General features: G+C 45.4%; 1 pseudogene; it reads right to left on the reverse strand.

Moving 5' to 3' along the window:
• Positions 1-25,432: 25,432 nt before the first annotated feature.
• On the reverse strand, positions 25,433-27,143 carry LOC147975744 (uncharacterized; annotated as a pseudogene).
• Between the last annotated feature and the right edge of the window lie 44,946 nt (positions 27,144-72,089).

The following is a 72,089-nucleotide window of genomic DNA, read 5'->3' on the forward strand; positions in this document are numbered from 1 at the left end:
GAATTAATGCTCTCTGAGTTTGTCGAGTACCAATCTCAAATGCTTGGCATGATCCTCCTTATTCTTGGAAAAGACCAAAATATCATCGAGATACACCAAGACAAAATCATTTGTGTAAGGGTTGAAGATTAAGTTCATCATGCGAGAGAACGTTGGAGGAGCATTGACAAGGCCGAAAGACATGACAGTATATTCATAAGAACAATAGCTTATTCTGAATGTTGTCTTGGGGATATCTTGTTCACGAATGCAAATCTGATGATAGCCCATACGGAGGTCAAGCTTGGAGAAAACTTGGGCGCCTTTAAGTTGCTCGAAAAGCTCATTGATGTTGGGAAGTGGATACTTATTCTTTATTGTCTTCTTGTTCAATGGATGGTAGTCGACGCAGAGTCGTTCTGTTCCATCCTTCTTCTTGAGAAAAAGAACACCACAACCCCATGGAGAAGAACTCAGTCTGATCAGACCCATACGCTCTTGTTCATCGAGTTGTTTCTTCAACTCCTTCAACTCTTCTAGTCCAAGCTTGTAAGGACGTTTGCAAACAGGTTCCGTGACAGGCTCAAGATCGATAACGAATTCAACTGGCCGGTGAGGAGGCATTCCTGGAAGCTCTTCTGGAAAGACGTCTTGATATTCACAAACGACTGGAATCTGACAGATGGCATTCAACTCGCCCTTCTCATTGAGAAAAAACAGTCGAATGGTATCATCACAAGCGGCATAGATGATCACATCCTCGGAAGAGTGTGTCAATTTAATCTGCCTCGCAGCACAATCAAGCTGAGCCTTGTGCTTATGAAGCCAGTCCATGCCGAGAATTAGATCAATATCCGAGTCACCAAGAACCATTGGAGAAGACAGAAATCTATAGTCTCCCATTTTGATGGAAACATCTGGGATCATCGTGGTAGCCCTCATAGACTTGCCCAGAGAAACCACTTCCGTGGGTTTACCCAACATTTCCGAAACGAAGTCATGGTTTGAAACAAATGATCTTGACATGAAACAATGTGACGCACCAGTGTTAAAAAGAACTTTTGCAGGAATATATTTAACTGGAAAGTTACCCATGATCACTTCTGAAGAATCCTCTGCCTGAGCTGCGTTCATCATGTTGACCTTAGCATGCTTGGGATTATGCTTGACCACTGCATTGCTGGCAGATCTCATAGGAGGAGGCGGAAGGCACCTTTGGTTGAAGCACTTGTTTGCATAGTGTCCTTTCTGCTGACACTTGTTGCAAGTAACCTCTGAGAGCGGACGGTGATAAGGAGCACTTGACCTTGGAGTATGAGACTGAGCTTTGTTCTGATAGCCTGGGTTGGGTGGGTGGGAATATCCAATGCCACCTTTGCTCTTCTACTGGTAGGGCTGACGGAACAGAGGAGGAGGAGGCAACCAGAACTTCTATTGCTTAGTTGCCACTTGAGTTGAAGAAGAAGATTGAGTTGCATCCCTAACTCTCTTCTTAGAAGCATCACACTTGAGCTGAGAAGCTTCTTGCTTTAGTGCCATGTTGTAGAATTCATCATACTTAGTCGGCTCAAAAAGCACGAGAGCTAATTGCAGATCTTCTCTGAGGCCACCTCTAAATTGATAGATCATTCTCTTTTCATCAGGGACGTCTTGTTTAGCAAAGCGAGCGAGCCTCTGAAACAGGATATTGTATTGATACACGGACATGCTGCCTTGCTTGAGATTGCGGAACTCCTCACGCTTACTCTCAGCAACACTTTGTGGAATGTGATGAGCTTTGAAGTCTCGGCGAAAATCATCCCAGGTAATCACAGGACCTCCTCTGGAATCTTTGTATTGTTGATACCACTCAGCAGCTTGATCCTTGAGTTGAAAAGAAGCAAACTTGACAAAGTCCTCAGGACTGACATTTCTACACTCAAAATATTTGCAGATATCCACGAGCCAATCGTTGGCGTCTGTGGCCTCAACACAGTTGCTGAAGGACTTCGGCTGGTTTGCGAGGAACTGATTGAGGGTAGCAAACTGAGGCTGATTGTTGCCTTGGCCTTGATTTCCTTGGTTGCCTTGCCCTTGGTTGCGCTCTCGCAAGAGTTGCAAAAGCATCTGAGTGTTGGAGTTGGTGGCTGTCATATGACAGCTTGCCATGCCTCCGGAGGTGGAGGTGGTGGCGGAGGGTTCGGATTCTGACACGTTGGAGGAGCCATCCTATAGAGGTTGACATCCGTTAGCATCTTGAAAGACATATATTCAAGCTGAATCAATGGATTGAAATTTCAACATATAGCCTTAACATTCAAACAAGAATGAATGAATGAATTCCAAAGTAAATCATCACACGTCCATAAAGTTGAGAAGCCACTTAGATAAAGGTAGATGAATAAATCAACAAGGTGCAGATATGAACAAATATTTGGTAAGGATTACCCAATCACAAACCAAATATCTGCGGGGAGAAATACTAGAGCTACTTGAATTCCCACCTATAAAACTCCCGAAACTTTCTGGTTATGCAATCAGGTGTTGGGGATATTGGGGAAGCATAATATCTGACCCAAAACTAGCAAATCCTACATCCAGTTGTATCCATCCTTCAACACATAACCAAGAAACCTTCGGAAATCATTTACCTCAACCTTCGAAAAGCATCCGTTATACGAGTTATGGCAATACTCCCGAACTCCAGCCCCAGTACTGGGTGGCATCGAGGTTATCTCACCAACAACTGCATAAAAGAGATTTTTGATGTCGGCGAACTCAGATATTCCAGAATTGCAACGATAAAATTGTGATGACAATACCTCGGAGCTCAACTCCCTGGGACACTGCCACAACCCCTAAACGTCAGGAGGAACCAAGAACAATGTTCTCGTCACAAAACCATCGGAACGATTCCAAGATACCCGCGTGATCCTAAAAAAATCGTGAAATTTGAGGAGAGAAGAGTCAAAACTCTACGTCAGGAGGCCTCACCAGAGCGACGAAGGGAGTGAGGAGTAAAAAGAATCCTACTCTCCGATATATATAATCCCATAAGACTCAAAATATTTTCTTCTAGACTCAACAACGTCAGCGATTCAATCAAGCAGGGGGCTCCTAAGTCGGGGAAGGCTCTAATAACCAACTTGTAACACGCACAATGCGGCTATATCTCCCACGTGTCGGGGCACGACTTAGAGGCATAGCCGCATGGTAGGCATGTCGCAAGAGGGGTAATCTTTACACAACCCATGTACTGAATAAGAAAGGGATAAATAGTCGCTTACAATCGCCACTTCACACAATACATAAATAGTCATACATCATCCAGAATACAATCAAGGTCCGACTACGGAACCAAAATAAAGAAATACAACCCCAAATGCTAGATCCCCGATCTCCCCAACTGGGCTCCACTACTGATCATCCGGAAAAGAAACATAGTAACGGCCCGAATCCTTGTCGAACTCCCACTTGAGTTCGGTAGCGTCCCCTGCACTGGCATCATCGGCACCTGCATCTGTTTGGAAGTATCTGTGAGTCACGGGGACTCAGCAATCTCACACCCGCGAGATCAATACTATTTAAGTTTAAGGGTAGGAAAGGGGTAGTGAGGTAGAGCTGCACCAAGCACTAGCATATATGGTGCCTAACTTACGCAAAAGAGAGCGAGAAGAGAAGCAAAGCATGGGCGAGAAGCTATAAATGATCAAGAAGTGATCCTGAAACTACTTACGCTCAAGCATAACACGAAACTGTGTTCTCTTCCCGGACTCCGCCGAAAAGAGACCATCACGGCTACACATGTGATTGGTTCATTTTAATTAAGTTAAGTGTCAGGTTCTCTACAACCGGATATTAACAAATTCCAATCTGCCCATAACCTCGGGCACAGCTTTCGAAAGTTCAAACCCTGCAGGTGTGTCCCAACTTAGCCCATCACAAGCTCTCACGGTCAACGAAGGATATTCCTTCTCCCAGGAAGACCCGATCAGTCTCGGAATCTCGGTTACAAGACATTTCGACAATGGTAAAACAAGACCAGCAAGACCACCCGACTGTGCCGACAAATCCCGATAGGAGCTGCACATATCTCGTTCTTAGGGCACACCGGATAAGCTAAGCGTACAGGTACCAACATAACCCAAGTTGCCAAGGGACGGTCCCGCATGGTGCTCTAGTTTGGACTAACACTCAAAGGAGCACCGGCCCGGGGGTTTAAAATAAAGATGACCCGTGAGTCCGTGAAACCCAAGGGAAAAGGATTAGGTGGCCATGCTGGAGGAGTTTTATTCAAGGCGAACTGTCAAGGGGTTCCCATTATCACCCAACCACGTAAGGAACGCAAAATCAAGGAACATAACACCGGTATGACGAAAACTAGGGCGGCAAGAGTGGAACAAAACACCAGGCATAAGGCTGAGCCTTCCAACCTTTACCAAGTATATAGATGCATTAAAGTAAACAAGATATAATAATGATATCCCAACAATATTGATGTTCCAACATGGAACAAACTTCACCTTCACCTGCAACTATCAACGCTATAAGAGGGGTTGAGCAAAGCGGTGGGTTAGAGGCTTGTCATGGCAATATGGGAGGCATGATATAGCAAGTGGTAGGTATCATGGCATAGCAATAGAGCGAACAACTAGCAAGCAAAGATAGAAGTGATTTCGAGGGTATGGTCATCTTGCTTGCAAAGTTCTCAGATATGACGAAAGCTTGATCCTCGTTAGCGTACTCAACAGGTTCCTCGATCACGTACTCGTCTCCCGGCTCTACCCAAAGCAAGAACACAATCAAAGGAACAACAATCAATCACAGTGCATTGCACAAGCAACATGATGCAAAACATGGCATGACATGCGGGATGTGATATGCAATGCATATGCGTGCTCCGGAAGGAAAAGATTGATCAAGGCATCAACATGGCAAAACAAGTGTGCCGCTAGAAAGATGAGATGATTTCGGTCGAAATCGATATAAAGATCACCGGAATCGGATGCACGGTTTGCAAATGGCAAGCAAAACTACAATGGCACAATTTTGCGATTAAAAGCATGATGCCATCTAGAATGCAACAAGAAACTAAGCTACTGGACTCCAACATAATAACAAATCTTATGGCAGTGATGTACTCAAGATGCTTGACAAAACATGAACACTGAGTTACGGCTAAATCATCGAAGAGAAGGTTCAAGCAAGCATGGCAAAAGTCCAAAAGATATCAGCTTCACAGACTTAGTGAAAATACTAACATGCCAGAAATAACATCAGGAAGCCATGTTTAGAGCAAGCAAACAACATGCTACAGGAACATATCATAGCAAACAAAGGCATGGCATGAATATACTAAATGAATAGATCAAAAGTCCCTTACTAATCATGAGCCAAAAAGGCACAGAAGATATGATGGCACCCATGTAGACAAAGCAAGTTTTATTAAGAGTTTCAGACTTTGCAGAAAACAGAGCATGGCATAAACAGAATTATGGAGGCACCTTTGCGAGCTCAATTCACTCATCACAAGGCATTGCATGACAATATAAGCATAGCATTAGCAATAATACATGTTCATGAAGCTAACCAAGGCAATAACAAGTTCATAGCATGCATGGATCACTAACAACAACCATGGTAAAATTGATTAACATGTAAACAATCTGCCAGGAACATTTTATAGCAACAGTAGAGCAAGCTTAAGACATGCTACATCACTCCATAATTGTAAACAGGGGCATGTATGGATAGAGCACAACCATATGTCCAAATCATCCTTACTGGAGCAACTCAAAACAAGCATGGATCTCACGGTAGCATCATGTTTACATGGCATAAAAATAACAGCAGAACAAGGACTTAGCAAAATACTAAGTCCCTGAAATCAGCAATATCATGAAGGCTACTTTGCATGCTTGTGCTAGTCACCACATTGATCACAAAAATACATGGCAAGCACCCTTGTAAATATGGCATGGCATAGACCAAAACACATGTAGAGCTCATGCCCATATGATGCACACAACAAATGTGACAAAAATGACAAATCCTCATACTCTGATAAGTAACAGCACCTAACAATTTATAGTATTCTTGCATCAATGATTTGGGCATCAATGTGGACTCAAACAAGCATGTCACAATGGAATAAAATGAAGAGCATCTCACAATGAACATTTTGATATATCATGCGCATGAAACGGAGCTACGGTCACGGAGTTATGATGCAAAGAGCAGAGGATGAAAATATGAGCAGGGAAAAAGACTTAGGGAAAAATCATGTTCGTCGGATCTTTGCCGGGGAACTTGCCAGAGTGGAGGGAGATGGCCGGAGTGGAGGGTCCGGCCGGATCCGGGCGCAGGGTGGCCGATCGGCGGTGGGCGGAGAGGCTCGGGTGAGGGGCAGTGGCCGGCGTGGCAAAGGGCGGCGGCGGCCGGCGCGGCGAAGGGCGACGCGCGCGAGCGTGCGCGGGAGGAGACGGCGGCGGTGGCGCACGGGCCGGGTGGGCCGGGCGCGGGCCTGGCTGGCCAGCGGCGCAGGGAAGCCTGCAGGACATGTGGCACCCTCTGATTGGTGTGGGCGCGACGGCGGACGCGTCCGGTCCGATCCGGACGTGTTCGGCGGCGGAGAGGAGCGGGGCTAGGGTTTCACCTGCGCAAGGATTTCGGGGAGGGTAGATATTTATAGCTAGGAGGAGGTAGGAGTGTCCAAATGAGGTGTAGTTTTCGCCCACGCGATTGTGATCCGACGGCGGAGGACATGGGAGTGGTTTGGATGGGTTTTTGGGCCGTTTTGGAGGGGTGTTGGGCTGCAACACACGAGAGGCCTTTGCGGTTCCCCGGTTAACCGTTGGAGTATCAAACGGACTCCAAATGGCACGAAATTTGACAGGCGGTGTGCCGGTGGTGTACCAAGGCCACTTGGCAAATCTTGGTCCATTCCGAGAACATTTAACACTCACTCACGAAAGGAGACAAAAAGGGGGACACCGGAGGACGTAGGAGTGTCGTATTACAAAATGGACAACGGGGAAAATGCTCGGATGCATGAGACAAACACATATGCAAATGAGATGCACATGATGACATGATATGAAGTGCATGACATGAACAAAAAGTAAAACGAAGACAAAACCCAACCACGAAGGGAATCTCATAACTTAAACCGAAAATGGCAGAGTCAGAGTTACAATTATGGTAAGTTACATCCGGGGTGTTACAGCGTCTCGACGCAAAGTACCAACTCCCTGATAAACTTACCCCTACTGAGCGCAAAAAACTTGTCCCTACAATCAGAAAAGTTCAAGCCTTGCTAGGGAATGGTTTAACTAGAGTCGATCTAATCCGCTGCTGGGTCGCATGGCGGATCATACCTTTAAGCTGCCAACCCGGCTTGATGTGCACATATACCGGAGGAACAGATGATCCCTTACGTCATAGCTCTCTGCGCCTGACTGAAGAGGGCATCATTGTGATGGCCACCACACTTGTAAACAGCAAATATGAAGACTGCAGCCAAGTGGGTTTGAACCCTTTCTGCAAGCTTAATCTGGCGCCAGAGGTAAATCTTTTGACTTCTTTTTCCTTTAGCAGTTTAAACATTGCATGAACTTCAACATGTTATCCTTCTACAGGCTAAATCTGACTTTTGGAAGGCCAAATATAACCACGAGGCTGCCAAAAAGGCTAAAGCTGCTGCGAGAGCCGCCAAAAAGACCGTAAGGAAGTCTAAGAAGAAACCAAGTGCCTCTGAATTGCTTAAGCTGGATGACACCTCTGAGTCGGAGGTAGCCCTTGACTCTCTTAGCCTGTTTTTTAACAACCTTATTGACACTGACTATTACCAGGATGACACGGGGGCCAGCCAGGCAGTCGAAGAAGAGGTAACTATTATTTCCTCCAACTCAGAACCTTTACCAAGGAAAAAACTTCGGCGGGTAACCCGGAAAGTAAGGTTTTCACACCCCTTGGCTTATTTAGATCCTCATTTTCTTTTGAAATGACAGCAACATGAGAACCGCCGCCAGACCCGGACCGGTGGAGATGATGATTTATCCTCCGGCTTATCGAACACTCCTAGGAAACGCCAAAATGAGGTTCTTTTTAACCTTAACCCTTGTATTTACCAACGAGTTACTTTTATTAATCACTCAATTTTGATTCCATCCTTGCAGAAGATTTCCAGCTCCTCCTCTGGTGACTCATCACAAACTCAACTGCTGGCTTTCAAGACTGCCCCTGGGTAATAATAAATATCTTTCTTCTGTACCTTTATATCTTTATCATTATACTGCTTATCCAAATTATTTTTAGCGGTCAAGTAAAGCCCAAAAAAGCAAAGGTGACAAAGTCGGCCGAGGATCCGAAAGCTGCTGAACCGGATCAGCCAACCCTTGTACCAGAACACCCTGAACAACCGGAAGATCCTGCCGTCAACGCTCGACCGGATTTACCCGAGTTGTCTGTTGACGAAACCACTATTGATCCATCGATTACTGAACCGTCAAGATCAGCTAACCCGCCAAAGACTCATGGTGATGACATTTTGATCACTGGCACCAGATTCGTTGAACCGGGAAATCCAACTGTACTAGCGAGACACTCCGCCAAACAAGAAGTCATGGAAAGATAGAAAGTGAGGTTTGATGTCTCCCACTATGCTCACTTGAGTATTAGTGAAATTTTATCTGGCTATGTCAGTCAAGTGCATTCTGGCCATGACTTGGTGATTGAAATGGTGTAGCAAATGCACCAGAAGTATGAGGTACATCATCTGGCTTATATCTATATCCTGACAGCCCCCAAGTCTTCTGATTATGGTAAACTTGAATAATCTGTAGACTTGAAATGTTTATAAGCTTATGTTCTAGACTCCCTCCAAGTCCGGATTGTGATGATAGCATAATTTTGCATCTGTAGTCCCCAAGGGCCGGTTTAATCAGTATGAACGAGCCCGTCCTCTTAATCATTGTGTAAAAGAAACAAAACTTAACTGCATATCCCCCATGAGTTGGCTGTGACTAATAATAGCACACCCGTCTCATCTTAAAAAAGAAAACAAGCAATGTGCATTAGCCCCCAAGTGCCAGATGTTGTTGCTTGCAAATCACCTCGGACTTTTTTTAAAAGAGTCGTTTCCTTTGAAAAATTGTGTTGACAGACATTAGCCCCCAAGTGCCAAGTGTTATTGCTTGCAAAGCACTTGGGACTTGTATTATTGTAATCCGCCATGAAACTTAATGGCCTTATACTATATGAAGGCTGCTAGCACAGAACTGGAAACCCAATTGAATGAAGCCAAGACCCGGCTGGCGGCTCAAGAGACTGAGACCAAAAAGGCTGAATCAAAATTTCAGTTTAGTGTGTCTGAAGCCGAAAAATTGAAGACCAGCTTTGCTGCGGACAAAGAGGCTTGGGCCAAGGAAAAGACGGTCCTGAGTCAGCGCACTAAGAAAGCCGAGGCGGCTCTGGAAGAGGTTACCACTGAACTCACTGGTTTAAAGAACCGTGTGTCTCAGATGGTTTCTGCAATCTTCGGTAAGTCACCTTGTTATTTACCCAAAGTAAATATTTGTCATCATAATATAAGCCGCCACTTAAACAATTGTGTAGACTTTGCAGGTCCCAGGAGTAGCAATCTGAGCCGAGATACATTGGTCAAGCTCAAGGTGGTTTACACGCTTGTTGAGAAATTATACACTGGAGCTCAGTGGACTCTTGCCACTATCTCCCCAGTGAATCAAGGACCAAATCTGTTAAGTGATGTCTTGAAGAAGTTGTCCATCTTACCCACCAGGTTCCAAGAAATCAAGCAATCTTGTGCTAGAGCCGGAGCGGTGACAGCCTTGAGCCGTGCAAAAGCTTGGGTACTGGAATTAGACCCGGCAGACGTAGCCAGCGGGTATCCTAGTCTCAAGGAAGATGGAACCCCTTTTGACCAACAAGACTTTGTTGCCTGCGTCAAAGAGATTCGCCCTCATGGTACAATCATTGCCGAAGAGACCAACCTCACCAAATATCAGCCGGGTTATGATGCAGATAACCAGAAGATGCCGACTCCTTCATACAAAGTGATGGATTGAATTCCACCCATTCGTAAGAACACTTTCGCCCCTGATATTGATCCGTCTGATCTGATTGACGATGAAGCTGAATTCGTCGCCTTGCGTGGCTTTGACTGGTCCAAACCCCACTTCCAGACGGTGGAGGAGGAAGACAAACCGGCAAGGGATGAATCGCAACCTTCGAGTCAGCCAGGCCAAGATTCATGAACCGGGGCCGGTTTATTATCTGCTCGTTGCGATACTTAAGAACAATCATCTTTTTGGGCACCAAGCACCTTGTAATAGGCTAGCTTTAAAAACTCTTGTTCTTCTATGCCATCGTGCATATTGTGTTGTTCATGACACTATTTATCCGCTATGCGAAGATATGCCCTATGTGCCTGATGATATTATCAATTTTGAATTTGTTCCTACATACACCAGGTGAAAAGTGTCCTGGCGGTTTACCGCTGGACGGGTTATAAGGCCCCAATATAATATTATCATGATTTATAACCAAGACTGGACTAAATAATAATCATATATGATTAAAAATATGTCATACCTGTGATATTTGACCACACTTGTTGGTTTACCAAGCCAGTGTAGTAAGGGCGATAACCCAAGACTTTGGACACTGGTAATTATCAGAGATTGCCGGCTTATGAGAAAAGCTGGACCGGGTTAATAAACACCGGATATTATCTTTATTCCATACTGGCAACTTATAGTCGAAGACCAGGCCGGGTTAATAAACACCGGTGATTTACCATAAATATTTATAAGTCTTATCAAATAACCCTCAAAAAGAAAGAATCTATTGAAAACAAACCAGAAGCGAGGCTTTTCATGGGCTGCCAGGCCACTGAGTTAAACCATTTTACAAACCTTATAAGATGGACCTCACGTTAACCAATCGTCGTTTTAACTTTGACAAGTTCAGGGTCTTCATAAGATTGACTTGTCAAATGTTCGGCGGGTCTTTCCAGGATTACCTGGGTGGAGTGACTTACTTAAAAAGGCAGGATAACCCGGGGTTTTAGGTGAATACACCTGGCTTCCAAGCCTGGCTTTTATAGTCTATCACAAGGTTACAGACTCTTTGTTCTTTAGAACAAAAGAGTCCCCAAGCAATATTTTGAGCTGTGCTCAAGGTCTACCTATGTTTGAGTTGCGCTTTTGCAACAGACTCTCTTTGGTCCCTTTAACCTAGGCAGCAAGCCCCCAAGTTTTTTTATGTGGCTTATAAGCCGGATCAAAGGGTAATCATAACTTTGTTGTATAAAGCAGAAGCCCCCATGTGACCAAAAACTCATTATTTAAAGAGGAAAAACGACAGAGACCCTGCTTTAGCAGGGATACCGGCTTTATTATATCGATCATAATATATACATTGGAAGAGCCAGTGGCTCAAGTGTAGTAAGGCCGAAGATGAGCAATATTCCACGGCAGGCGGGTCTCTTCCTCCGACGTGCGTGAGTCCTTGTGGCCTCGAACATCGATAAGGTAATATGACCCATTGTTCAGATTCTTACTTACCACAAAGGGTCCTTCCCAAGGTGGGGATAACTTGTGCATATCATTCTGATCCTGGATAAGTTGGAGCACCAGATCGCCTTCTTGGAAAGTTCTGGTTTTAACCTGGCGGCTGTGGTAACGGCGCAGATCTTGCTGGTAAATCGATGAACGAGCTGCCGCGATGTCACGCTCTTCATCCAATAGGTCAAGCACTTCCTGACGTGCTTTTTCATTGTTAACTTCAACATAAGCCGCCACCCGAGGCGAGTCATCATGGATGTTACTAGGGAGAACCGCCTCTACTCCGTAAACCATGAAGGAAGGCGTGTATCCCATAGATCTGTTAGGGGTGGTATTGATGCTCCATAAAACGGAAGGTAACTCCTCCACCCAACAACTCGGCGTTCTCTGCAGGGGAACCATAAAGCCGGGGCTTGATGCCTTTCAAGATCTCTTGATTGGCTCTCTCCGCTTGACCATTAGATTGAGGGTGAGCCACTGACGACACATCAAGCCGTATGTGCTCATGTTGACAAAATTCTTCCATAGCACCTTTAGAGAGATTAGTGCCATTGTCTGTTATGATGTTGTGTGGAAAGCCAAAATGGAAGATCACCTTCTTCATGAATTGAACCGCCGTTGCTGCATCACACTTACTGACTGGCTCTGCCTCTACCCACTTAGTGAACTTATCAACCGCCACCAAAAGGTGGGTCTTCTTATCTTTGGATCTTTTGAAAGGTCCAACCATATCAAGCCCCCAAACTGCAAACGGCCAAGTAATTGGAATCATCCTCAATTCCTAAGCCGGCACATGAGATCGTCGCGAAAATTTCTAACATCCATCAGATCTTCTGACCAGGTCCTCCGCATCAGCATGAGCTGTTAGCCGATAAAATCCATGACGAAAAGCTTTAGCCACAAGAGATTTTGAACCGGCATGATGACCACAGTCTCCTTCATGAATCTCACACAAGATCTCACAGCCCTCCTCTAGAGAAACACAATGTTGAAATGCTCCTGTGACACTGCAATGATGTAATTCTCCATTAACAATTGTCATTGACTTAGACCGCTGGGTTATCTATCTGGCTAAGGTTTCATCCTCAGGTAGCTCGCCCCGGGTCATATAAGCCAAATAGGGAACTGTCCAATCCGTAATTACATGAAGAGCCGCCACCAACTGAGCCTCCGGGTCAGGGATAGCCAAATCCGCCTCTGTCGGTAACTTGACCGATGGGTTATGCAAAACATCAAGAAAAACATTAGGTGGCACCGACATACGTTGAGAACCCAACCGGCTTAAAGCATCCGCCGCTTCATTTTTCCTCCGATCAACATGCTCAACTTGATAACCCTTGAAGTAACCAGCAATAACATCCACCTCTTGTCGATAAGCCGCCATGAGTGGATCCTTAGAATCCCAAGTACCAGAGACTTGCTGAGCCACCAAGTCTGAGTCGCTGAAGCACCTAATCCAGCTTAAATTCATCTCCTTAGCCATCCGAAGACCGTGGAGCAAGGCCTCATACTCAGTTGCATTGTTAGTACAAGGAAACATCAAACGGAGAACATAACATAAATTATCACCTCGAGGGGAAGCAAGAACAACTCCAGCCCCCGAGCCCTCCAATTGCCTGGACCCATCAAAGTGAATAGTCCAATGTGTTATCTGGCTTTTCCTCAGGCATCTGTAGCTTTGTCAAATCATTGATAAAATCCACTAGCGCCTGAGACTTAATAACCGTGCGAGGCACATATTTTAACCCGTGAGGTCCAAGTTCAATAGCCCACTTAGCAACATGGCCAGTCCCTTCCCTGTTTTGGATGATATCTCCCAAAGGAGCAGAGCTGACCACAGTGATGGGATGACCCAGAAAATAATGTTTAAGCTTCTGGCTGGCCAAGAACACCCCATATACAAGCTTCTGCTAGTGTGGATATCTCTGCTTGGACTCAATAAGCACCTCACTGATATAGTAAACCGGCCTTTGAACCAGATATTCCTTGCCTGCCTCCTTCCTTTCTACCACAATGGCTACACTGACAGCCGGCTATTAGCAGCCACATATAACAACAAAGGCTCCTTATCAACAGGGGCAGCAAGCACGGGCGGCTCAGCCAGCTGTTTCTTTAAGTCCTCAAACGCTGCATTAGTGGCATCACTCCAGATAAAATTATCTGTCTTTTTCATCATCTGATATAGGGGGGTGGCCTTCTCTCCTAACCGGCTTAAAGCCGCAATACGACCTGCCAGACGTTGCACATCATTGACACATGCCGGCTTAGCCAAAGAAATGATGGCTTTGATCTTCTCCGGATTAGCTTCATTTCCTCTGTTAGACACCAAAAAAACCCAGGAGCTTGCCTGTCGGCACACCAAAAACACATTTGGCCGGGTTAAGCATCATCTTGTAAACCCGGAGATTATCAAAGGTTTCCTTCAAATCATCTATCAATGTCTCTTTCTCTCTGGATTTCACCACAATATCATCCACATAAGCATGAACATTACGCCCAATTTAGTTATGAAGGCAATTTTGCACACATCTCTGATAAGTTGCTTGGGCACTCTAGATCCCAAAAGGCATAGACACATAGCAGAAGGCTCCAAAGGGAGTTATGAAAGTTGCCTTCTCCTGGTCCTTAACTGCCATCTTGATCTGATGATAACCAGAATAAGCATCCAAAAAACTCAAATGCTCACAACCCACTGTAGCATCAATAATCTGATCAATACGAGGGAGAGCAAAAGGATCAATCGGACAAGCCTTGTTTAAATCTGTATAGTCCACACACATACGCCAAGTGTCATTCTTCTTAAGTACCAGCACCGGGTTAGCCAACCACTCAGGATGGAAAACTTTAATGATAAACCCAGCTGCCAAGAGTCGGGCTACTTCTTCTCCGATGGCCTTCCATCTCTCCTCATTAAAACGGCGAAGAAACTATTTGACTGGCTTAAAATTTGGATCAATGTTAAGAGTGTGCTCAGCGAGTTCTCTTGGTACACCCAGCATGTCTGAAGGCTTCCATGCAAAGATGTCCCAGTTCTCACGGATGAACTCAATGAGCGCGCTTTCCTATTTCAGATCCAGATTAGCACTGATGTTGAACTGCTTGGATGAGTCACCAGGAACAAAATCAACCATCTTGGTATCATCTGCTGATTTAAACTTTATAACCGGATCATGCTCTGTGGTTGGCTTTTTCAAAGATGTCATATCTGTCGGGTCAACATTGTCCTTGTAAAATTTGAACTCCTCCGTTGAACAAACCGACTCAGCATAATCTGCATCCCCTTCTTCACATTCCAGAGCTATCTTACGGCTTCCATGCACTGTAATGGTTCCCTTGTGACCCGGCATCTTGAGCTGCAGATAAACGTAAAACGGCCGCGCCATGAACTTAGCATAAGCCGGCCGTCCAAACAGAGCGTGATATGGGTTGTGGATCTTGACCACTTAAAAGGTTAACGTCTCTGACCTAGAGTCATGATTATCTTCAGAAACAACTTCCAGAGCTATCTTACCAACTGGATATGCCGACTTACCAGGCACCACGCCATGGAAAACGGTGTTTGACGGCTTAAGATTTTTATCAGTCAATCCCATGCGACGGAAAGTTTCATAATAAAGGATATTGATGCTGCTCCCTCCGTCCATGAGTACTTTGGTAAACTTATACCCTCCGACCTAAGGTGCGACCACCAAAGCCAAATGACCTGGATTATTAACCCGGGGCGGGTGATCTTCCCGACTCCATACGATGGGCTGCTTAGACCAGCGTAGATAACGAGGAACTACCGGCTCAACAGCATTGACTGACCTCCTATGAAGCTTCTGGTCACGTTTACACAAGCTAGTGGTAAAGAAATGATACTGCCCACTGTTCAACTGCTTTGGGTTGCTCTGATAACCATATTGTTGCTGCTGTTGACCCCCCCTGATTACTCTGCTGGTTGTAACCACCCTGATTGACGTGATTGCCTTGATTTCCCTGGAATCCAGAGTTAGAACCGCCACCGCCATAACCCGGACCATGAAAGCCAGATCCAGAACTGCCACCTGGCCCATGACTGTCTTGAAAAAGATAGGAATTCTTGTATTCTTTCGTAATGTGACAATCCTTCCAGAGGTGCCCGGATGGTCTTTCCCTCGTACCATGTCTTGGGCAGGGCTGATTTAACATCTGTTCAAGATTGATACTGGATCCTCCAGCCCATGGGGACGGTTTACCCTTGCGACGCTGACCATTATTCTGTGCATTGGTGTTAGCCACAAAGTCAAAATTATTATCAGCCTTGTGCTTACCGTTGCCTCCCTGGTTCGCCGGGTTATGCTGCTGCCCCTTGGCGTTGCTGCTCTTCCTTCCCTTCCCTGGCTTTTCATCATCAGACTCGGGGTTCTTGGTACTATCAGAGTCAGCATACTTAACTAGAGCCGCCATGAGCGTCCCCATGTCATTGCAATGGCGTTTGAGCCGCCCTAGCTACTGCTTTAAGGGCGTGAAACGACAATTGTTCTCCAACATCAACACTGCTGAGTCGGCATTGATGCGATCCGACGAGTGCAAGATTGTTGAGACCCGGCGCACCCAATGGGTTATTGACTCGCCTTCTTCTTGAACACAGGAGGACAGATCCACAATTGACATGGGTTGTTTACATGTGTCTTTGAAGTTCTGGATGAATTGGGCCTTTAACTCGGCCCATGACCTGATGGAATTAGCAGGGAGCCCCTTCAACCAAGTACGAGTTGTTCCTTCCAGCATTAGGGGGAAATATTTAGGGCATGCAGCCTCGCTGACATCCAGCAATTCCATAGCAATCTCATAACTCTCAATCCACGCCTCAGGACTTAAATTGGCGGTATAGTTAGGCACCTTACAAGGACCTTTGAAATCCTTGGGCAGACGCTCATTACACAGATCCGGCACTAAGCATGGCACGCCCAAATTTCTAAAGGTTACACCTGGCTCCACGGAAGTGGTTGGACGAACCGGAGTGGGTTGACGGGCCGCATACTATGCCGCTAACTCGGCCTCTTGACGGGCTCTTCCGATCCACCATGTTCTGAGAATCAGCACCACCGCCCGCCGGGTTATGTCCGTGCAGCGGGTTATGGTTTTGTCCACTGCTTGATACCGCCGGCTCATCAAGATGTCTGATGTAACTTCAGCTCGGGCGAGGGGTGGAATGAATCCTGTCACAACTGTAAGAATAAGCCTGTTGTTGGGTTAGTGATATTTGAAGAAGCTCTCTAGCTCTCCGTGTCTCGACCGCCGTTGGCGACTCACCATCAACCGGAAGAGCCGCCAGTCGTGACGCCACAGCGATCATGTTATCCAAAGGGTTAGAATAATGACCTGGTGGCGTCGGCACGTGCTGTGGCGAGTTATTGTTATGACGAGGTGGGTCCATTGTGCGCGGCTGAACCGACGTACCCGTCCCAGGTGCTTCGACCCGGTTTGCTACTACTGGGTTACTGGTTCCTGCTCCTGGCGTGTTAAAGAGATTCCTTGCCTCATAGACCGAAGGCAGATGAGTCTGATGCCTCCTCCTCATGACTTCATTGGAAGTGTTCTGATCAAACATGAGCTGGTAAGATTGTGACTAAATCCGTTGTGCCTAAGCATCCAAAGCGGCCCGCTCCTCGGCCATCCTGGTATTTTTTTGCGTTTAGCCCCTCCTTAGTCTGTGCTATCTCATCACGCACTTTCGTGATCGCCGCATTATGCTGATCCTGGTCCGCCGGGTTAACCACCGCTGTTAACAGCGATGTCAGCTTGTCCAGCAAATCGGTTAAAACCTGAGCCGGCGGGCGCTCAGGGCCTCCTGCCCCAGCAGCCGCTGCCGCTGCTGATCCAGAAATCAGCTCTGCCGCCGTTGATGAGTGCTACACAGGATGTGTACCGGCCATGAAGATTGCAACCCGGTTCGGCGGCTCACAGGGGTTCAGAATACTGTCGCCATCGGAACAGCCCCCAAGCTGGCCGTTTGGCAGTTGGTACAATGACTTGGTCTCACCGGTGGATGACTCGCCATCAGAGTGAACGACGGTCTCACTGCCAGATACCGATCTATCCTCAGATTCCACTCCATGGATAAATCCCACGAACGCACGATTCATGGTGGGCCAAACCCGGGCAGGTCTCGCACACTAAGCCGTATCGATGATGTCGGTGAAGATGTCTGGCTCAGGGCCCGGTTCGCCGATCTTGCCGATGAGGACGTGAATTCTGCCGAAGGGGATCCAGTACCCGTACTCAATTGAGCCGGCCTCGGGGCCCCAGCCTGCGTCGTCGATGTAGAGCTTGTCGCGACGACTCTTGGTCATCCAGCCCACAACGTATCCCTTGATCCCTTCGAAGTTGTCATCTAAGAACTTGAAACCATCGTGTGATAGCCCCACGGTGGGCGCCAACTGTCGTGGAATTGTCACGGCAGATGTCCTAGTGTGAGGACTTAGTCGTGGAGCCATCACGATGAGGTTAGCTTAAAGGGGTTAATCAGGACAAAGGGCATGAGGAGTTTATACTGGTTCAGCCCCTTACAGCGAAGGTAAAAGCCTAGTCCGGTTGTAGGTGGTATTGCTAGGGTTTCGATGAGCAGGGAGCAAATATGCTTGACCTGGCTCTCAATCTGTTGTTTCTTGTCCTAAGTCGCCGCTAGGCCGTCCCCTTATATACACGGGTTGACGCCCTGGAGGCTACAGAGTCCCAGCCGGCTTATACAACGTATCCAGCTCGGTGACCTTTCTTATATGCCTTACAGTACAAGTTTACACACATGGCGGTTTACATCCATGGGCCTTAAGCCGCCTTAGGGTCTGGTCCCTCTACCAAGCCTATCTATGAACCGCCATATGATCTTGGGCTTCATTGTGAATAATCGTCATAGGGATGACCCAACCCCTCCTGGGCGGGTCATACCTAATAGTTATATCCTCAACAATGGATGTGGCATTCCTGCGAGATGGTTATATAACCTGCGCCGAATGAATTTCCTGAGGCTATCGCACGAGAAGGTCAAGCACCAACAACCCCCGGAGGTGACGTGAACGGGGTTGGCTCGCCAGACAGAGCTCGGACATTGGATTTATTGACGCTGCAGGGACGGGCCCGAGCACAGACGCCGTGCCTAGCCTTCTTATGCAAAGGATCCTAAAGAAATACGATCGGCGCACGGCTCCCATGGTGGGTGACAATCAAGCAAGTGATATCCATAGATAGATTACGCATGAAAATCAACTAGCTTAGGTAAATGCGAGAACGATACATGCCACTGGGTCGGACCCGAGCGGCCTGGGGATGATGCAGCCCGAGGGGCGCCCCCAGCAGGGTGGACTAAAGATGCAAACGGATACATGCCACAGGGACTGACCCACGCGGCCTGGGAATGATGCAGCCCAGGGGGCGCTCCCAGCTGAATGAACTTGGAAAGATGTCACCTGGTTTGGTTGTCGAAGGAGTGTTGGGGTAGCTGAAGACGTGTAGTGAAGAAGCCGCTCCTCATGAGCCGTCGAGACCCTGAGCCTCGGGAGGCTCTGGAGGCTCGGGTGGCCTCCTGAGGACCGTCTCCATCTCCGCCAGGACTGCATGATGCCTAGCCTCCTAACCCGCCAGGGTGCTCCGCAGGTTGCGCTGGAAGGCGGCTGCTACGCTCGGCAGGCCGAAAAGCATGTGAACGTAGTTGTGAGGTGGACCCTCACACCGTCCAGCACGCGAAGGCCATAAGCGCTCCTGAGATGCAGCCCTGTTGAGCCCTGGGATGTCGATGCAGACACGTAGCTCACCACCCTCGCCTGTGTGGGGAGCAGCGCCAGGTGGGCGGCGGTCGCCGTGTATTGCTCTTGCTTCCTGAAGCTCCTGAGATGCCTTGGTGATGAACTCCTGAGCGTCGGGCGCTCCTCACCCGGTGTCCTCCTGAGGGAAGCGTGTCGCAAAGCACGCCTCCACGTGGTGCCCGAGCGCCTCCCTCGTGATGTTGGCCAGGTCCGAGGCCCTCCAAAAGAGAGCCCCCAAGCCCTGCCCGAGGAGGGCACTGGGCACGCCTCCCTATGCGAGGGAGGGAGGCGCCCCAGGCGCTGGCGTAGATCCTGAAGTGGCGCCACTTGAGGTGCCGCTCCCTTGAGGCCCAGTGCAGAGTAGCTACTTCTTCTTCTTGGGGTTGGCCTCTGGAGGGTACTGCGCGCCCGCGCTGTCAGGGTCTTCGATTGATGCAGCTTGGAAGGCGACATTCAGGGAGCACACCGCATCTCTTTCTTCGCAAGGGACTATGATGATTCCGCCGCTTCCCGACATCTTGAGGACGTTGTAGCCATGGTGGGTGACTGCCATGAATTTTGCCAGTGCTGGGTACCCGAGGATAGTGTTGTACAGCAGGCGGATGTGGGTGACATCAAAGTTGATGAGCTCGGTGTGGTAGTTGTTCCGCTGACCGAAGGTGACAGGGAGGCGAACTTGCCCTATCGGGGTGGTGGAGCCATCTGTCACTCTTGAGAAAGGCTTGGTGGGCTGGAGCTGATCGTATGGCACTTGAAGGCTATCGAACGTCTCGACGGACAGGACACTGAGCCTTGCGCCGCCTGTCGGTGTCAAAACTGGCGGATCTCGGGTAGGGGGTCCCAAACTGTGCGTCTAAGGTCAATGGTAATAGGGGACAGGGGACACGATGTTTACCCAGGTTCGGGCCCTCTCTATGGAGGTAATACCATATGTCCTGCTTGATTGATATTGATGAATATGAGTATTACAAGATTTGATCTACCTTGAGACCGTAATGGCTAAACCCTAGAGGTCTAGCTTGTATGGATATGATCATGAGTCTCTCCTATCCGAACAAAGTCCTCGGTTTATATAGACACCGGAAGGATCTTGGGTTACACAAGGTCGGTTACAAAGAAGGGAGTCTACATATCCGGTCGCCAAGCTTGCCTTCCACGCCAAGGAGAGTCCCATCCGGACACCGGTGCAGAGTCTTCGGTCTTTGTATCTTCATAGCCCATCAGTCCGGCCCATGGCTAACAGGCCAGACGCCCGAGGACCCCTTAGTCCAGGGCTCCCTCACCGCCATCGATGAGGGTCTTGGTGACTTGAACATTGCTGATGACGGGTGAGAAGAGCATCAGGAGGACGCCAGTGGTTGCCATGCATTTGAGCTGGTCCGCCAAGCTAAAGGTGATGGCGTACTTGGACCACCTGAGTAGGCACGTCGCCTTGAGCTTGGGGAGAGTTGCATTCACTTCGCGAGAGAACTGCTTGAAGATGCACTGGGAGGCTGGGGCCTGAGCGCCAGCCAAGATGCAGGCGATGGCACGCGGCTCCTAGAAGCCCCCAGCCCCTTCGTCCTGCCGATGGTCGTCGTTCCTCCTTGGCGGCAGTAGCGGAGGAAGACCAGGGTTGCCCTGAGGACGGTCCTCGCGAGGCTGGTCCCTCTAGGCACCCTCACGAGGATGGTCTTGCCAACGATCCTCGCGAGGCTGGTCGCGCCACTCCTGGCGAGGGCCATGGTCGTCCCAACGTCCTCCACCTCGTCCACCTCCTCAGTCGTAGCCTGGGTCGTTGCGCTCAGGGCATCGACCGAAGCGTCCATCTCGAATGTCCCTGAGCTCTTGACAATCGTTGGTGTTGTGGGTGCGCATGTTGTGTAAGGCGTAAAACTTACGGCTGCCCTTGGACGACTCAGGAAGATCTCCGCCATGCTTGGTGTCCAGTTCTGCTACGAGTACGGCCGCTCCTTTGCGCTTCATGTCCTTGACCTTGGCCTTCTTCTCCTTTGGATCCGCAGCAGGGATCTCGAGGAGGGAGAGGCGCCCCTCCTCAGCTCTTGCACACTTGGTTGCTATGTTGAACAGATCCAAAGTCATGCACAACTCCTCATGGATGGCGAGCTCCTCCTTCATCTTGATGTCATGTACACTGTCGGAAAATGCTGAGATGATGGCCTTGTCCGTCACCTTGGGGATCCAGATACGCGCGCTGTTGAAGCGCTGGATGTACTTCTGCAGGGTTTCTCCTGGCTGCTTCTTGATGCGGGGCAGGTCGCCCGCGACCTGGGGACGGTCGCGAGTGCCCTGGAAGTTGGCGATGAAGTGGTTGCACATCTCATCCCAGGAGGATATTGAGCCTGGGGGCAGGTTCAGGGGCCATGAGCGAGCGCCGTCCTTGAGAGCCATGGGAAACCAGTTTGCCATGACCTTTTCGTTGCCATTGGCCGCCTCGATGCTTAGCTCGTAGAGCTGCAAGAACTCCGCAGGGTCGGGGATGCCATCGTAGCGAGGAGGCAGATCCTTCTTGAACTTGCCCGGCCAGACGATGCTACGCAACTCAGGAGTGAAGGCGCGGCAGCCCGCCGTGGCCACCGGGGCCCGTCGCGAAGGCGGAGTTTGACCTTGGTGTCCCTGCGCCGCCACAACAAGTGGCACATGGCCCTACCGCAGCAAGCGATCCTGACATAGCGGTGCTGGAAGCGGTGGAGCGTTTTCTTGTGGACGAGGAACCTCCTGGCAACTTCCTTCTTCATGCGCAGGCGCACGGCGCGGTGGATCACGCCGCGGGACCGCACATCTTGGAGCTAGGATGTCGTCTTGATGCGGGGGAGGCTGAGGCACTCCATGAGCCGCACGCCTCGACGTGAGGGCACCATCTTGGTGCGAGGGGGCGGAGGCGCTCCGTGAACCACATCGCCCGCAGCCGGGGCGGGCGAGGCAGCGAGAGGGATGGTGCAGGAGAGCCCCCCGCGGCGCTGACGAGCTTGGTGATGCAGTCCAACCAGTCCTCGTAGAGGTCATTGACCGGGCGGTAGCGCAGGAGCTCGTGTGCCATGAGTAGTGCGGCCTGCGCGGCCGTGGGGGCACGGCGAGCGTGCGACGATGAGACAGCCGGAGTCTGCGACGGGGTGGCGGTGCGACCGTCTCGGCGCACGGAGGGGTGTAGTGAAGAAGCTTGCTGCTCATTTGCCACCGGGCCAGTGGCGGTGTTGGCGGTGGGTGACGGAGAACGACGGGGAATCCGCCGACAGGGCTGTCTGAGCGACGTGGGTGGCGAGAGCGGCCCGGCGCTCAACGCGGGCCCGGCAAGCGTCGGCCATGAACTTGGTGGAGTGGCGAAGCGTGGATCGACGAAGAGGAAAGCTTAAGCGCACCCCTACCTGGCATGCCAAATGCCGGATTTTGGGTTTCGGCAAATCCCTTGAGGTTCGAACACAGGTGTGTACACTAAGATCTCTCCCCCTCTCTAGCTCGCACTATGTATGATTTCACGGCCTAGCTCGACGAACCCAAAGAACACGACACACAAGATTTATACTGGTTCGAGCCACCGTTGTGTTGTAATACCCTACTCCAGTGTGTTGTGGTGGATTGCCTCTTGGGCTGAGAATGAACAGTTACAAGGGAAGAACAGCCTCACGAGGTGAGGTGTTCTTGTGCTTGGTGTGCTTGTGTGATTGAGGATCGGAATCAGCTGCCTCCCTATGGTGGTGGCTAGTCCTATATATAGAGGCCCTGGTCCTCTTCCAAAATATTGAGCGGGAAGGGGTCCTACAATAGCCAAATTCGAAGGGAGACAACTAGTACAAGCTATCCTGACAAAAGTAGTCTTCGCCTGCCAAAGGCTCCGGCGGTGACGTCGTCTTCGGCTCCACGGTGACCTCCGTCCTACCGTCCTGCTGGTCTTGGTCTTGTTGCACCGATATGGAAACCTTTGCCTGATGCCTCGGGACTCCTCGCATGTGCTTGCCCCTTTAGCACCAAAGAGGAAACAAGGACACTGTGCGCGCTGGTGCCCGTCTGGCGCCCGCCTGGTTCTAGTCGTCATGGCTTGCATCACATAAACCTCGCGAGGTGTCCCTTGCCTTGATCTCTCCGCCACTCGTGAGCCAGCCTGGTGAGGCCGCCCCTGAGGAGGTCTTGCGTCGTCCGCCTCGCAAGGCTTGGCCCCTCGCGAGGGTCTTGAGTTTTTGCTAGTGAAGATGGGCCGTACAGGGCCGCTGGTGGAGCCACGCTGCGGGCCGCAGGAAGGCAAGTCTGGGGACCCCCATTCCCAGAACACCGACAGCTCTATGATAGAGACAAAAGCAAAGTGCCCACAAAAGTTAAGCTCTTGAGCATGTGAGAGGACCTGGAATGTTGATGTCGCTGATGATTTTCTCAATTTGCACTTCATTTGCAACGCGAGGATGAGCTGGTTGTTGTTGAGGAATTTGATCAGCATTTTCTTCAGCATCATTTTCCTCAAGTGCATCAGCATGACATTATTCATGTTTTGGAATGACTTCTTCAGCAAATTCTTCGGTAGGAATGACATCCTCAGTAGCCTTGAACTTGATGGATTCCTCATGAGGTATTTCATCTGTCACAAGAGGTAGGTGCTCTCTTTGTGAGCCATTAGTTTCATCGAACCGCACATCTACAGTTTCAACAACCTTGTGGTGATAGGTGTTGAAGACTCTGTAGGTGTGCAGGTCCTTACCATAACCGAGCATAAAACCATCATGTGCTTACGGTGCAAATTTAGAACTGTGATGAGGATCTCTAATCCAGCATTTAGCCCCGAAGACTTTGAAATAACTCACATTGGGGTTTCTTGTCAGTGAGGAGTTCATATGCAGTCTTCTTGAAGAATTTGTGAAGATATACCTTGTTGATGATGTGGCACGCAGTATCAATTGCCTCAGGCTAGAAGCGAGTAGGCATCTTGTACTCATCAAGCATAGTGCGAGCCATCTCAACAAGAGTCATGTTCTTGCGCTCCATGATGCCATTTTGCTGAGGAGTATAAGGAGCAGATAACTCATGAGTGTTACCAAGTTCATCAAGATAGTCATCAAGACCAGTGTTCCTGAACTCAGTTCCATTCTCACTTCTGATGTGCTTGATCTTCACACCAAAGTTAGTTGAATCCCTCGAGGAAAATCGTTTGAAGACTTCCCGCACTTCAGTTTTGTAAGTGATGATATACACCCATCAATATCAAGAATAATCATCAACAATGACAAAGCCATATAAAGATGCAGCATTAGTAAATGTGGCATAGTGAGTAGGGCCAAAGAGATCCATGTGAAGCAATTCAAATGGATGTGTGGTAGTCATGATGGTCTTTGAGGGATGCTTGGCCTTGGTCATCTTTCCGGCCTCACAAGCTCCACACAAATGGTCCTTGAGGAATTCAACACCCTCGATGCCAATGACATGCTTCTTCTTCGCGAGCGTGTGCAAGTTCCTCATCCCAGCATGACCAAGTCATTGATGCCATAGCCAGCCTTCTAAAGCTTTTGCAAGTAGACATGTAGCAGGTTGTGGTCCTGTAGAGAAATCTACAGTATACAAATCTCCTCTCCTAAAGCCTTCGAAGACTTTGGAATTATCAGCTTCCATGATCACAACACAACGATACTTGCCAAAGACAACAACCATATCAAGATCACAAAGCATTGATACAGACATGAGGTTGAACCCTAAGGACTCGACAAGCATGACTTTGTCCATGTGTTGATCCTTTGAGATTGCAACCTTACCTAGACCCAATACCTTGCTTTTGCCTTTGTCAGCGTAGGTGATATGCTTCAGATGTGATGGATATATAGGAGAGTCCTACAATAAGCTCATGTCACCAGTCATGTGATTTGTACATCCATTATCAAGGACCCACTCAGTGGCTTTGGGTTGATCATCCTGCAGATGAATTAGTGAAGCTTACAAACTCATATACTTCATCAGTGAAAAATATGATATCAATTTCATCAGATCAATTTCGTCAAGCAATAGAACAGATAAAGCAGTATGAGGACGTGAGAAATGAGAATTCATTTCTTCATGATTAGCTTGTGTCCTTTCTAGCAAATTCAGGTCTCCAGCAAATTCTTCAGACGATTAAGTTCGTCTGGAGACCTAACCCTGCATAAGAGATTAGTTATTTTTCTTCACCACCCACATCTGAAGGGATGGCAAAGAGTTCATCATTCTGCGAGCTCCATAAGAGAAAGGTGGCATAGATGCCAATCCACTTCGTTTCACATAAGAGGGGTTAGGGTAAGCATAAGAGTAAGAAGAGAAATTCTTCGAGGATTTATGAACATAATGATTTGAAGAATAGTGCACATATACATAATCCTTAGATCTTCCCTGCAAAACAGAAGGGTTAGCATGATGATATTCGTATGAGGACTTTGATCCTTTTGAGGAATTTGATCCACGTGAGGAATTTGGTATGTATGAGGACTTGGATCCTTATGAAGAATTTGATCTGGGGTTCCTATTCTTCACAGGTGATGTCATGATGACATTCACCTGAAGACTTTCAAGGCACCTTTTGGGAACCCAGATTTTCTTCATAGGAGAATCGTTCCTGCAGTTAGTGCCAACATATCTAGCAAATACTTCACCATTCTGATTTTTGAACAGTTTATAGTTGGAGTCAAATGATTCATCAGAAGAATATGAAGATTCACATGTAAATCCAGATAAAGTAGATGGATCCACTGCAGGTCCCTTTGCAGCAACCCATGAGGTTTTGGGATACTGCTCAGGTTTCCAGTAGGTCCCATCGGCATTGAGTTTCCTCTCAAAGGCAATACCCTCTTTCCTAGGGTTCCTGTTGAGGATCTACTTTTTAAGCACATCATAAAGAGCCTGATGCCCTTTGAGGCTTTTGTACATGCCTGTCATATAAAATTCCTTCAGCCCTACATCGTTAGTGATACCAGCAATGTCCTCTGATGAGGAATTAGTGATAGCAGAGACAGTTGAAGAATTTGCAGCAATGGAAGCATTTGAGCATTTAGGTGAATAATTAGCAGATTCACGTTCAATGCACTTCAAACATGGAGGAATAAATTCTTCCTGAGTAGCGCTGATTTGTTAAACAAGTAATGTATCACGCTCCTTCTGAAGATCTTCATAACTCACTCTTAACTGCTCAAGATCTTCCTTTCTTTGAAGAAATTCATAAGAAAGCTTCTCATGATCAGATAAGAGTGTTATGATGACCTTGAAGATTGTAAAACTTGGACAGAAGTCCCTGAAGACTTTCAACCAAAGCTTTAGAATGATCCATTTCTTCACCCAACATATCGTCGTTCTCATCTAGCATGTTTTGAAATTTTTCCAAAGCTCTTTGTTGTTTAGTGGCAAGGGAAGCAAGTTTGACATAACTAGGTCCAAATTCATCATCAGATTCATCATCAATGGACTCAGATAAGTAGCATTCAGTTACCTTGGCACCTTTTGCCATAAGGCATGGTGCAGAGGATGATGATTCTGGATTGAAAGTCATATCCTTGCGCGATTCCATGAAGTCCTCGAACCAGGGTTCATGGTGAGATCGATAACTTTCATAGACCTTAGAGAGTTGGTCCCAGATGAGCTTCGCATGGCTGAGATGCATAACGTTCCTGAACTGATTTTGTGACAAGCCGGAGTAGATGATGTCCTTCGCCATGAGGTTGAGTAGCATGTACTTGCGAATATCATCAGCCTCCGCCATCTTGCATAGGTCAGTAAGACCAATCTCAGTGATGGCCCAGAGTTCGCTGTTCATCGCCATGAGGCGCTTCTTCATCATGGCCTTCCACTTGGGATAATCATGACTGTCAAAGATGGGGCATGTCACAGTCTTCATTCCTGTGGTCAACATAACTAAAACTCCAGGCGGTTAAACCAAAATCACACAGAACAAGGGAGTACCTTGCTTTGATACCAATTGAAAGTGTGTTAAGTCGACTAGAGGGGGGTGAATAGGCGATTTTTATGAATTCTTCACTGAGGAATTTCAGAGTGAGGAAATTCCTAAGAGAAGAACTACTTGAAGTGGAATAAGTACTCAGATGTAAACATAACAGAACATAAGCATGGTCTTCATGATGAAATGAAAACGAGCACAGAGTACAGAAAGCGTAAACACGGGATAAACAAGATGAACACAAACAGACTGAAGAAATTGAACCGAGGAAATTGGGAACATCTTCAGTCAAAGTCTTCAAACAAATATGAACAAGCACACAACACGGTAATGAGGAAATGGAAGGGTTGAGGAAATAGAACCAGTATGCTTGGTGAAGACAATGATTTGGTAGATGATACGTCTCCAATGTATCTATAATTTTTGATTGCTCCATGCTATATTATCTACTGTTTTGGACTATATTGGGATTTATTTTCCACTTTTATATTATTGTTGGGACTAACCTATTAACCGGAGGCCCAGCCCAGAATTGTTGTTTTTTGCCTATTTCAGTGTTTCGAAGAAACGGAATATCAAACGGAGTCCAAACGGAATAAAATCTTCGGGAACATGATTTTCTCACCGAACATGATCCAGGAGACTTGGAACCTGCTCCAAGGAACAAAAGAGGCGGTCACGAGGGTGGGGGGCACCCCCCTAGGGCGCGCCCCCTGCCTCATGGGCCCCTCGTTGCTCCTCCGGCGTACTTCTTCCTCCTATATATACACACATACCCCCAAACGATCTGAACAGGAGCCAAAAACCTAATTCCACCGCCGCAACTTTCTGTATCCATGAGATCCCATCTTGGGGCCTGTTCCGGAGCTCCGCCAGAAGAGGGCCGTCATCACGGAGGGCTTCTACATCATCCTAGCCCCTCCGATGAAGTGTGAGTAGTTTACCTCAGACCTTCGGGTCCATAGTTAGTAGCTAGATGGCTTCTTCTCTCTCTTTGAATCTCAATACAAAGTTCTCCCCCTCTCTTGTGGAGATCTATTCGATGTAATCTTCTTTTTGCGGTGTGTTTGTTGAGACCGATGAATTGTGGGTTTATGGTCAAGTCTATCTATGAATAATATTTGAATCTTCTCTGAATTCTTTTATGTATGATTGGTTATCTTTGCAAGTCTCTTCGAATTATCCGTTTGGTTTGGCCAACTAGATTGGTAGTTCTTGCCATTGGAGAAGTGCTTAGCTTTGGGTTCGATCTTGCGGTGTCCTTACCCAGTGACAGAAGGGGCAGCAAGGCACATATTGTATCGTTGCCATCGAGGATAACAAGATGGGGTTTATTTCATATTGCATGAATTTATCTCTCTACATCATGTCATCTTGCTTAAGGCATTACTCTGCTTTTAACTTAATACTCTAGATGCATGCTGGATAGTGGTCGATGAGTGGAGTAATAGTAGTAGATGCGGAATCGTTTCGGTCTACTTGTCACGGACGTGATGCCTATATACATGATCATGCCTAGATATTCTCATAACTATGCTCAATTATGTCAATTGCTCAACAGTAATTTGTTCACCCACCGTAGAATACTTATGCTCTTAAGAGAAGCCACTAGTGAAACCTATGGCCCCCGGGTCTATTCTCATCATATCAATCTCCATCACTTTAATCTTGCTTTGCTTTTTACTTTTCCTTTACTTTTTATTTTGCATCTTTATACGAAAAAGACCAAAAATATTATATCTATCATATCTCACTCTCGTAAGTGACCGTGAAGGGCTTGACAACCCCTAATCGCGTTGGTTGCGAGTAGCTATTGTTTTGTGCAGGTACGAGGGACTTGAGCGTGGCCTCCTACTGGATTGATACCTTGGTTCTCAAAAACTGGGGGAAATACTTATGCTACTCTGATGCATCATCCCTTCCTCTTCAGGGAAAACCAACGCAAGCTCAAGACGTAGCAACAAGGATTTCCGGCGCCGTTGTCGGGGAGTCTACGCAAAAAGTCAACATACCTAGTACCTATCGCAATCCCTATCTCTCGCATTACATTATTTGCCATTTGCCTCTCCCCCACTTCACCCTTGCCGTTTTATTCGCCCTCTCTCTCTATCCTCCCTCTCCTTTTCCGCTTGCTTTTTTTTTGCTCGTGTGCTAGTTTGCTTGTTTGTAGCGATGGCTCAAGATAATACTAAATTGTGTGACTTCACCAATACCAATAATAATGATTTCCTTAGCACTCCGATTGCTCCTCTTACCGATGCTGAATCTTGTGAAATTAATACTGCTTTGTTGAATCTTGTTATGAAAGATCAATTCACCGGCCTTCCAAGTGAAGATGCCGCTACTCATCTGAATAGCTTCGTTGATTTATGTGATATGCAAAAGAAAAAAGACGTCGATAATGATGTCGTTAAATTGAAGCTATTTCCTTTTTTGCTTAGAGATCGTGCTAAAGCTTGGCTTTCGTCTTTGCCTAAGAATAGTATTGATTCATGGAACAAGCGCAAAGATGCTTTTATCTCTAAGTATTTTCCTCCCACTAAGATCATCTCTCTTAGAAACGATATTATGAACTTTAAACAACTTGATCATGAACATGTTGCACAAGCTTGGGAGAGAATGAAATTAATAATACGTAATTGCCCTACTCATGGTTTGAATTTGTGGATGATTATACATAAAATTTATGCCGGATTGAATTTTGCTTCTAGAAATCTTTTAGATTCGGCCGCGGGAGGCACTTTTATGGAAATCACTTTAGGAGATGCTACTAAACTCCTAGATAATATTATGGTTAATTATTCTCAATGGCATACTGAAAGAACTTCTAATAAAAAAGTGCATGCGATAGAAGAAATCAATATGTTGAGTGGAAAGACGGATGAACTTATGAAATTATTTGCTACTAAGAGTGTTTCTTCTGATCCTAATGATATGCCTTTGTCTACTTTGATTGAGAATAACAATGAATCTATGGATGTGAATTTTGTTGGTAGGAATAATTTTGGTAACAACGCTTATAGAGGGAATGTTAATCCTAGGCCATATCCTAGTAATCCTTCTAATAATTATGGGAATTCCTACAACAACTCTTATGGAAATTATAATAAGATGCCCTCTGATTTTGAATCTAATATTAAAGAATTTATTTCTTCGCAAAAGAATTTTAATGCTATGATTGAAGAAAAATTGCTTAAGATTGATGATTTGGCTAGGAACGTTGATAGAATTGCTCTTGATGTTGATTCTTTGAAACATAGATATATTCCACCTAAGCATGATATCAATGAGTCTCTAAAAGCCATGAGAATTTCAAATGATGAGTGTAAGGAAAGAACCGCTAGGATGCGTGCTTCCAAAGATGCCTTTATTAAAGCGTGTTCTTCCAATTCCTATGAAAATCAAGATGAAGATCTAAAAGTTATTGATGTGTCCCCTATTAAATCTTTTTTTTGCAATATGAATCTTGATGAAAGTGAATATGATCTTCCTTTACCTAGAAGGCGTTCTAAAAATTCGGAGTATTTAGATCTTAATGATGAAATTGATGAAAGTGGATTTGAAGGAAATAAAAATCTAGATGTTGCTAAACCCACTATATTGGATTTCAAGGAATTTAATTATGAAAGTTGCTCTTTAGTTGATTGTATTTCCTTATTGCAATCCGTGCTAAATTCTCCACATGCTTATAGTCGAAATAAAGCCTTCACCGAACATATTGTTGATGCCTTGATGCAATCTTATGAAGAAAAACTTGAGTTGAAAGTTTCTATCCGTAGAAAACTCTATGATGAGTGGGAACCAACTATTAAAATTCAAATTAAAGATCATGAGTTTTATGCTTTGTGTGATTTGGGTGCTAGTGTCTCTACTATTCCCAAGACTTTGTGTGATTTGCTAGATTTCCGTAACTTTGATGATTTCTCTCTAAACTTGCATCTTGCGGATTCCACTATTAAGAAACCTATGGGAAGAATTAATGATGTTCTTATTGTTGCAAATAGGAATTATGTGCCCGTAGATTTCATTGTTCTTGATATAGATTGCAATCCTTCTTGCCCTATTATTCTTGGTAGACCTTTCCTTAGAACGGTTGGTGCAATTATTGATATGAATGAAGGGGATATTAGATTTCAATTTCCATTCAAAAAGGGCATGGAACACTTTCCAAGAAAAAAAATAAAATTACCACATGAAACCATAATGATAGCCACTTATGGATTGCCTACCAAAGATGGCAATACTTAGATTTATCCTCGATTTTATGCCTAGCTAGGGGCGTTAAACGGTAGCGCTTGTTGGGAGGCAACCCAATTTTATTTTTATTCCTTGCTTTTTGCTCCTGTTTAGTAATAAATAAATTATTTATCCTCTGTTTTGGTTGTGTTTTTTGTGTTTAATTAGTGTTTGTGCCAAGTAAAACCGTTGGGGAGACATGGGGAATGTCTTGTTGAACTTGCTGTAAAAAACAGAAACTTTAGCGATCACAAGAACTGCTGTAATTTTGATTTGGAGAGTGCTATTTAGTTAATTATTTTTGAAGATGATTAATAGATAAATTCCTCACGTCCAGAAATTTATTTTAGAATTTTGGGGGTTCCAGATCTTGCGCTAGCTACAGATTACTATAGACTATTCTGTTTTTGACAGATTCTGTTTTTCGTGTGTTGTTTGCTTATTTTGATGAATCTATGGCTAGTAAAATAGTTTATAATCCATAGAGAAGTTGGAATACAGTAGGTTTAACACCAATATAAAAAAATAATGAATTCATTACAGTACCTTGAAGTGGTTTTTTGTTTTCTTTCGCTAACGGAGCTCATGAGTTTTCTATTTTGAGTTTTGTGTTATGAAGTTTTCAAGTTTTGGGTGAATTCTTTTGATGGATCATGGAACAAGGAGTGGCAAGAGCCTAAGCTTGGGGATGCCCATGGCACACCCAAGATAATCCAAGGAGACCAAAAAGTCAAAGCTTGGGGATGCCCCGGAAGGCATCCCCTCCTTCGTCCACTTCCATCGGTAATTTACTTGGAGCTATATTTTTATTCACCAACATGATATGTGTTTTGCTTGGAGCATCTTGTATTATTTGTGTCTTTGTGTCTTAGTATGCCACAATCATCCTTGATGTACACACCTTTTGAGAGAGCCATACATGAATTAAAATTTGATAGAGTACTCTATGTGCTTCACTTATATCTTTTGAGCTAAGTAGTTTTGCTCTATGTGCTTCACTTATATCTTTTGAGTGTTATAATTTTGCTCTATGTGCTTCACTTAGATCTTTTAGAGCATGGTGGTGTATTTGTTTTAAAGAAACTATTGATCTCTCATGCTTCACTTAAATTATTTTGAGAGTCTCTTAATAGCATGGTAATTTGCTTAATAATAATATGCTTGGTATTCAAGATTTGTGAAACTTTCTTTTGAATGTGTTGAATACTAAGAAAAGATTGAAGCATGATAATTGTTTTGAGATATGGAGGTGATAATATTAAAGTCATGCTAGTTGAGTAGTTGTGAATTTAAAGAATACTTGTGTTAAAGTTTGTGATTCCTGTAGCATGCACGTATGGCGAACCGTTATGTGATGAAGTCGGAGCATGATTTATTTATCGATTGTCTTCCTTATGGGTGGCGGTCGGGGACGAGCGATGGTCTTTTCCTACCAATCTATCCCCCTAGGAGCATGCACGTAATACTTTGCTTTGATAACTTCTAGATTTTTGCAATAAGTATATGAGTTCTTTATGACTAATGTTGAGTCCATGGATTATACGCACTCTCACCCTTCCACCTTTGCTAGCCTCTCTAATACCGCGCACCTTTCGCCGGTATCGTACACCTACCATATACCTTCCTCAAAACAGCCACCATACCTACCTAATATGGAATTTCCATAGCCATTCCGAGATATATTGCCATGCAACTTTCCACCATCTAGTTCATCATGACACATTCATCATTGTCATATTGCATATCCCGGTACACCGCCGGATGCATTCACATAGAGTCATATTTTGTTCTAAGTATCGAGTTGTAATTGTTGAGTTGTAAGAAAAATAAAAGTGTGATGATCATCATTATTAGAGCATTCTCCCAGTGAGGAAAGAATGATGGAGACTATGATTCCCCCACAAGTCGGGATGAGACTCCGGACGAAAAATAAATAAAAGAGGCAAAAGAAGCCCAAATAAAAAGAGGGCATAAAATAAAAAAAGGCCCAAATAAAAAATAGATACATATAAAAAAATGAGAGAAAAAGAGAGAAGGGACAATGTTACTATCCTCTTACCACACTTGTGCTTCAAAGTAGCACCATGATCTTCATAGTAGAGAGTCTCTCATGTTATCACTTTCATATACTAGTGGGAATTTTACATTATAGAACTTGGCCTGTATATTCCAATGATGGGCTTCCTCAAATTGCCCTAGGTCTTCATGAGAAAGCAAGTTGGATGCACACCCACTTAGTTTCTTTTTGAGCTTTCATATACTTATAGCTCTAGTGCATCTGTTGCATGGCAATCCCTACTCACTCACATTGATATCTATTGATGGGCATCTCCATAGCCCGTTGATACGCCTAGTTGATGTGAGACTATCTTCTCCTTTTTGTCTTCTCCACAACCACCATACTATTCCACCTATAGTGCTATATCCATGGCTCACGCTCATGTATTGCGTGAAGATTGAAAAAGTTTTGAAAAAGTTAGAGTATGAAACAATTGCTTGGCTTGTCATCGGGGTTGTGCATGATTTAAATATTTTGTGTGGTGAAGATAGAGCATAGCCAGACTATATGATTTTGTAGGGATAACTTTCTTTGGCCATGTTATTTTGAGAAGACATAATTGCTTTGTTAGTATTCTTGAAGTATTATTATTTTTATGTCAATATAAACTTTTGTCTTGAATCTTTTGAATCTGAATATTCATACCAAAATTAAGAAGATTTTCATTGAAATTATGCCAACTAGCACTCCGCATCAAAAATTCTCTTTTTATCATTTACCTACTCGAGGACGAGCAAGAATTAAGCTTGGGGATGCCTGATACGTCTCCAACGTATCTATAATTTTTGATTGCTCCATGCTATATTATCTACTATTTTGGACTATATTGGGCTATATTTTCCACTTTTATATTATTTTTGGGACTAACCTATTAACCGGAGGCCCAGCCCAGAATTGCTGTTTTTTGCCTATTTCAGTGTTTCGAAGAAACGGAATATCAAACGGAGACCAAACGGAATAAAATGTTCGGGACGTGATTTTCTCACTGAACGTGATCGAGGAGACTTGGACCCTGCTCCAAGGAACAAAAGAGGCGGTCACGAGGGTGGGGGGCGCCTCCCCCTAGGGCGCGCCCCCCTGCCTCATGGGCCCCTCATTGCTCCTCCGGCGTACTTCTTCCTCCTATATATACACACGTACCCCCAAACGATCAGAACAGGAGCCAAAAACCTAATTCCACCGCCGCAACTTTCTGTATCCATGGGATCCCATCTTGGGGCATGTTCCGGAGCTCCGCCGGAAAAGGGCCGTCATCACGGAGGGCTTCTACATCATCCTAGCCCCTCCGATGAAGTGTGAGTAGTTTACCTCAGACCTTCGGGTCCATAGTTAGTAGCTAGATGGCTTCTTCTCTCTCTTTGAATCTCAATACAAAGTTCTCCCCCTCTCTTGTGGAGATCTATTCGATGTAATCTTCTTTTTGCGGTGTGTTTGTTGAATTGTGGGTTTATGATCAAGTCTATCTATGAATAATATTTGAATCTTCTCTGAATTCTTTTATGTATGATTGGTTATCTTTGCAAGTCTCTTCGAATTATCCGTTTGGTTTGGCCAACTAGATTGGTAGTTCTTGCCATTGGAGAAGTGCTTAGCTTTGGGTTCGATCTTGAGGTGTCCTTACCCAGTGACAGAAGGGGCAGCAACGCACGTATTGTATCGTTGCCATCGAGGATAACAAGATGGGGTTTATTTCATATTGCATGAATTTATCTCTCTACATCATCTCATCTTGCTTAAGGCGTTACTCTGTTTTTAACTTAATAATCTAGATGCATGCTGGATAGCGGTCGATGATTGGAGTAATAGTAGTAGATGCAGAATAGTTTCGGTCTACTTGTCACGGACGTGATGCCTATATACATGATCATGCCTAGATATTCTCATAACTATGCTCAATTCTGTCAATTGCTCAACAGTAATTTGTTCACCCACCATAGAATACTTATGCTCTTAAGAGAAGCCACTAGTGAAACCTATGGCCCCCGGGTCTATTCTCATCATATCAATCTCCATCACTTTAATCTTGCTTTGCTTTTTACTTTGCCTTTACTTTTTACTTTGCATCTTTATACCAAAAAGACCAAAAATATTATATCTATCAGATCTCACTCTCGTAAGTGACCGTGAAGGGCTTGACAACCCCTAATCGCGTTGGTTGCGAGTAGCTATCGTTTTGTGCAGGTACGAGGGACTTGAGTGTGTCCTCCTACTGGATTGATACCTTGGTTCTCAAAAACTGAGGGAAATACTTACGCTACTCTGATGCATCATCCCTTCCTCTTCGGGGAAAACCAACGCAAGCTCAAGACGTAGCAAGAAGGATTTCTGGCACCGTTGCCGGGGAGTCTACGCCAAAAGTCAACATACCAAGTACCCATCGCAATCCCTATCTCTCGCATTACATTATTTGCCATTTGCCTCTCCCCCACTTCACCCTTGCCGTTTTATTCACCCTCTCTCTCTATCCTCCCTCTCCTTTTCCGCTTGCTTTTTGTTTGCTCGTGTGCTAGTTTGCTTTTTTGTCGCGATGGGTCAAGATAATACTCAATTGTGTGACTTCACCAATACCAATAATAATGATTTCCTTAGCACTCCGATTGCTCCTCTTACCGATGCTGAATCTTGTGAAATTAATACTGCTTTGTTGAATCTTGTTATGAAAGATCAATTCGCCGGACTTCCTAGTGAAGATGCCGCTACTCATCTGAATAGCTTCATTGATTTATGTGATATGCAAAAGAAAAAAGACATCGATAATGATGTCGTTAAATTGAAGCTATTTCCTTTTTCTCTTAGAGGTCGTGCTAAAGCTTGGTTTTCGTCTTTGCCTAAGAATAGTATTGATTCATGGAACAAGCGCCAAGATGCTTTTATCTCTAAGTATTTTCCTACCGCTAAGATCATCTCTCTTAGAAACGATATTATGAACTTTAAACAACTTGATCATGAACATGTTGCACAAGCTTGGGAGAGAATGAAATTAATAATACGTAATTGCCCTACTCATGGTTTGAATTTGTGGATGATTATACAAAAATTTTATGCCGGATTGAATTTTGCTTCTAGAAATCTTTTAGATTCGGCCGCGGGAGGCACTTTTATGGAAATCACTTTAGGAGATGCTACTAAACTCCTAGATAATATTATGGTTAATTATTCTCAATGGCATACTAAAAGAACTTCTAATAAAAAAGTGCATGCGATAGAAGAAATCAATGTGTTGAGTGGAAACATGGATGAACTTATGAAATTATTTGCTACTAAGAGTGTTTCTTCTGATCCTAATGATATGCCTTTGTCTACTTTGATTGAGAATAACAATGAATCTATGGATGTGAATTTTGTTGGTAGGAATAATTTTGGTAACAACGCTTATAGAGGGAATTTTAATCCTAGGCCATATCCTAGTAATCCTTCTAATAATTATGGGAATTCCTACAACAACTCTTATGGAAATTATAATAAGATGCCCTCTGATTTTGAATCTAATATTAAAGAATTTATTTCTTCGCAAAAGAATTTTAATGCTATGATTGAAGAAAAATTGCTTAAGATTGATGATTTGGCTAGGAACTTTGATAGAATTTCTCTTGATGTTGATTCTTTGAAACTTAGATATATTCCACCTAAGCATGATATCAATGAGTCTCTAAAAGCCATGAGAATTTCAAATGATGAGTGTAAGGAAAGAACCGCTAGGATGCGTGCTTCCAAAGATGCCTTTATTAAAGCGTGTTCTTCCAATTCCTATGAAAATCAAGATGAAGATCTAAAAGTTATTGATGTGTCCCCTATTAAATCTTTGTTTTGTAATATGAATCTTGATGAAAGTGAATATGATCTTCCTTTACCTAGAAGGTGTTCTAAAAATTCGGAGTATTTAGATCTTAATGATGAAATTGATGAAAGTGGGATTGAAAGAAATAAAAATCTAGATGTTGCTAAACCCACTATATTGGATTTCAAGGAATTTAATTATGAAATTTGCTCTTTAATTGATTGTATTTCCTTGTTGCAATCCGTGCTAAATTCTCCACATGCTTATAGTCGAAATAAAGCCTTCACCGAATATATTGTTGATGCCTTGATGCAATCTTATGAAGAAAAACTTGATTTTAAAGTTTCTATCCGTAGAAAACTCTATGATGAGTGGGAACCAACTATTAAAATTCAAATTAAAGATCATGAGTTTTATGCTTTGTGTGATTTGGGTGCTAGTGTCTCTACTATTCCCAAGACTTTATGTGATTTGCAAGATTTCCGTAACTTTGATGATTGCTCTCTAAACTTGCATCTTGCGGATTCCACTATTAACAAACCTATGGGAAGAATTAATGATGTTCTTATTGTTGCAAATAGGAATTATGTGCCCGTAGATTTCATTGTTCTTGATATAGATTGCAATCCTTCTTGCCCTATTATTCTTGGTAGACCTTTCCTTAGAACGGTTGGTGCAATTATTGATATGAATGAAGGGGATATTAGATTTCAATTTCCATTAAAAAAGGGCATGGAACACTTTCCAAGAAAAAAAATAAAATTACCACATGAAACTATAATGATAGCCACTTATGGATTGCCTACCAAAGATGGCAATACTTAGATTTATCCTCGATTTTATGCCTAGCTAGGGGCGTTAAACGGTAGCGCTTGTTGGGAGGCAACCCAATTTTATTTTTATTCCTTGCTTTTTGCTCCTGTTTAGTAATAAATAAATTATTTATCCTCTGTTTTGGTTGTGTTTTTTGTGTTTAATTAGTGTTTGTTCCAAGTAGAACCGTTGGGAAGACTTGGGGAAAGTCTTGTTGAACTTGCTGTAAAAAACAGAAACTTTAGCGATCACGAGAACTGCTGTAATTTTTATTTGGAGAGTTCTATTTAGTTAATTCTTTTGCATATGATTAATATATAAATTACTCACGTCCAGAAATTTATTTTAGAATTTTGGGGGTTCCAGATCTTGCTCTAGCTACAGATTACTACAGACTGTTCTGTTTTTGACAGATTCTGTTTTTCGTGTGTTGTTTGCTTATTTTGATGAATCTCTGGCTAGTAAAATAGTTTATAATCCATAGAGAAGTTGGAATGCAGTAGGTTTAACACCAATATAAATAAATAATGAGTTCATTACAGTACCTTTAAGTGGTCTTTTGTTTTCTTTCGCTAACGGAGCTCATGAGTTTTCTATTTTGAGTTTTGTGTTGTGAAGTTTTCAAGTTTTGGGTGAATTCTTTTGATGGATCATGGAACAAGGAGTGGCAAGAGCCTAAGCTTGGGGATTCCCATGGCACCCCCAAGATAATACAAGTACACAAAAAAGTCAAAGCTTGGGGATGCCCCGGAAGGCATCCCCTCTTTCGTCCACTTCCATCGGTAATTTACTTGGAGCTATATTTTTATTCACCAACATGATATGTGTTTTGCTTGGAGAATCTTGTATTATTTGTGTATTTGTGTCTTAGTATGCCACAATCATACTTGATGTACACACCTTTCGATAGAGCCATACATGAATTAAAATTTGATAGAATACTCTATGTGCTTCACTTATATCTTTTGAGCTAAGTAGTTTTGCTCTATGTGCTTCACTTATATCTTTTGAGCGTTATAATTTTGCTCTATGTGCTTCACTTAGATCTTTTAGAGCACGGTGGTGGATTTTTTTTAAAGAAACTATTGATCTCTCATGCTTCACTTAAATTATTTTGAGAGTCTCTTAATAGCATGGTAATTTGCTTAATAATAATATGCTTGGTATTCAAGATTTGTGAAACTTTCTTTTGAGTGTGTTGAATACTAAGAAAAGATTGAAGCATGATAATTGTTTTGAGATATGGAGGTGATAATATTAAATTCATGCTAGTTGAGTTGTTGTGAATTTAAAGAATACTTGTGTTAAAGTTTGTGATTCCCGTAGCATGCACGTATGGTGAACCGTTATGTGATGAAGTCGGAGCATGATTTATTTATCGATTGTCTTCCTTATGTGTGGCGGTCGGGGACGAGCGATGGTCTTTTCCTACCAATCTATCCCCCTAGGAGCATGCGCGTAATACTTTGCTTTGATAACTTCTAGATTTTTGCAATAAGTATATGAGTTCTTTATGACTAATGCTGAGTCCATGGATTATACGCACTCTCACCCTTCCACCTTTGCTAGCCTCTCTAATACCGCGCACCTTTCGCCGGTATCGTACACCTACCATATACCTTCCTCAAAACAGCCACCATACCTACCTATTACGGAATTACCATAGCCATTCCGAGATATATTGCCATGCAACTTTCCACCATCTAGTTCATCATTACACATTCATCATTGTCATATTGCATATCCCGGTACACCACCGGATGCATTCACATAGAGTCATATTTTGTTCTAAGTATCGAGTTGTAATTGTTGAGTTGTAAGAAAAATAAAAGTGTGATGATCATCATTATTTGAGCATTGTCCCAGTGAGGAAAGAATGATGGAGACTATGATTCCCCCACAAGTCGGGATGAGACTCCGGACGAAAAATAAATAAAAGAGGCCAAAGAAGCCCAAATAAAAAGAGGCCATAAAATAAAAAAAGCCCAAATAAAAAATAGATATATATAAAAAATGAGAGAAAAAGAAAGAAGGGACAATGTTACTATCCTCTTACCACACTTGTGCTTCAAAGTAGCACCATGATCTTCATAGTAGAGAGTCTCTCATGTTATCACTTTCATATACTAGTGGGAATTTTACATTATAGAACTTGGCTTGTATATTCCAATGATGGGCTTCCTCAAATTGCCCTAGGTCTTCATGAGCAAGCAAGTTGGATGCACACCCACTTAGTTTCTTTTTGAGCTTTCATATACTTATAGCTCTAGTGCATCCGTTGCATGGCAATCCCTACTCACTCACATTGATATCTATTGATGGGCATCTCCATAGCCCGTTGATACGCCTAGTTGATGTGAGACTATCTTCTCCTTTTTGTCTTCTCCACAACCACCATTCTATTCCACCTATAGTGTTATATCCATGGCTCACGCTCATGTATTGCGTGAAGATTGAAAAGGTTTTGAAAAAGTTAGAGTATGAAACAATTGCTTGGCTTGTCATCGGGGTTGTGCATGATTTAAATATTTTGTGTGGTGAAGATAGAGCATAGCCAGACTATATGATTTTGTAGGGATAACTTTCTTTGGACATGTTATTTTGAGAAGACATAATTGCTTTGTTAGTATTCTTGAAGTATTATTATTTTTATGTCAATATAAACTTTTGTCTTGAATCTTTCGAATCTGAATATTCACACCACAATTAAGAAGATTTGCATTGAAATTATGCCAAGTAGCAGTCCGCATCAAAAAATCTCTTTTTATCATTTACCTACTCGAGGACGAGCAGGAATTAAGCTTGGGGATGCCTGATACGTCTCCAACGTATCTATAATTTTTGATTGCTCCATGCTATATTATCTACTATTTTGGACTATATTGGGCTTTATTTTCCACTTTTATATTATTTTTGGAACTAATCTATTAACCGGAGGCCCGGCCCAGAATTGTTGTTTTTTGCCTATTTCAGTGTTTTGAAGAAACGGAATATCAAACGGAGTCCAAACGGAATAAAATCTTCGGGAACGTGATTTTCTCACCGAACGTGATCGAGGAGACCTGGACCCTGCTCCAAGGAACAAAAGAGGCGGTCACGAGGGTGGGGGGCGCCCCCCCCCCCTAGGGCGCGCCCCCCTGCCTCATGGGCCCCTTGTTGCTCCTCCGACGTACTTCTTCCTCCTATATATACACACGTACCCCCAAACGATCAGAACAGGAGCCAAAAACCTAATTCCACCGCCGCAATTTTCTGTATCCATGAGATCCCATCTTGGGGCCTGTTCCGGAGCTCCGCTGGAAGAGGGCCGTCATCACGGAGGGCTTCTACATCATCCTAGCCCCTCTGATGAAGTGTGAGTAGTTTACCTCAGACCTTCGGGTCCATAGTTAGTAGCTAGGTGGCTTCTTCTCTCTCTTTGAATCTCAATACAAAGTTCTCCCCCTCTCTTGCGGAGATCTATTCGATGTAATCTTCTTTTTGCTGTGTGTTTGTTGAGACCGATGAATTGTGGGTTTATGATCAAGTCAATCTATGAATAATATTTGAATCTTCTCTGAATTCTTTTATGTATGATTGGTTATCTTTGCAAGTCTCTTCGAATTATCCGTTTGGTTTGGCCAACTAGATTGGTAGTTCTTGCCATGGGAGAAGTGCTTAGCTTTGGGTTCGATCTTGCGATGTCCTTACCCAGTGACAGAAGGGGAAGCAAGGCACGTATTGTATCGTTGCCATCCAGGATAACAAGATGGGGTTTATTTCATATTGCATGAATTTATCGCTCTACATCATGTCATCTTGCTTAAGGCGTTACTCTGTTTTTAACTTAATACTCTAGATGCATGCTGGATAGCGGTCGATGAGTGGAGTAATAGTAGTAGATGCAGAATCGTTTCGGTCTACTTGTCACGGACGTGATGCCTATATACATGATCATGCCTAGATATTCTCATAACTATGCTCAATTCTGTCAATTTCTCAATAGTAATTTGTTCACCCACCGTAGAATACTTATGCTCTTGAGAGAAGCCACTAGTGAAACCTATGGCCCCCGGGTCTATTCTCATCATATCAATCTCCATCACTTTAATCTTGCTTTGCTTTTTACTTTCCCTTTAATTTTTACTTTGCATCTTTATACCAAAAATATTATATCTATCAGATCTCACTCTCGTAAGTGACCGTGAAGGGCTTGACAACCCCTAATCGCATTGGTTGCGAGTAGCTATCGTTTTGTGCAGGTACGAGGGACTTGAGCGTGGCCTCCTACTGGAATGATACCTTGGTTCTCAAAAACTGAGGGAAATACTTACGCTACTCTGCTGCATCATCCCTTCGTCTTCGGGGAAAACCAACGCAAGCTCAAGACGTAGCTGTAGACCATTTCCAACTGTTGTGACAGTTGTACATCTTGTTAGGGCAGCTAGGTACTCAAACCTGAGGACACACAGTCCCGGACACCTAGTCCTGAACACGCAGTTCAGGACACTTAGTCCTCACCATATTCCCCTTGAGCTAAGTTCACACAGACCTCGCCCAATCACTCGTGGTAAGTATTCAGGTGACTTCCAAACCTTCACAGACTCGGTCACTCGGCGATCCACAATTTCCTCTTCGATGCTCTAGACCATGATGCCTAACCATCTGGAAGATGCACAGTCTTCAAAGGTAACAAGCGTTGGATCCACGCAGGATCAATCTCTTCAGTGATGCTCAATCACTTTGGGTTTGTAGGTGTTTCGGTTTGGATTTTCCTCACTTGATGATTTTCGCTCAAAGTCCTCGGAGGATGGGATGCTCTCAAATGACAAGTGTCAGTTTCTCTTGGAGCAGCCAACCAGCTAGTGGTTGTAGGGGGGCGGCTATTTATAGCCTAGGGAGCATCCCAACATGATAAGACATAAATGCCCTTCAATGATATGACTGTTAGGTGGGAAGATATTTTGGGACAGCTGGCGCGTAGCACAGCAACGGTCGGAAATTTGAATATCAAATTCCTTAGGGCTATCATGTTCCTCACTTGTAGGCAATCCGCACTGGCGAATTCCTAACTCCTCAGTTAGAACAAAGTCCTCAGAGACCAGAAGAACTTCATCTCTGTCACTAAAGAAATTTGACTAGACTACATGAGATTTCCAATGGCTTCACTCAAAGGAATTGGTAGGTGTAGGATTTTGAGTTGAGCATCACTTGGAAACGTTTCCTTAGTATTTCCTCGACCCCCTTTAACAGTACGGTGTTTCCTATGACTCAAGAAAGAGAAAAATGAAACTAGGAAAACAAAAGTCTTCACGCTTCATGTTCCTCGAATAAATACCAAGTCTTCACGGTCACACCAATTTCTTCACTTTGAAAGTCTTCAGAAATCCAATGTCTTCAGTCGAAGAACTTTGTTTTTAGGGGTCGACTTTCTCTATAAATATCAAACTCCTCATAGACTTATAGACCTGTGTACACTTACAAACGCATCAGTCCCTTAACCTATAAGTCTTCAATACACCAAAATCACTAAGGGACACTAGATGCACTTATAGTTGGTTAAGTTTGAGGCCCTCCAGAAGGGAGCCCCCGAGCCTAGCCTGAGGAGGGCGTCGGGCGTGCCTTCCTATGAATTAGAGGGAGGCGCCCCATCCGTGGGTGCTGATCCTGGGATGGTGCCGCTGGAGACACCGCTCTCCTGAGGCTCTTGGCGGAGTTGCTTCTTCTTCTTCTTCTTGGGGACAGCCTCAGGTGGGTAGATGGTGCCTTCGTTGTTCGGGTCTTCAATTGTCGCTTGATGCGCCGCAGGTCGCCCGTAGTAGGAGGGCGGTCGCGATTGCCGTGGAAGTTGGCAACGAAATGCTCGCGCATCTCACCCCAGGAGGAGATCGATCATGTGGGCAGGTTCAGGAGCCACGAGCATGTGCCGTCCTTGAGGGCCATGGGGAATCAGTTCGCCATGACCTTTTCGTCGCCGCTGGCCGCCTCGATACTCAGCTCGTAGAGCTGAAGGAACTCCAGAGGGTCGGGGGTGCCGTCATAGTGTGGAGGCAGGTCAGGCTTGAACTTGCCTGGCTAGACGACGCTACGCGGCTCAGGGGTAAAGGCAAGGCAGCTCGTTGTGGTCACCGGAGCCTGTCGTGGGGGTGGAGCCTGATCTTGGTGCTCGCGCACCACCACTGCACGCGGAGCACGGTCTTGGCATGGCGGTGCAGGGAGCGCTGGAGCACCTTCTTGCGGTCGTTGGACCTCCCGGCAGCTTTCTTCTTCGTGGGCCGACGCCCGTCATGGAGGGTCACGCCATGGGGCCGCGCATCTGGGACTGAGGGCAACGTCCTGATGAGGGGGTGGCGGAGGCGCTCCATGGGCTACGTCGCCCGCTGCAGGCAGAGGACGAGGCAGTGAGAGAGGCGGTGCATGCGAGCCCCCAGTCGTGCTGACTAGCTCGGTGATGCGGTCCAACCAGTCTTCGTAGAGGTCGCCGACTGGGCGGTAGCGCAGGAGCTCATGCGCCATGAGCAACGCAGCCTGCGCATTCGTTGGGACGTGACGAGGTGGGATTACGAGCCGGCCGGAGCCAGCGACAGGGTGGCGGTGCGTCCATCCCGCCGCATGGAGGGATGTTGCGACGAAGCTTGTTGCTCGTGGCCCGCCGGGCCGGTGATGGCGTTGGCGGCCGGTGATGGAGAACGGTGGGGAGGGCCGCCGACGGGCGCCGTCTGGGCAATGCGCGCGGCGAGAGCGGCCCGACGCTCAGCGCGGGCTCGGCGAGGGTCTGCCATGGGGACGGTGGGGTGGCGGCAATTCGACCAACGAAAGAGAAGCTTCGACGCACCCCTACCTAGTGCGCCAAATGTCGGACTCAGGGCTCCGCGGACCCTTGAGAGGTTCGAACACTGGGGTGCGTATTAAGAACTCCTTCTCCCCGACTTGCCGGCCCAACGATTCCACAACCTAACTCGACGAACCCAAGGGACAAGAGACACAACAGTTTATCCTGGTTCGGGCCACCTTGCGGTGTAATACCCTACTCCATCTTTGTGGTGGATTGCCTCGGGGGGCTGAGGATGAACTAGTACACTGGTGGAACAGCCTCAGGAGGTGAGGTGTTCTTGAGCTCGATGAGCTGGTGGGTGAGAGGATGGTCTGAATGATCCGCCTGTTCTATGGTGGTGGCTAAGTCCTATTGATAGTTTCCTTGGTCCTCTTCCCAAATGTAGACGGGAAGGGATCCTACAACGGCCAAATTCAAAGGGGGACAACTTGTACAAGTTATCGGGACAAAAGTAGTCTTCGCCTGCAAAGACTCTGATGGTGACGTTGTAGTGGGCTCTGCGTTGACCTTCGTCCTGTCGTCCTGGCGGTCTTCATCTAGTTGCACCAATATGGAAACCTTTGATTGATTCCTTGGGACTCCGTGCCTGTGCTTGCCCCCTTGGCACCGAAGGGTAAATAGGTACGCTGCGCCTGTTGGCGCCCGCCTGGCCTTGGTCGTCATGGCCCACGTCATGTAAACCTCGCGAGGTGCACCTTGCCTTGATATCTCCGCTCCTCCGAAGCCAGCCTAGTGAGGCCGCCCCCTGGGGAGGTCTTGGTATCGTCCGCCTCACTAGGCTTGGCCCCTCGCGAGGGTCTTTGTCGGTGTCAAAACCGGCGGATCTCGGGTAGGGGGTCCCAAACTGTGCGTCAAAGGCGGATGGTAACAGGAGGCAGGGGACACGATTTTTTACCCAGGTTCGGGCCGTCTTGATGGAGGTAAAACCCTACGTCCTGCTTGATTTATTCTTGATGATATGGGTATTACAAGAGTTGATCTACCACGAGATCGGAGAGGCTAAACCCTAGAAGCTAGCCTATGGTGATTGTATGTTGTCCTACGGACTAAAACCCTCCGGTTTATATAGACAACGGAGGGGGCTAGGGTTACACAAGGTCGGTTACAAAGGAGGAGATATACATATCCGTATTGCCTAGCTTGCCTTCCACGCCAAGTAGAGTCCCATCCGTACATGAGACGAAGTCTTCAATCTTGTATCTTCATAGTCCAACAGTCCGGCCAAAGGATATAATCCGGCTGTCCGGAGACCCCCCCTAATCCAGGACTCCCTCAGTCTTGAATCGTGCTGCTCAAACTGGACCGTACCAGGCCGCTGGTGGAGCCATGCCGTGGGCTGCAGGCAGGCAAGTCTGGGTACCCCCGTTCCCAGGACGCTGATAGAAAGTGAAGTCACTTTCATTGGTGGGAAGGATACACCTCCCAAAATGTTTTTACCTCTAAGTTTTTTGCTTTGAGCTCTAGCACCTCTACAAATCCCTACTTCCCTCTGCGATGGGCCTTTCTTTTACTTTATGCAATTTTTATTTTGAATTTGAGTCTCCATCTTCTCGTATAAAAGCACCAACTAGGAAGCAATATGATCGTACTTGAGTATTGGGTGTAGCTAATATGCGAGTGTGTTTCATGAATGGATCAATGATTGACCATAATGGGCTAGAGATAACTTATTTTAGCGTTGATATTATGAAAGACATGGTTGCTTGTTGATATGCTTGAGTATTTAAATTATCATGTAAAATACAGACTATTGCTTTGAACAATATAAGAAGTCCAAATGTCCATGCTGTACAGAAAAGAAATATGATATGACATGATAGGCAGCATTCCACATCAAAAATTCTGTTTTTATCACTTACCTACTCGAGGACGAGTAGGAGTTAACCTTGGGGATGCTGATACGTATCCAACGTATCTATAACTTTTTATTGTTCCATGCTGTTATATTATCAATCTTGGATGTTTTATAATCATTTTATATCATTTTTTGGTACTAACCTATTGACATAGTGCCAAGTGCCAGTTGTTGTTTTTTCCATGTTTTTTACATCGCAGAAAATCAATACCAGACGGAGTCCAAATGCCACGAAACAATTACGGAGATTTTTTATGGACCAGAAGACATGTAATGGGCCCTGGCTGCGCCAGGGGGGTGCTCCGAGGAGAGCACAACCCACCAGGGAGCGCTGGGAGGCCCAGGCACGCCCTGGTGGGTTGTTCCCACCTCGGGTGGCCCCGGGACCGCCACTTTGCTCTATAAATACCCCAATATTCCCAAAACCCTAGGGGAGTCGACGTCATCTAGCCAACGCAGAGTCCAGAACCACCACATCCAATCTAGACACCATCTCGGATGGGGTTCACCACCTCCATTGGTGCCTCTTTGATGATGCATGAGTAGTTCTTTGTAGACCTTTGGGTCCGTAGTTAGTAGCTAGATGGCTTCCTCTCTCTCTCTCTCTCTGAATTCTCAACACAATGGTCTCTTGGAGATCCATATGATGTAACTCTTTTGTTGTGTGTTTGTTGGGATCATGAACTTTGAGTTTATGATCAAATCTATCTTTTTATATCCATGAAAGAATTTGAGTTTCTTTGATATCTCTTATGCATGATATCTTATAGCCTCGTATTTCTTCTCCGATATTTGGGTTTTGTTTGGCCAACTTGATCTATTTATCTTGCAATGGTAAGAGGTGCTTTTTAGTGGGTTCGATCTTACGGTGCTTGATCCCAGTGACAGAAGGGGAACCGACACGTATGTATCGTTGCTACTAAGGATAAAACGACGGGATCTATCTCTACATAGATAGATCTTGTCTACATCATGTCATTGTTCTTATTGCATTACTCCGTTTCTCCATGAACTTAATACACTAGATGCATGCTGGATAGCGGTCGATGTGTGGAGTAATAGTAGTAGATGCAGGCAGGAATCGGTCTACTAATCTTGGATGTTATGCCTATGTAATGATCATTGCCTGGATATCGTCGTGATTATTTGAAGTTCTACCAATTGCCCAACAGTAATTTGTTCACCCACCGTTTGGTATTTTTCTTGAGAGAAGCCACTAGTGAAACCTACGGGCCCCGGGTCTCTTTCTCATATTATTTGCCTTTGCGATCTATTTTCCTTTGCTTTTATTTTCAGATCTATTAAACTAAAAATACAAAAATACCTTGCTACAAATTATTCTTATTTATTTTATTTGGCATTCGATCTATCAATCTACTACAATTTATCTCATGTCTGTTTGCCTATCTTGAGGCGCCGTACCTGGAAGGGATTGACAACCCCTTTAACACGTCGGGTTGCGAGGATTTGTTATCTGTGTGCAGGTGTTGTTTATGTTGTGTTGCTTGGTTCTCCTACTGGTTCGATAACCTTGGTTTCACATCTGAGGGAAATACCTACCGCTGCTGTGTTGCATCATCCCTTCCTCTTTGGGGAAATACCGACGTAGCTTCAAGCCGCATGAAAGGGGTGCAAGGGCCTCGGCCCTACACTGTGTGCAGACAGGGGAGGCCGGACGTCTAGGCATCGGGTTGGATGTCCGGGCTTTCACGAAGGGCCGGATGTCCGAGCTGGGGGCGGATGTCCGGGCTGGCGAGGTTGGTCTTGATGCATCCGGGATGGAGGACGCCGGATTTCCAGGCTTGGGCCGGATTTTCAGGCTTGGCCGGATGTCCGGGACCTGTAGGTTCTTGGCGGCTGTCGTGGTGGATGCTCCAGGGGCCGGATGTCTGGGGTCGTGGCCGGATGTCCGGGTCCTGGAAGCTGCTCTTGACTCCTTCCATTGGTTCTCTTCATCCGTGAACTTGGGGACTTGTCTGTCTTCACGTGCATCTTCAGGAGGGTCCTCTTGGTACCTAATCATGCACAACATTCCGGACTTAGGTACTAGCCATGTCTCGAGCGAATCATATGTGATATCACTAAGTAAGGAAGTCACCTCGGTCTTGAGAGCTCTAGCTCTAGCTCGTGTCATGGGTCCTCTTGGCACTTGGTGAGACGATGGTAGGTCCATGGGGATGACCGTAGGATGCTCCGCATCATCTCCCCTCCCTTGGGGAAGATCCGACTTCGGATCGAAATCTTCATCACCATGGTAGGGAGAGAGATCTTTAACGTTGAAGATGTCGCTCACGGAGTACTTGTCTCTTGGAATGTCGATCTTGTAGGAATTGTTGTTGTAGCGGTCAAGCACCTTGAAGGGTCCATCCGCTCGTGGTATAAGTTTGGACTTGCATTTGTTGGGGAAGCGGTCCTTGTAAAGGTGTAGCCACACAAGATCTCCAATGTTGAATACCGTGGGGTGCTTGTTGATGTTGAGTTTGGTCGCGAGTCGTTGTACTTGGAGCTCGATGGTGTGCCTTGTATCTTCATGAATCTTCTTGAGGTAGTTGACTCGGGCACTCGCGTCCATGTTTGTGCGCTCTTGTAGTGGTAGGGGAAGAATTTCCAATGGGGACAACAAGTTGAAACCGTAGACGACCTCGAAGGGGGACTTGCTGGTAGTCGAATGTCTTGCCCGGTTGTAGGCGTACTCGGCAATGGGTAGGCACTCCTCCCACTCCTTGATGTTCTTATTTATCAACACGTGTAGAAGAGTGGAGAGCGTCCGGTTTGTGACCTCCATTTGGGCGTCGATTTGAGGATCGCATGCTGAAGAGAACAAGAGCTTGATTCTGAGCTTGGCACATAAGATCTTCCAAAAGTAGCTTAGTAACTTGACGTCACGGTCCGAGACAATCGTCTTTGGCACTCCATGTAGGTGCAACATTTCCCTACAAAAAAGATTTGCAACATGTGAAGCATCGTCTATCTTTTTGCATGGTATGAAATGTGCCATTTTAGAGAATCGGTCCACAACAACAAACATGGAATCCTTTCCATTCCTAGTTCTAGGCAAAGCAAGGACAAAATCCATGCTAATATATTCCCATGGGTGATATGGAATTGGAAGGGGCATATAAAGGCCATGAGATTGAGCTTTAGACTTAGCTTCACGACATGTAGAACATCTGTTGGTGAAGCGTGAGACGTCGCGAAACATATTGGGCCAAAAATAGTTCTTGGAGAGCGTAGCAAATGTCTTGTCGTGTCCAAAGTGTCCCATTAGTCCTCCTCCATGAGATTCTTGCAAAAGTAACAAATGAAGAGAAGAATCGGCGATGCATAGTTTGTTAGCTCTCATAATATAATCATCTTTGATTTAATAGCATTCCCAAGATGTATGCATCAAAAATTTGGCATATGGAATAGCAAAAGTAGGATCATGCACATACAAGTCTTTTATGTGCTCAAAGACAATGACATTCAATTCAAGTTTGGTGACAAGCATGCATATGCGGAAAGAGCGTCCGCCACAACATTTTCCTTACCATTAATGTACTTGATGACATAAGGAAATGACTCAATGAACTCACTCCATTTAGCATGACGCTTGTTCAACTTAGTTTGACCCTTAAGGTATTTAAGCGTTTCATGGTAGGTATGAATGACAAATTCATGAGGGCGAAGATAATGTTCCCATTCATGCAAAACTCGCACTAAAGCACATAGCTTTTGTCATAGATGGGATAATTGAATTGCGCTCCAGAAAGTTTCTCACTAAAGTAAGCTATGGGGCGCTTCTCTTGTGTTAACACACCTCCTATGCCATTACCACTAGCATCGCAATGAATTTCAAATGGTTTATCAAAGTTGGATAATGCAAGCACAGGAGCATGAGTAAGAAAATTCTTAAGCTCATTAAATGTGTTATCTTGAGATGGTCCCCAAACAAAGGGTGCATTCTTCTTACTCAAAGCATGTAAAGGAGAAGCAATGGTGCTAAAATCCTTAACAAATCTATGGTAGAAACCGGCTAAACCAAGGAAGCTACGCACTTGTTGCAAGTTGATTGGTTGGGGACAAGTTTTAATAGCATTGATCTTAGATTCATCTACATGAACACCCTTAGAAGACACAACAAAACCCAAGAAAACAAGCTTATCAACACCAAAAAGGCATTTGTCCATATTAGCATAAAGGCGCTCTTTCTTAGTGTTTGTAACACGGTTCTAAGATGGGCGACATGGTCTTTGAAAGATTTGCTAAACAAAAGAATATCGTCAAAATAGACCACAACAAATACACCAATATAGGGCCTAAGAACAAAGTGCATGACTCACATGAAAGTATCGGGTGCTTTGGATAAACCCATTGGCATAACAAGCCATTCATATCAGCCAAATTTGGTCGTAAATGCGATTTTCCATTCATCACCTTCTTGGATGTGTATTTGATAGTAGCCACTTTTAAGATCAATTTTTGAGAAAATGGTGGCTCCGCTAAGAACATCTAGCATATCATCTAGGCATGGAATGGGGTAACGATAACGCACAGTAATAGCATTGATAGGACGGCAATCGGAATACATGCGATGTGTACCATATTTCTTGGGAACAAGGATTACCGGTACGGCACAAGGGATCAAACTGTCTCAAACATGTCCGTTGTCGATGAGTTGTTATACTTGCTGTTGGGTCTCCTTTGTTTCCTCGGGGTTGACGCGGTAGGGAGCCTTGTTAGGAAGGGGTGCTCCGGGGATGAGGTCGATTTGGTGTTCGATGCCTCGTAGTGGGGGTAGACCCGGAGGTAGCTCGTCGGGGAAAACGTCTTGGAATTACTGCAATAGAGAAGACAACACTAAAGGAAGATTGTGATAGGTGTTAGCTTTTGGTGCCTCGTCCTTGCACAAAAGTACATAGTGCATGACACTTGATGGGTTCTCACACACTTCTCTTATCTCACTTTTGGTGGCAAATAGGACTAGATTTTTCTTTTCTCTCATCGTGGAGGCACTCAATTTGGGCTTGTGGCGCTCACTCTCTTTTTGGTGGTTTGCTCTCTCACTATTCTCTCCATGATGGGTGGCTTGCTTATCGGCGATCACTTGGCTTGGAGACAAAGGTCAAAGTAAGTACGCCTTTCCTTTCATCTTGAAGCTATAGTGATTCATTTGGCCGTTGTGGATGACACCTCGATCAAATTGCCATGGTCGCCCAAGAAGAAGGTGGCAAACGGACATTGGAACAACATCACACTCCAAAGTGTCTTCGTAAGCTCCGATCTTGAAGGAAACTTGTACCCTATGCTCGACTTGGATAGTGTCGGGGTCGCTTGGCCATTGAACTTTGTATGGGTGTGAGTGCTTCATCTTGACCAATTGGAGTTTGGAGCAAAGTTCTTCACTTGCCAAGTTATGGCAACTCCCTCCATCGATGATGACCTTCACGGACTTTCCATTGATGTCGGCCTTGGTATGGAAGATATGGCATCTTTGGTCTTCTTCTTGTTGATGTTGAAATATCAAGACCTTGGAGACAACAAGAGCGGGGCTCAAATCTTCATCACAAAAGACTTGATCATCTTCTTCTTCGTTCACTTGCCGGTGCATGGCCACTTGCTCAAGGGCTTCCATTTCTCCTTCACTCATGGAGTCATATGTACCATCGGTGTTGAAGATCATGATGTGTTTGTTGGTACACTTGAAAGACTTGTGGCCTCGGCCGCCGCATGTGAAGCATTTGAAGGAACTTGTCTTGATGGTCTCATCGGTTGGGGTAGAGGATGATGAAGCTCTCGGCTTGAAGTTGATTGTTGTAGGAGGACGACTTGAAGTTGTCGAAGTTTTCTTGTAACTTGACTTGTCGCCATTGATTGTAGATGGTGTGGTTGAGGTAGAAGGTGTTGGAGTCGTTGAATGTTGGGTGTAGGAGAAGCCGTGGCTCTTGGAAGAGTACTTGGCATACTTGAAGTCATCTTGCACTTGACGTTCCGCCTTGGTAGCTTGATGCACTAGCTCGATGAGGTTCGAGTATGGTTGGAAGTCAGCGATATTCTTGATAGGATGATTGAGTCCATTCAAGAAATGTGCCATAGTTTGCTCATCATCTTCCGTCACATTGGCTTGTATCATGGCAATCTCCATTTCCTTATAGTATTCTTCAACACTCTTGGTTCCTTGCTTAAGTAGTTGGAGTTTCTTGAAAAGGTCGCAGTTGTAGTAGGTTGGCACGAAACATGCTCTCATGACATCCTTCATTTGCGCCCAAGTTGTGATGGGTGGTTCACCTCTTGCCTCTCGGCGCTCAATGACTTGTTCCCACCAAATGAGGATGTAATCTTGGAACTCAAGGGATGCCATTGTGATCTTATTCTCTTCGTCATAGTTGTGCAAGAGGAAGATTTTGTCAACCTTCAATTCCCATGAAAGGAATTCTTCGGGATCATTTCTTCCATTGAACTTGGGCATGGTGAACTTTAGCTTCTCGTAGCATTGCTCTTCATTGTGTTGGGGTCGGGGATGATGACGTCCTTGACGAGGAGGATTGTCTCCCTCAACTTGCTCCTGTCTTGGAGGATTTCCATTGTCTTCTTGCTCTTGGTGAACTTGAGGTGCTTGTCGAGCTTGTGGAGGAGCTTGACGATGCACTCTTGATTGAAAAATCCTCTCTTGAACTTCTTCGCGAAGCGCTTCTTGGTGCTCACGATTTTTCCGGTTGCTTGTGGCTACGGCTCGACTTGAATCTCGAAGGGCACGTTGCACCTCAAGTGCTTGAGCTTCTCGCAGTTGTTGTTCTTGATGTTGTGCCTCGGCATCTTTTGCATCTTGATGTTGTCACGCTCTCTCTTCCTCTTCTTGTTGGCATTGGCATTGCCATTCTCGTGCTTGCGCAAAAGTAGCTTGGTTTTGATGGAGTCATTGCTATTGAGAGTCATTGTCGTGTAGAGGATTGCGGTTTTCTTGACGGTCTTGGCGCGCGGCACATCGAAGAGTATTCGATGTCGAGGTACTTGAGCTGGAGATGGTGTCGTTGGAGTGTCGACTTGAGTGGCTCCGTCTTGAGTAGGACGACTGGAAGAAGAGCGGTTGAGCAACAAAGCACGAATCTCGTACATTCTTGCGTCATTCTCTTGTTTGTGGTCGTCGAGCTTATTGTCGAAGTAGTCTCTTGTATGTTGCTCGGAGAATCGCAAGTCGGTGGCGAGGTTGTCGATGTGTTAGTTCGTTGCTTGTCGCTCTTGATGCAAAGCTCGTTGTGCACCAAAGAGGTGGCTCTTTGTGACATAGGAGGACATGTCGTCGTCTTGCTCGATGAAGAGTGGGTTGGTAGAAGTACTTGGCCTATCCATCATTCCAAGGAAATATGTGAGGGTGAGAAAGAGAAGAACTTATACCAAATATACCTTGACTGATGTTGAAGATGGATCAATGATCACTCAAATGTGGAACAAGGAAATAGCACAACTTGTACCAATTCTTGTCGGTTTCTCACACCTACACAAGTAAAATCTTATAGTGGAGCTCGGTTAGGATGGTGGCACAAAATTTGATGCAATTGTTAGTGAGCTTCAACAATGTTGGAAAAGATTCACAAATTTGTAAATTCAACATTGCCGACAATACTCAAAGGCTAGTCTCGATGGGTAAGATACGCAAAATTGAGCTATGGTGGTTATCAATGTAATGGCAAGAATGTAAAGTGATGGGATATCACGATACCAAGATGATGTTACCGTTCTTGCTTACGGTATGGTGTCAAAATGGTGGAGTGGTCATTGTCGTTGACGATTCCGTGTCGAAGATGAGCGGCGGTGATGTTGATGTTGAACCGTACCTAAATAGCCGAAATACAATAGGACACAGAACCGCAACTCAAATTCTCAAAGCAAAACATGACAAAATTGTCGGAGTTGATAGAGGTTAAGAGATGGTGGTGTTTGCAGGAAATGGTGGTGCTATGCCGTAACGCCCCGAGACCGATGTGCCAGGTGTCCTCCAGTTATTCGCTGTTGTTGCCTTGTCATTTGCTTGCGTGTTGCATCTTATCATGTCATCATGTGCATTGCATCATCATGTTTTCGAAACTTGCATCCGTCCCGGTCTCCTCGTTCCTTCCGTTGTCCGTTCTGAGCCCAACCACACTTGCACGCGCCCGCGGCATGTCCGAAATATTATTTTATAAGTGGCCGAAAAATGTTCTCGGAATGGGATGAAAGTTGTCATGTGGTGTTGTTATGTTGTTAGCAGGTCGCCTGCCAAGTTTCATCGCATTCGGAGCTCGTTTGATAGCCCAACCGTTAAACTATAGCGGCAATATAGCCGGTCTAACGTCGGACGTTTTCGGTCTCCGAAAACAGTCGCCGGGCCTCTCTCTCTTCTCTTCTCTCAGCTCGAGCCCTTCTGCACAGCCCACAAGTTCCAACCGACCCCTCGCGTGCGTGTCCGAAACTTCCCCGGACCCGACTCGGACTATTGCCACCGTTGTGTCCGGATCATCCCCTAACATCTACAAAATATCTCCGTTTTCTTTGTTTGGTCTCCCTAGCCTATTTATCTAGGGCCGTCCGATTTAATCGGAGGGACCAAATACCCCTACCCAAAATTCACTTGTTATTTAAAGACCAAACCCTAAAACCTAGGGGAGCTGTCCCATCCATCAATCCCCATGCCGCCGCCACCTTCCTCGTTTTCCCCATATATCCAATCCATCGATCCCTCCCGATCTCTCCACCCAACCAGTGAGCCTCCTCCCGATCCCTTCCAAATCAATTGCAGTAGCCTCGCTCCGTTCGAGAGGAGGTCGATCCCGAGACTCCAGCCTCTCCTGCTTGAGGGCTCCCGAGCTGCACCAGGCCCCAAGCCGCCTCGAGCTCCCCTCGCCTCCACCTCGTCACTGCCTCGCCTCACCAGAGCTGCCTCCCCCGCCGGGGAGCACCTTCACCAGGTCGCCTCCGGCCAGGTCGCCCCACCACTGCCATCTCCTTCTCCCTCGTGTTCTCTCCCTCGCCTCACCTCTCTCCCTATCTGTCTCCAGGGACACGAACCAGCAAGCCGCCATGGGCGCCCGAAGCATGGACTCCTGCTGCCTCGGCCCCGATCTGGACCGGATCCCCTCTCCTCCGCCGCCCTTGACCGCTCCTGCCGGATCCCGCCGGCTGGGCCCCGTCCCCGGCCACCGGTGCCCTTGCCGGAGACCACCTGCATCGCCAGCCGCTGCCCCTGCTTTCTCTCGTTGGAGACAGACGAGCGCCACGACCGCTTCAGCCGCTGCTCTGCTTCCATTGACCGCAGCCGCCCAAGGCCCAGCTCGCGCGCCTCCTCACCCCGACGGCCTCCTCCCCACCGAACCGGGCCATAGCCCATGGGTGAGCTGCCCCCAGCGCCTGCTCCTGTTGGCCTGTTTGCACCAGATTCGGCCCGATGCGTGTTTTTTTCCTCTGTTGCGATTTTAGCTATTATCCGCAGGATTGCTGTTTTACAGAAAAGTCCCTGCTATTCATGCATATAGTAACTTAATAACCGTGCATCGGATTAAAATGAATTATACATGAAACTTGCTTAGAATTTTGTCTAGTTTCATAATATCCAACTTTCATCCATGTTTAAAATGTTTAAAATGTTGTTTGATTAATTTTGCCCCTATGTCATGTTAAAATGCTTTAATTCATAACTAAATAACCGTAACTCGGAATTTAATAAATTTTATATGTAAATGGGGTAGAAAAATGCCTAGTTTAACATGGTAGCACCACTTTGCATGTTTAACAACTATAAAATATGGTTTAGGGCAGAACAGTACCAAACCTAATATATACATATGGGGATTTACCGGAATTGTTGTTCGTTGCTTCCGGCCTCATTTAACCTTGACTAGATAGGTAGTTTTCTTTTGCTTCACCTCTTGCCATGCTAACAACATTTAATCTTGTTGGGTACATAAACGAGAGAGAACTAAATAAGTCACGTGGTGTTTTCGTCAATATGCAACGGAGTTGCATATTGTGCTCCACTTAATTTGTAGAATTGTTTATGCATTTTTGCCATGCCATGCTTCATTAAACCGGACATGCATCATACTTGATTGTGCATCATGCCATGTTTATGTTGTGGTTGTTTACTGTGTTGTTTGCTTCTTTCCGGTGTTGCTTCTTCGGGTTGGTTCCGGTAATGTCGTGCTTTTGAGGAACCGTTCGTCTACGTTCCGTTTGTCTTCTTCATGGACTCGTTCTTCTTCCTTGCGGGATTTCAGGCAAGATGACCATACCCTCGAAATCACTTCTATCTTTGCTTGCTAGATGCTCGCTCTTTTGCTATGCCTATGCTACGATGCCTACCATTTTCTTTCAAGCCTCCCAAATTGCCATGTCAAAACCTCTAACCCACCATTGTCCTAGCAAACCGTTGATTGGCTATGTTACCGCTTTGCTCAGCCCCTCTTATAGCGTTGTTAGTTGCAGGTGAAGATTGAAGTTTGTTCCTTGTTGGAACATGGAGATGTTGTTCCCTGTTGGAATATGTTTACTTGTTGGGATATCACTATATATCTTATTTAATTAATGCATCTATATACTTGGTAAAGGGTGGAAGGCTCGGCCTTATGCCTGGTGTTTTGTTCCACTCTTGCCGCCCTAGTTTCCGTCATATCGGTGTTATGTTCCCGGATTTTGCGTTCCTCACGCGGTTGGGTTATAATGGGAACCCCTTGACAGTTCGCTTTGAATAAAACTCCTCCAGCAAGGCCCAACCTTGGTTTTACCATTCACCACCTAGCCTTTTTCCCTTGGGAGTCGCGCATCCCAAGGGTCATCTTATTTTATAACCCCCCTGGGCCAGTGCTTGTCTAAGTGTTGGTCCAAACTAGAGCCCCTTGCAGCGCCACCTCTGGGAAACTCGAGGGCTAGTTTTAGTTGTACGGATTGCTTATTCGGTGTTGCCCTAAGAACAAGATATGTGCAGCTCCTATCGGGATGTCAGCGCATCGGGTGGTCTTGCTGGACTTGTTTTACCATTGTCGAGGATGTCTTGGAGTACCGGGTTATCGAGTCTGATCGGAATGTCTCGGGAGGAGGTCTATTCCTTCGTTAACCGTGAGAGCTTGTGATGGGCTAAGTTGGGACACCCCTGTAGGGTTTTGAACTTTCAAAAGCCGTGCCCGCGGTTATGGGCAGATGGGAATTTGTTAATGTCCGGTTGTAGAAAACCTAAACTTGACCTTAATTAAAATGAATCAACCGCGTGTGTAACCGTGAGGGTCTGTTCTCGGCGGGGTCCGGGAAGTGAACACGGTTGTTGGAGTTATGGTTGACGTAGGTTGTTTTAGGATCACTTCTTGATAATACTTTTATCGACCGTGCTTTGCCTTCTCTTCCCGCTCTCATTTGCGTATGTTAGCCACCATATATGCTAGTCGCTTGCTGCAGCTCCACCTCATACCTTTACCTTACCCATAAGCTTAAATAGTCTTGATCGCGAGGGTGCGAGATTGCTGAGTCCCCGTGGCTCACAGATACTTCCAAAACCAGCTTGCAGGTGCCGATGAGTCTGTGCAGATGACGCAACCAAGCTCAGGAGGAGCTCGATGAAGATCTTGTCCTTTATGTTGTTTCGTTCTAGTTGTTCAGTAGTGGAGCCCAGTTGGGGTCGATCGGGGACCTTTGTCGCATTTGGGGTTCTTCTTTTATTTTGGTTCCGTAGTCGGACCTTGATTGTATTTGGATGATGTAATGCTTTATTCATGTAATTGTGTGAAGTGGCGATTGTAAGCCAACTATGTATCTCTTTCCCTTATGTATTACATGGGTTGTGTGAAGATTACCTCACTTGCGACATTGCTTTCAATGCGGTTATGCCTCTAAGTCGTGCTTCAACACGTGGGAGATATAGCCGCATCGAGGGCGTTACAAGTTGGTATCAGAGCCTACCCCGACCTTAGGAGCCCCATTGCTTGATCATTTTTAGCGGCCGAGTTGTGTCTAGAAAAAAATGTTTTGAGTCATTTAGGAATTATATATCGGAGAGTTTAGGAATTCTTTTTACTCCTCAGTCCCTTCATCGCTCTGGTAAGGCATCCCGACGTAGAGTTTTGACTCTTCTCTTCTCAAATTTCACTAAAAAAATTTAGGATCACGCGGGTATCTTGGAATCGTTCCGATGGTTTTGTGACGAGAACATTGTCTTGGTGCCTCCTGTCAGGGGTTTTGTGGAAGTGTCCCGGGGAGTTGAGCTCTGAGGTGTTGTCGTCATAATTTTATCGTTGCAGTTCTAGAATACCTGAGTTTAGTACGCCGACATCAAAAATCTCTTTTATGCAGTTCGTTGGTGAGATAACCTCGACGCCACCCAGTACTGGGGCGGGAGTTCGGGAGTATTGCCATAACTTGTATAATGGATGCTTTTCGAAGGTTGAGGTAGACGATTTCCGAAGGTTTCTTGGTTATGTGTTGAAGGATGGATACAGCTGGATGTAGGATTTGCTAGTTTTGGGTGAGATATTATGCTTCCCCTGTATTCCCAACACCTGATTGCATAACCGGAAAATTTCGGGAGTCTATAAGTGGGAATTCAAGTAGCTCTTAGGATATCCTTCCGACGGATGTATGATATGAAATTGGGGTTCGACGTCTAGTGGTCCGCCTATCCACGGTTGGTTTTACAGTGGTCTCGTTGTGTCTTAAAGAGTCCTTGGCTATGCCGACTCGGGGATGCTTCATATGTCATGTGCACTGCCTTGTACATGATGGTGTTGTACGATCGAGCCCGTGTAGGCCCCACCATGAAAACTTCGGACGAAATCTCTATCATATGTTTGTTCCGGCTTATTCTGCAAGCCGATCCTTTGTTTTGTTTTCAGTTGTGGTATTCGAGTTGCTTCTAAGTCAAATGTTGATTCCATACCTTTCCCAAATGGTGTTCTCATATTCCTATGTGAATACTAGTCCTTCTCGATCATCAAGTTTGTCATGTCAATCCTTTTAACCGGTGTGCTTCTCTTCAAGTGGATATGATCATTTCAACTTCCGCAAGATCAATGATCAGTTCTTCTCAATGGTGTTTGTTTCATCCGTCTCCAAGTTGCCTTTGTTTTTCCCACCCACCCACCCTTTTTCTTCGAGGACTCGGATTTCTTTATCAAATATCCATTTTTTTATGGAGGTCCCTCCATTCTATTTCCTTCATGTTCTTATCCGGTGATTCTCATGAAGTTACTAACGGAGCTTCTAGTTCATCATTCTTCGTTTCTTTTATCTTCTCTGGTGGTTTCAAGTCAAGCTTTTGGTGTTGATCATATCCCTTTCCTCGTTTTCAATGATTTCTCATGCTGGTGCAATTCTCAATCTTTCACCTCTCGCTATTCAATTGTCCCGGAGTGCTCAAATTTTCTCAAAAGGTTCGTCTTGTCATTCAAGATTCTTTCAAGATCTTTCGAGGATGTTATCTCATTCAAGTCATTTAATTCAACCAATGCAACCTCTATTTTAAATCATTTCAATGCTGTTTCTTTTGAGTGGGCCCTAACCCACAGGTCTGTTAGCAGGATCTTACCTGACTCTTATTTTCCCGGAGCTATCCTCAAAGTTCTTGTCAAAGTTTGACGTAAGAATGATTCATCATCAGTCATATGTATTTCTCCTAGATCTTTCACAATTCTTTTCATCGTTGGCTCAACCTCTTCGTTTTGATTCTTCCGGAGTGTCTAAATAATTCTAGGTGATGTTTCTCGTCATTTTGAAGACCGAAGAAGAGTTTCTCTTTAATCTTGCTCCATTCTCTTCAAGATTCGTGATTCTAGCTTGTTGCCATCCTCTCATAATTGTTTTAATCGTGAGAATTCTTTTCACCTATCCAGAGTAATTCAAGAGTCTTCTCAGTTTGTTATCCGGAGTCCATCAATTCAGGTTTATTCATTCTCAGCTGCCAGTTATCATTCTCCAATCTTATCGGTGTATCATTCAATATTCTCTAATCAGTTTGTGATCCCTTCGTTCACTTGTATCTAAATTATCTCAAGTATCCTCGTTCATTTCATAATTCTTCCCGGTGTTTCTTTATCTTTTCTTCAATCATTTCAATTCTTACGGTGGTTCGTTCAAGATCTATCTTCCATGGTTATAATATTAATTCATTTGTTGTTTCATCCTACCGGTGGTTCGTTGAAGACCTTCTCAAGTTTGCGCTATATCTATCTTAATCTTTCCACGAGGATAAGTAGTATGCTAAATCCGTTGCTTGTCAGCAATTAAATTGTTGAAGGATACGCATAACATAATTCTTATTCTTGTTCCATCCAAGTGATTAATTCCTTTTTTCTGGAGTGGTTCATCATATCATATTCTCAGTTCGAGATGCTTTATCTTTTCTTTCCCGGAGTTCCAAGCTCTAATTATCACGAAGATCCATCTAAATCGTTACAAGGATTCAACTTGTGTTTTCAACTTCTCTTTCCTTTTGCTTGACCATTCTTTTGTTTACCGGAGTTCTTCATGAAGGTTCTACATGATGGTTCATCAAGGATTTAATTCCTTCTCGAAGTGTTCATCAACATTCATTTCTAAGGAGCTCAAGCATTCTCATCTTGCAATCCGGAGTTCAATCTTTCTTCCATATCATTGGAGGTGGTATTATGTCATTCTTGATAATTTGGAATTCATGCTTCATGATTCACATGTTGTCATGAATGAGATATTTTAAATCCATCAATCTCGTCAGTGGAATTATCTTGGGTTATATTTCACCTAAAGCTTTCCCTAAGGAGTAATGCTATTAATGGTGATATTATATGATCCAAGATTTTCATTTATCCTCCCGGTGAAATAGTTTCTCGTCTCCTTGTTCTTATCAATCCAATTCTTTTCCCGTGAGTGGCAGGTTGTCACCTCATAATTTGAGATGTACTCCATAAGACCTTATCAAGCTTATTATTTTCGTTGTTGGTTTTCCAACAACTCCGTTCTAGCATTTTTTGTAAGTGTGCTCCCTCAAGGTCGTGTTTCCCTTCGTACATTCCATTTCATTCTTACTTTTGTTCCGGAGGCATTGTGATGTTGCTTTCTTCAACCATCATCTCGTTTCATCAAAGATTATGTTCTTTTCATGATTGTCCATTTAACCAAAGTGCCGTGCCCTCTTTTCAAGATCTATCACCTTATCAAGTTCTTATTTAATTCCTTTTATTGTCAATCAGAGTACTGCCCGAGGTTGTTCTCCCTTGTTTCCTCTTTTCTGACGGAGTGTTTTCAGCTTCGATCATCTCCATTGTTTTCTTTTCTCAAAATGGCTTACCCTTTTTCAAGGTTCTTTGGTCTTACTCGTTTGTCAAAGAAGCAACTTAGTTTTACCTCTTCTCTTTCTCTTCCGTTTTCCCTCCGGTGCCATTCTAGATCTCGGGACGAGATCCTCTCGTAGTGGTGGAGTGTTGTAACGCCCCGAGACCGATGTGCCAGGTGTCCTCCAGTTATTCGCTGTTGTTGCCTTGTCATTTGCTTGCGTGTTGCATCTTATCATGTCATCATGTGCATTGCATCATCATGTTTTCAAACTTGCATCCGTCCCGGTCTCCTCGTTCCTTCCGTTGTCCGTTCTGAGCCCAACCACACTTGCACGCGCCCGCGGCACGTCCGAAATATTATTTTATAAGTGGCCGAAAAATGTTCTCGGAATGGGATGAAAGTTGGCATGTGGTGTTGTTATGTTGTTAGTAGGTCGCCTGCCAAGTTTCATCGCATTCGGAGCTCGTTTGATAGACCAACCATTAAACTATAGCGGCAATATAGCCGGTCTAACGTCGGACGTTTTCGGTCTCCGAAAACAGTCGCCAGGCCTCTCTCTCTTCTCTTCTCTCAGCTCGAGCCCTTCTGCACAGCCCACAAGTTCCAACCAACCCCTCGCGTGCGTGTCCGAAACTTCCCCGGACCCGACCCGGACTGTTGCCACCGTTGTGTCCGGATCATCCCCTAACATCTACAAAATATCTCCATTTTCTTTGTTTGGTCTCCCTAGCCTATTTATCTAGGGCCGTCCGATTTAATCGGAGGGACCAAATACCCCTACCCAAAACTCACTTGTTATTTAAAGACCAAACCCTAAAACCTAGGGGAGCTGTCCCATCCATCAATCCCCATGCCGCCGCCACCTTCCTCGTTTTCCCCATCTATCCAATCCATCGATCCCTCCCGATCTCTCCACCCAACCAGTGAGCCTCCTCCCGATCCCTTCCAAATCAATTGCAGTAGCCTCGCTCCGTTCGAGAGGAGCTCGATCCCGAGACTCCAGCCTCTCCCGCTCGAGGGCTCCCGAGCTGCACCAGGCCCCAAGCCGCCTCGAGCTCCCCTCGCCTCCACCTCGTCACTGCCTCGCCTCACCGGAGCTGCCTCCCCCGCCGGGGAGCACCTTCACCAGGTCGCCTCCGGCCAGGTCGCGCCACCCCTGTCATCTCCTTCTCCCTCGTGTTCTCTCCCTTGCCTCACCTCTCTCCCTATCTGTCTCCAGGGACACGAACCAGCAAGCCGCCATGGGCGCCCGAAGCATGGACTCCCGCTGCCTCGGCCCCGATCTGGACCGGATCCCCTCTCCTCTGCCGCCCTTGACCGCTCCTGCCGGATCCCGCCGGCTGGGCCCCGTCCCCGGCCACCGGTGCCCTCGCCGGAGACCACCTGCATCGCCAGCCGCTGCCCCCGCTTCCTCTCGTTGGAGACAGACGAGCGCCACGACCGCTTCAGCCGCTGCTCTGCTTCCGTTGACCGCAGCCGCCCAAGGCCCAGCTCGCGCGCCTCCTCACCCCGACGGCCTCCTCCCCACTGAAACGGGCCATAGCCCATGGGTGAGCTGCCCCCAGCGCCTGCTCCTGTTGGCCCGTTTGCACCAGATTCGGCCCGATGCGTGTTTTTTTCCTCTGTTGCGATTTTAGCTATTATCCGCAGGATTGCTGTTTTACAGAAAAGTCCCTGCTGTTCATGCATATAGTAACTTAATAACCGTGCATCGGATTAAAATAAATTATACATGAAACTTGCTTAGAATTTTGTCTAGTTTCATAATATCCAACTTTCATCCATGTTTAAAATGTTTAAAATGTTGTTTGATTAATTTTGCCCCTATGTCATGTTAAAATGCTTTAATTCATAACTAAATAACCGTAACTCGGAATTTAATAAATTTTATATGTAAATGGGGTAGAAAAATGCCTAGTTTAACATGGTAGCACCAATTTGCATGTTTAACAACTATAAAATATGGTTTAGGGCAGAACAGTACCAAACCTAATATATACATATGGGGATTTACCGGAATTGTTGTTCGTTGCTTCCGGCCTCATTTAACCTTGACTAGATAGGTAGTTTTCTTTTGCTTCACCTCTTGCCATGCTAACAACATTTAATCTTGTTGGGTACATAAACGAGAGAGAACTAAATAAGTCACATGGTGTTTTCGTCAATATGCAACGGAGTTGCATATTGTGCTCCACTTAATTTGTAGAATTGTTTATGCATTTTTGCCATGCCATGCTTCATTAAACCGGACATGCATCATACTTGATTGTGCATCATGCCATGTTTATGTCGTGGTTGTTTACTGTGTTGTTTGCTTCTTTCCGGTGTTGCTTCTTGAGGTTGGTTCCGGTAACGTCGTGCTTGTGAGGAACCGTTCGTCTACGTTCCGTTTGTCTTCTTCATGGACTCGTTCTTCTTCCTTGCGGGATTTCAGGCAAGATGACCATACCCTCGAAATCACTTCTATCTTTGCTTGCTAGATGCTCGCTCTTTTGCTATGCCTATGCTACGATGCCTACCATTTTCTTTCAAGCCTCCCAAATTGCCATGTCAAAACCTCTAACCCACCATTGTCCTAGCAAACCGTTGATTGGCTATGTTACCGCTTTGCTCAGCCCCTCTTATAGCGTTGTTAGTTGCAGGTGAAGATTGAAGTTTGTTCCTTGTTGGAACATGGAGATGTTGTTCCCTGTTGGAATATGTTTACTTGTTGGGATATCACTATATATCTTATTTAATTAATGCATCTATATACTTGGTAAAGGGTGGAAGGCTCGGCCTTATGCCTGGTGTTTTGTTCCACTCTTGCCGCCCTAGTTTCCGTCATATCGGTGTTATGTTCCCGGATTTTGCGTTCCTCACGCGGTTGGGTTATAATGGGAACCCCTTGACAGTTCGCTTTGAATAAAACTCCTCCAGCAAGGCCCAACCTTGGTTTTACCATTCGCCACCTAGCCTTTTTCCCTTGGGAGTCGCGCATCCCAAGGGTCATCTTATTTTAAACCCCCCCGGGCCAGTGCTTGTCTAAGTGGTGGTCCAAACTAGAGCCCCTTGCAGCGCCTCCTCGGGGAAACTCGAGGGCTGGTTTTAGTTGTACGGATTGCTTATCCGGTGTTGCCCTGAGAACGAGATATGTGCAGCTCCTATCGGGATGTCGGCGCATCGGGTGGTCTTGCTGGACTTGTTTTACCATTGTCGAGGATGTCTTGGAGTACCGGGTTACCGAGTCTGATCGGTATGTCTCGGGAGGAGGTCTATTCCTTCATTGACCGTGAGAGCTTGTGATGGGCTAAGTTGGGACACCCCTGCAGGGTTTTGAACTTTCGAAAGCCGTGCCCGCGGTTATGGGCAGATGGGAATTTGTTAATGTCCGGTTGTAGAAAACCTAAACTTGACCTTAATTAAAATGAATCAACCGCGTGTGTAACCGTGAGGGTCTCTTCTCGGCGGGGTCCGGGAAGTGAACACGGTTGTTGGAGTTATGCTTGACGTAGGTTGTTTTAGGATCACTTCTTGATCATGCTTTTATCGACTGTGCTTTGCCTTCTCTTCCCGCTCTCATTTGCGTATGTTAGCCACCATATATGCTAGTCGCTTGCTGCAGCTCCACCTCATACCTTTACCTTACCCATAAGCTTAAATAGTCTTGATTGCGAGGGTGCGAGATTGTTGAGTCCCCGTGGCTCATAGATACTTCTAAAACCAGCTTGCAGGTGTCGATGAGTCCGTGCAGATGACGCAACCAAGCTCAGGAGGAGCTCGATGAAGATCTTGTCCTTTGTGTTGTTTCGTTCTAGTTGTTCAGTAGTGGAGCCCAGTTGGGGTCGATCGGGGACCTTTGTCGCATTTGGGGTTCTTCTTTTATTTTGGTTCCGTAATCGGACCTTGATTGTATTTGGATGATGTAATGCTTTATTCATGTAATTGTGTGAAGTGGCGATTGTAAGCCAACTATGTATCTCTTTCCCTTATGTATTACATGGGTTGTGTGAAGATTACCTCACTTGCGACATTGCTTTCAATGCGGTTATGCCTCTAAGTCGTGCTTCGACACGTGGGAGATATAGCCGCATCGAGGACGTTACATATGCGGAAGTGATGGTGGTATGCGGAAGTGAATGTGGGCACCAGAGAAAAATTTGGCGAAAGTTAGGCGGGGAACGGAGCAGTGGATGGGGATGTTCCTGTTGGGGGCCAAATGTCCGGGCTGGATGGGCCGGATGTCCGGGGGTCGGGCCAGATGTCCGGGCTTTGGATCCATGGATGAACTTGATGAACTCATGGGGAATTTGAAAATCCAGGGCAAAATTCGAGAGATTTTGTGGATGGAAAGTGGGGAAAAGAAGGGGAAAGCTTGATCTACTTGCAACACACAAAATCTGCGGATAAAATCCAACAAAACTTCATCACACCAACAAATCACAAAAAAATTGGGGGCTATTTTTGTGGGGAATTTTCGAATTTGGGACAAAATCAACAAAACAAGGCTAGAAAACAAAGAGGGGAGGCTCCAAAATTGTGATCAACGTGGCTCATGATACCAAGATGATGTAGGGTGGGACCCTATACGGCCGATCTTTCATGAAAGGAGCGGATCCCGCGATGAACACGAAGAACACAAGGGGAAATCACGAAGGGAAACACAAGAGAATCACTCAAACCAACGAGATTAGGTCACACATATGCTAGATCTGAGTACACATAGAGATCACACGGTCCAAATCCAATAAGGGACGATACATAGGGTAACCGGTTCTTCTCCGTGAGGAGGTCTTGATGTCTTCCCGTTAGGGGTATTGAATCCAAGTGGATCTTCTCCGAAGAGGTGTCGGTCCCTCACGGTGGAGTAGATCCGGCTGGATGAGCGAGGCTCTATCTCACATATGAGCTATCACAATGCTAACCCTAGAAAGAGGGATGAGGATGAGTATATATAGTCTAGGGGGGCGAAGGGGTACAAGGGCCTCGGCCCTACACTGTGCGTGGATAGGGGAGGCCGAACGGCCGGGCGTCGGGCCAGATGTCCGGGTTGGGGCGGATGTGTAGGCTGGCGAGGTTGGTCTTGATGCATTCGGGATGGAGGACGTCGGATTTCCATGCTTGGGCCAGATTTCCAGGCTTGGGCCGGATTTCCGGGCTTGGCCGGATGTCCGGGGCCTGTAGGTTCTTGTTGGCTATCATGGTGGATGCTCCAGGGGCCGGATATCCGGGGTCATGGCCGGATGTCCGGGTCCTGGAAGTTGCTCTTGACTCCTTCTGTTGGTTCTCTTCATCCGTGAACTTGGGGACTTGTCCGTCTTCACATGCATCTTCGGGAGGGTCCTCTTGGTACCTAATCATGCACAAAATTCCGGACTTAACTAGTAGCCATGTCTCGAGCGGATCATATGTGATATCACTAAGGAAGGAAGTCACCTTGGTCTCGAGAGCTCTAGCTCTACCTCGTGTCATAGGTCCTCTTGGCACTTGGTGAGACGATGGTAGGTCTATGAGGATGACCATAGGATGCTCCGCATCAGCCAACCTCACTTTATCTATATTTTTATTGCGACCTCCAAGGACAGGTGACATGATGGTTAGTACTTTCCTTGGCAGCACAAGTTTCCAAACGCCCTAGTACTCATTTTGGACTTTCCTCATGTGACAGCTCCCTCTTCTCCTCTTTTTGTACTATATACTCATGGTTTTCAAGGGAATGAATCCCAACAGCCGTATGCACTTCCTTTATTAAATCCAACATGAGGAGTAAGTTCCAAGGCACAATTCTCCGTGCACAAATCAGATTTTCCTCCTCCCACACTTGTGCACCCAGCCAATTTCTCTCTCCCACTTTTTTAAGATCCAAACTCCAACGCAAGTGCTCTTTCCTTCCTTTCTTTTTTTGCCTTGTGGATCAAACAAATCTGGACTACCTTTATCTCTTGGTCTCTCTCTCCAAAAACCACCTACGGGATCAACACTTGCCACAAAATATCTCTTTTTTCTTGAATTTTTTCACAAAATTTCTCTCCACGAGATGAATGATGCTCCAAGATGGCGATGAATGCCAGCAGTGGATGAATGGTGGTGATGGCGGCAGCGGTGGCGAAGAAAATTAGTGGCAAAGAAAGATCACAAAGAAGTGGATGACGGTGTGAGCGGACGCGATGTGAAAAAAACGTGACTAGAACTCGAAACTCTAAAAGACTAGGCACTAAAAACCAACAACTCGACACATGATGCAACCGAAAATTCAACAATGCAAAAACTAAGTGGCAATGGCGAAAAGGCTCAGACTGTCTGGGACATGATGAACTAATCTAAATTTTTTGTGGCTTTTTCCTGGACTCTAGGTATGAAGGACAGATGCGATCTAGACTACTCAAAAAAAGCTGGAAAATCTCACCGAGCAACCTAAAAACTGATACCACTTGATAGAGGTGAGGGTCCCGATCTTCCGATGAGATGTTAACTATCGATTTGGTTGAGATGACTTTGACGATCCGACTACAAACATGCAATGACGTTGCGCCTTAGCAATCGCTAAACAAACTTCGAGAGGTTATTGACCACGCCGGAGCACGATCAACCTAACCACGAAGGTCTATTCCTGCAAGCAATCGAAGAACAAGCAAGAATATGATTAAGCAGTCTGAATATTGCAGATATGTATGAAGTATTGATAAAAGTGGGGTTTCATAAGCGGTCTTGGTCTGGTCATTGGACACAAACGAAGTACATGAAGTTGCAGTGATGTCTAACTTTTAACTAAATAAAACCCAAGTCTAAATGATGCCTTAAGGGCTATATGTATAGGGGAAAAGAGAGGGGATTTCGTCCACCCTTGGCAAGGTGGGACTAAAATATCTCCCGGTTGGTTTCCCCTACAATATGGACTCTAAAATAGCATATGAAGTACAAGATCTCCAATGTTGAATATCATGGGTTGCTTGTTGATGTTGAGCTTGGTTGAGAGTCGTTGTACTTGGCACTCTATGGTGTGCCTTGTATCTTCATGCATCTTCTTGAGGTAGGTCACTCGTGCATTTGCGTCCATCTCATATGCTCCATGACGTTCAAAATGTCTTTGAAGTCCCGATTCTAAGCCGTAAAGCATGGCACACTGAACTATCGAGTAGTCATCAGATCGAGCTTGCCAGATGTTCATAACATCAGAATCTGCTCCTGCAGCAGGCCTTTCACCTAGTGGTGCATCAAGGACATAGTTCTTCTGTGCAGTAATGAGGATAATCCTCAAGTTATGGACCACGTCCATGTAGTTGCTACCATCATCTTTTGACTTAGCTTTCTGTAGGAACGCATTAAAATTCAAGCGAATGGTAGCATGGGACATTGATCTACAACATAGGTATGCAAAAACTATCAGGACTAAGTTCATGATAAATTAAGTTCAATTAATCATATTACTTAAGAACACCCACTTAGATAGATATCCCTCAAGTCATCTAAATGATCACGTGATCCAAATCAACTAAACAATGTCCGATCATTACGTGAGATGGAGTAGTCTTCAATGGTGAACAGCTATATGTTGATCATATTTACTATATGATTCACGTTCGAGCTTTCAGTCTCTAGTGTTCCGAGGCCATGTTTGTACATGCTAGGCTCGTCAAGTTTAACCCCAGTATTCCGCATGTGCAAAACTGTCTTGCACTCGTTGTATGTGAATGTAGAGCCTATCACACCTGATCATCATGTGGTGTCTCAACACGATGAACTATCACAACGGTGCATACTCAGGGAGAACACTTATACCTTGAAATTTTAGTAAGGGGTATCTTATAAAACTACCACCGTACTAAGCAAAATAAGATGCATAAAAGATAAACATCACATGCAATCAAAATATGTGGCATGATATGGCCATCATCATCTTGTGCATTTGATCTCCATCTCCAAAGCACCGTCATGATCTCCATCGTCACCAGCTTGACACCTTGATCTCCATCGTAGCGTCGTGGTCATCTCGCCAACTATTGCTTCTAAAACTATCGCGAACGCATAGTGATAAAGTAAAGCAATTACATGGCGTGTGCATTTTATACAATAAAGCGACAACCATAAGGCTCCTGCCAGTTGCCGATAACTTTTACAAAACATGATCATCTCATACCATAACGTATATCAGATCATGTCTTGACCATATCACATCACAACATGCCCTACAAAAACAAGTTAGACGTCCTCTACTTTGTTGTTGCAAGTTTTACGTGGCTGCTACGGGCTTCTAGCAAGAACCGTTCTTACCTACGCATCAAAACCACAACGGTGATTTATCAAGTTTGCTATTTTAACCTTCAACAAGGACCGGCCGTAGTCTAATTCGATTCAACTAAAGTTGGAGAGACAGACACCCGCCAGCCACCTTTATGCAAAACTAGTTGCATGTATGTCGGTGGAACCAGTCTCATGAACGTGGTCTTGTAAGGTTGGTCTGGGCCGCTTCATCCAACAATACCGCCGAATCAAAATAAGACATTGGTGGTAAGTAGTATGAGGATCACCGCACAAAATTCATTGTGTTCTGCTCGTGCATATCATCTACGCATAGACCTGGCTCGGATGCCACTGAAGGGAAACGTATCATGAAATTTCAAAAAAAATCTTACGCTCATGCAAGATCTGTCTAGGAGATGTATAGCAACGAGAGGGGGAGAGCATCTTCATACCCTTGAAGATCGCAAAGCGGAAGCGTTTATCAACGTGGTTGATGTAGTCGTACATATTCATGATCCATCCCGATCAAGTACCGAACGTACGGCACCTCCGCGTTCAGCACATGTTCAGGTCGATGACGTCCTCGCCTTCTTGATCCAGCAAGATGGGTGAAGTAGTAGATGAGTTCCGGCAGCATGATGGCGTGGTGACGATTGGTGATGAAGAACAATCTCCGCAGGGCTTCGCCAAGCACTACAGAAACTAGACGGAGGATAAACTAGAGGAGACGGGGTTGCCAGCACACGTCTTGGTGAATCTTGATCTGTCCTGGGTACTAGCCCTTCCCCTCTATTTATATGTTGAGCCCTGGGGTTGAAACTTGGAGTAAAAGCCTCCTCAACGTCGGTTTTTCCTGAAAGACAAGAATCCTTCTCGGACTCCAGGACCAGACGCCAGGATTCCCGGTGTCTGGACCCAGACGCCAGGGACCCTGGCGTCAGGCACCTGGACTCCGCAAAACTTCCTTTTGCGCTTTTCAAAAACCTCGTGAGCTTTCCCCTTTGGCCCAAATAAAGTGTTCTCGTACCCAAACATTTCGGGAAACATCCGGAACCCCTTCCGGTGAATTTCGGAACCTTTTCGGAGACCGAACACTATTATCCCATATATCAATCTTTACCTCCAGAGCTCCTCGTCATGTCAGTGATCAAATCCGGGACTCCGAACAACATTCGGTCACCAACAAACATAACTCATATAATACTATATCGTCAATGAACATTAAGCGTGCGGACCTACGGGTTCGAGAACTATGTAGACATGACCAAGACACCTCTCTGGTCAATAACCAATAGTGGAACCTAGATGCCCATATTGGCTCCTACATATTCTATGAAGATCTTTATCGGTCGAACCTTATGACAACATACGTTATTCACTTTGTCATCGGTATGTTACTTGCCTGAGAATTGATCGTCGGTATCTTCATACCTAGTTCAATCTCATTACCGACAAGTCTCTTTACTCATTTCATAATACATCATCCTGTAACTAACTCATTAATTAGTCACATTGCTTGCAAGGCTTCTTATGATGTGTATTACCGAGAGGGCCCAGAGATACCTCTCCGATACTCGGAGTGACAAATCCTAATCTCGATCTATGCCAACCCAACAAGCACCTTTGAAGACACCTGTAGAGCATCTTTATAATCACCCAGTTACGTTGTGACGTTTGATAGCACACAAGGTATTCCTCCGGTATCTGGGAGTTGCATAATCTCATAGTCGAAGGAATATGTATTTGACATGAAGAAAGCAATAGCAATAAAACTGAACGATCAACATGCTAAGCTAACGGATGGGTCTTGTCCATCACATCATTCTCCTAATGATGTGATCCCTTTCATCAAATGACAACACATG

This window comes from Triticum urartu, chromosome 4A (genome assembly GCF_056163025.1).
Source record: "Triticum urartu cultivar PI428250 chromosome 4A, HENAU_Tu73, whole genome shotgun sequence".
NCBI classification, from domain to species: Eukaryota; Viridiplantae; Streptophyta; class Magnoliopsida; order Poales; family Poaceae; genus Triticum; species Triticum urartu.